Source organism: Dipodomys merriami, unplaced genomic scaffold, assembly GCF_024711535.1.
Source record: "Dipodomys merriami isolate MVZ:Mamm:240054 unplaced genomic scaffold, mDipMer1.0.p SCAF_14, whole genome shotgun sequence".
In the NCBI taxonomy this organism is placed as follows: domain Eukaryota; kingdom Metazoa; phylum Chordata; class Mammalia; order Rodentia; family Heteromyidae; genus Dipodomys; species Dipodomys merriami.
The window spans coordinates 33,542,081-33,613,737 of NW_027202715.1; the positions used below are offsets into that span (position 1 = coordinate 33,542,081).

At 39.9% G+C, this 71,657-nt stretch overlaps 2 protein-coding genes across 2 annotated transcripts; both read right to left on the reverse strand.

Annotated features, from left to right (window-relative positions):
- Positions 1-6,661: 6,661 nt before the first annotated feature.
- On the reverse strand, positions 6,662-10,346 carry Ch25h (cholesterol 25-hydroxylase). Its single transcript, XM_070021150.1, has one exon. The coding sequence runs from the start codon at positions 9,496-9,498 to the stop codon at positions 8,533-8,535; it is 966 nt and encodes a 321-aa protein (XP_069877251.1). The 5' UTR covers positions 9,499-10,346; the 3' UTR covers positions 6,662-8,532.
- An 8,202-nt stretch (positions 10,347-18,548) lies between these two features.
- Positions 18,549-55,738, reverse strand: LOC138825784 (lysosomal acid lipase/cholesteryl ester hydrolase-like). The gene is made up of 9 exons (XM_070020447.1): positions 55,628-55,738; positions 52,958-53,075; positions 29,985-30,183; positions 28,828-28,937; positions 27,567-27,703; positions 24,836-24,982; positions 22,276-22,347; positions 19,981-20,052; positions 18,549-18,782 (listed from the first exon to the last, which is right to left on the reverse strand). The coding sequence occupies exons 1-9, from the start codon at positions 55,736-55,738 to the stop codon at positions 18,549-18,551; spliced, it is 1,200 nt and encodes a 399-aa protein (XP_069876548.1).
- Between the last annotated feature and the right edge of the window lie 15,919 nt (positions 55,739-71,657).

Consider the following 71,657-nt stretch of genomic DNA (forward strand, 5'->3'; position numbering starts at 1 on the left):
CCATCATTTATTATGTTTTTTTTGTGGAATCTAGATTTGCCATCACTTATTTATAAAGAGAACAAAAACAATTATAATCATCATGAGGCCCATTGATGTTAAGTATGTGTTCCCACTGTAAGGTTTTAGGTGAGGAAAGAACACACAGAAGGAGGTAAAGGTGAAGAAGGAAGTTTATTGGGGTATGTCCCAGGCGAACTTCCTGGTCAGGAATGTAATCTTTTGTAGATATTATTTTAAAGCTATTTTACAGATGAATTACATAATGTCCCCAAAGTCAAAGTCACAAAGTTGGGAGATATAAACCCCAAATCTCTAATCTTGAGTGTTGTTGTTACTCTTTTTGGTGTGTGTGTGTGTGTGTGTGTGTGTGTGTGTGTGTGCATGAGAGAGATAGAGATAGAGAGATAGAGAGAGAGAGAGAGAGAGAGAGAGAGAGAGAGAGAGAGAGAGAGAGAGAGAGAGAGGAGGGAGAGGGAGAGGGAGAGAGAGAGAACAGTAAGTCTTGAACTCAGGGTCTTTGACTCTCATTTGGTTTTATTAACTCATGGTTGGTGCTCTACCAATTTGAGTCAAGCTTCCACTACTCACTTTTGCTGGTTCATTAGATATAATAGTTTCTAGGATTTATCTGTCTAGGCTGATACTGTAACCCTCACAACTGTCTCTGGAATAGCTAGAATTGGAGGCACAAGCCAAGGGCATCCAGCATCAAATCCTTCCCTGCTTCTGATCAGAACTGTAAGATGTGATCTCTGGGAAGGGAGATATTCTGGAATGAAGCTCCATCAGCCAGCTGGGATTGGCCATTGAGCTTTCCTAACAATGGATTTTATGAACTCACTAAAATCTATTTAAGACACATTTTTTCTTTCTTATCAGCTACCATGGTACTGCTTTTACATGACCCAGAGAAAAGAGAGGAAAAAAAATCAACTCTCAGTTCACAAAGATCTACCAGGAGAGAAGAACAGAAACATGTAAAGTTTAAATATATCTCAAAACTACATTTTCCCACCTCGCCAGGAAATGTTCTGTGCTTCAATCTGATGGTTAAGTATGAATGATTTGAACCAGTTCAACAAGTCATATAACATATACTCTTTTCTATTGGGCTTTTTCTTATTCACCACAATTATTTTAAGACTCATCTTTATTGCTACATGCATTAATAATTCATTCCTGTGTATTCTGAGATGTACTTGATTGTAGGGATGCTTTCTTCAGCACTTTTTTCCAACAGTTACACTTCATAGTGGAAAACAAATTCATTTCACATGTGACAGGATAGAGGTAAATCACTTCCAGCAAGTTCTTACACAACAATAGAGCAGTTTAATGCAAATTTTTAACAAAGCATAGTGATGACAGCAATTCCTGAGTATTATCCCATGACTGCAGAACCCAGGGCTCTAAGGACTCAAAGGCTGAGAAGAAAGAAGAGAGGAACAGGATGGGCACAGGTAGGCAAGCTCTAGACCAGCTGTGTGACCCAAGAAAATTCACTTCTGAACCTCATTTTCCTTATTTATAAAATAAGGACCCTAGACGGTGGCATCTCAGCCACAGCATTTGTGAAATAGAAGTTGGACAGGTGTGGCACATGAGTTTCTTTTGTCAGCAGCACTGGATCTGAGTCACATCCAACCCAATGCCAAGAATGAGCAGCCTTTTCCTCTCCCCATCTAACAAACTACATGGTAGGGGCGACTTTTTCCAGATAGTGTCAGACCCCAAGAGACTTCTTACAAAGCTTGTTTTTGTCAACTTTTTCTGGGGAGCTCTAGGTTGGGTGGGGTTGGTATTTGATGCAGAAAGAGAGAAGAGCCCCCTCCTGGTGAGTCTCAGGCTGACACTCCTGGCAACTTGGATTTAACTAGTGTGGCTTCAGCTGCTTCCGCTATCTGAGCTGTGCATTGAACCAGCTTCTCTGACTCTGGTCCTTTTGAGCCACACTGTTGCTTCTCTGATACACTAATGGATTTTGTTGTGATTCAGCAGTGGAGCCAGGACCAGGGCTTGCACAGGAGAAGAATTCAGGAATAAAGATTGAAAGGCAGCCACTAGATAAGTGAAGGTGGGCAGGAGTAAATGAGGAAGATATTGGCCTAAGCATCTTCCTTCCCTCACACACATGCCTAAATCCGCTTCAGCCTCCTTGAAAAAGAAGGTTTTGGTTTATCAACTCAGCATTCAACGGTTAGGCCTCATTTGACTTTCCCCTCAGCCTAGAGAAGCAGGCAAGCTAGTTAGTATTGCTACCCTCTACCCATTCCAAAGAGAAGAAAAGTGATTTTTATGATTTTCATGTTCTAGGTTCCATACTCCAGAGATATCTGTAGGACACTTTCCAAGTGTACGATCCTTTAAGGAATGAAATATTGATAAGGCATGATCTTTTCTTTCAGAGACTTTTCTCTCCCATACAGAAGCTGTTCGTTTCACTGGAAGGGAAGCAATGAAGCTACTGTAAGAGAAACCAATGAAGCACCAGAAACTGTAGAAAAATTACACTTGCAAAAGGAAAGGATAACCTTGTTTTCCTTTGGAAAAAGACACAGAGCTAGCCTGTTACCCTACCGCAGCCTTCCACAGAGACCATTGCGGGGATGGAAGAGAGGGCTCACATTGTTTTGCATAGCGATCCAAAAGCATCGGAAAAAGGAAATAAAACAAAATATTGAGGCTAGAAAGTGGCCTTGGGTTTCTACCTAAATATTTCTTGGCAACATTAACTTTTTAAAAAAAACTTCTCTCCCACATTTCATATTAACATCAGTTCATGGTATTAAAGTTTCATTTTGACATGTCCATGTACCCTGATCAGACTCATCCCCTCTTCCACTGTCCCTCAACCTTTGTCTCCCCATTCAATCTCAACAAGCTTAATTACTCTGTGTTCATACCTGTACAAAAAGTATTTTGACCACATTCACCCTTGTAATTTTCTTTAATTTTAATGCACCTAGCACCTCTCAGCTTAAAAGAAGGAGGAGGAAGAGGGCTGGGAAGTTGGCTCAGTGGTAGAGTGCTTGCCTCTCATGCATGAAGTCCTGGGTTCAATTCCTCAGCACCACATAAGCAAAAAAACCCAAACCAAAACAAAACAAAAAAACAAAAAAAAAGAAGGAGGAGGAAGAAGAGGACAAAGGCTGAATGACTAACTGTGGGGTAACCGATGTTAATCTTCAGTGGGACTAACTTAATAAGAGGTGAATGTAAGTTAGCCTTATATTCTTTATTGTGTTCACCATTTGAAAGCATACCTTGAACATGTTACTTATATCAAAATAGAAAAGAAATCCATCCTCTTCTAAAAATCCTACCTATACTAGCTTTGGAACAAGTCTGTTATGCCTCATATGTAATAGCAGTTTGTAACAAAATTTGTAACAAAAAAGCAGTGTGCCTACTTTTCTAAATTTCCTTTCTTAGTTCTCAGTACACTTGTAAAGATACATACTATCACCTTCTATTTATAGATGAGAAAACCCAGTGATGGAGAGATTAAGTAATTTCCTGAAGACAACAATGTTAACTAATAATGGCACCATGTAGAACCCAAGCAGAACCTGCTACGGCCTCCTAAAGAGAGTTACTGCAGTTATTCTGTTCCCAATTGTCATCTCAGATAGAAACTTTGAAATCAATTCTTTGCTTAAAAATCTGTGAAACAGGGCTGGGAATGTGGCTTAGTAGCAGAGTGCTTGTCCAGCATGCAGGAAGCCCTAGGTTCTATTCCTCAGTACCACATAAACAGAAAAAAAAAGTGGTGCTGTGGCTCAAGTGGTAGAGTGCTAGCCTTGCACAAAAAGGAATCTTGGGGACAGTGCCCAGGCCCTGAGTTCAACCTGCAGGACTGACAAAAAAAAAATCTGTGGAACATCTTGCCCACCACCTCCATGGCCTAAGTCCAGTTTGCAATGCATTTATCCATCTACCCATTGTACTTCAACAAAATACAGCTAACTGTAACATCTGCTTAAAACCTTTTTTTTATATACAGTCTTTCACACTCCCTGTGACATAGATAAGCAGTCTTAAGCAGTTTCAAAGGCTTGACAACAAGAACAAGACAAACAGCTGCATAAACATACTGTTGGGACCCAAATCAAGGCCTAATGTCCTTTTGGGAGACATGACTTGAAGTTCTTTCTGGCCCATTTTTGCTCTTCTCAGGTTTTAAGAATGTCAAATTCTTTCATCTTTCCTTGCAACAGATTGTTCTTCTTCTATATAGGCACGTTACCTGAACTGATGAACTCATACAAATCCTCCATTTATTTCCAAAGGTATACTTGTCTTTGGGTTCTTGTAAAAAAAAACTATAAATAACTATAAATAAATTATAAATAAATAACAAAAAACTATAACTATTATAACTATAAATAACTCCCCCTTACAGTACTGATCACAATGGGTCAAATGCATTTGCTTAGCTTTCTCAGAAGACTGACTTTCTCTAGAACAGAGATTATGAGTTAAGAATGTGACCTGAGTAGGAAGCTCTGATGGGGAAGTAAGAAGAATAAAGGGGGTATGCATGATGAAAGACATGACTAATGGCTGGAAAGGGAGAGGAAGGAGGAGAGAGAAAGGAAGAAGAAAGAAAAAAAGAGAAGAGAGAAGGGGAATAGAGGGGAGGAAAAGGGAGGGGAAGGGAGGAGAAGGGAGGGGAAGAGAGGGGAGGAGAGGAGAGGAGGGGGCAGAGGAGAGGAGGAGAATGGAGGGGAGGACAGCAGAGGAAAGGAGAAAGGAAAGGAGGAGAGGAGAGAGGAGGGAAGGAGAGGGGAGGAGGGAAGGGAAAGGAAGAGAAGAGGAGAAGAAGAGAAGAGAAGAGAAGAGAAGAGAAGAAGAGAAGAGAAGAGAAGAGAAGAGAAGAAGAGAAGAGAAGAGAGACATTCTAGATAAATCACTCTAGATAAATATAAATATCTGGATAGAGTCATGCATGTGCACATATGTAATGTATATTGAACATATATAGTATTGAATGCATGCAATGTACACACATATAAGAATATCTGAACATCTATATGGTATGCATAAAGTGTATGCAAGTAAATGTATACTATTCCATAATTCATATATCGTATATACATGATATATCACATATGCATGTGTGTACACATTGTGTGTATGCAATAATGCAATATAATTGGATGTTTACAGAGCACACCAGGAGATGGTAGGAAGGACATTCATTACATAAAAAGCAGATCTTTTTCTCAGCAACAACAACAGAAAAAGAGCCTTGCAGCCTTGTTGTGATGAAAGATAAGCTATTAAATAGAAAAGAAACAGCTGTAGAATTAGGAAGGAAAGAATTTAGAGAAATCTCACTTAAAGCCCAAACAAGAACCATGTCCTAAGATGAGGTTTGGTAGCAAAACAAAACCCAAAAGCCAAGAAGATGGAAAACCAAAGGGATAATATGGCTAGGTCTGATAATCAGGAAGATAGTGGTGAGCTACGGTAAGTTTCAGGAAGAGGTGGGGGTGGAATGACTCAGAAGTGAGGAAGTAGAGTAAGACAAACACACTTCTGTCTGTTTCCAAAATGTTTGTCTTGAAAGGATAACTAGACAAGCATTTTGTGATGGAGCCAGGATAAAAATCTGGACTCTACTTGGTTACCCAGAAGATGGGTGAGCTCAAGTGTGCTGTGGACAGAAAGTTACAATTCTATGAGAGATCTCTTGAGAATCCATGTTTTACAGATGAGGAGTCAGAAACACGGAGGTTTAGTAGCTTCTCCCAAATCATCCAGGCCAGCCAGTAAGGCCCCAAATCCAGCTCCCAGATAGGTACTACAGCTTCAGCATTTCCTCAATCCACAGGCAATAAAGGTTGCAGAAAATGCTGTCTTTGACCTGCCTTCTGCTTTTCGGGGTTCTCCTTAGACCCGTATTTCCTGGCTAGAACCCTGTGCCTAGACAGACACCTTGGCTCCAGAGCTGTCAACATCGAATAATGGATCAAGGGAAGGCTGAGTGTTCGCAGCAACAGGCAGAGGAACAGCCAAGAGGCCAGCTGTTGGCTCTGCATGGTTTGCATCTTTCTAGATATTAAAAAAAAACCACAACAAACTACCATAACCATCAAAAGAGAGACATAGAAATGCTAGGCACCAGTGACTTACACCTGTAATCCTGGCTACTCAAGAGGCTGAGATATGCAGATTGCAGTTCAAAGTCAGCCAGGATAAGGACGTCCATTCCGTGAGACTTGTATCCAATTAACCATCCAAACGCCAGAAATTGGGATGTGGCTCAAATGGCACTCAAATAGCCTAGTGTGAAAAAGCTCTGACTTTAAGTTGCACACTATTATGGGGCAATGGGGGGTACGGGGCGAGGGAGGGTGGAATGCTGTGAAACTTAAGTTTGGATAACTTGCTTCAACGCCTAATATGTTAATACTCAGAAAAAGGCACATTAACCTGTGTGTTGACCAGTCCTCCATCCATAACATAGAATGATGCTGCTGAAAAAATTAACAATAACTGTCCTACATTTCGTCATGTGTTACTTTTGAGAGTAAATGAAATACTGTGTTTAGTTCATGCAGTATAAACTACTGAACTTTAGGCTCTCAAACTGTGTTTAATAAAAAGTACTTCTCCCCCTCCCCCGTCCCCCACCGCCAGTATCAACCTCCCAGGCATTACCAACTCACATCTGATTTTGAAAAAGTGTTTCTAAATCATAATATTTTCCATGTGAACAATTTGCTTCATCTAACATTTCCTTATGTGGAAAGGCAATGAGAGACATTTTTACAGAACTCTGCAAGTGGTCTAAGACATGTTTTCATCATCTAAAGACTCATAGGGCAGCTAGGGGGACTTGGTTCTGCTCACCATAACTAAAAGTTGTGTCTTGTACCCAATAGCTGCCTGCTTATCCTTTTCCTCTTTTTCCACTCACTTAGAAGGTCTAAAGATAGTTCTCAGGAGTCTTATTTGACATGACATGAAGACCAGATCTTTGGATGCATTCTTTTTACCTTTCAGAAAGCAAAAATAACTTAGTACATATATAGTGGTACTAGATTTGTGTGCAAGTCTGTTCTTTACAGATCTCTGTCTAACACACCTTCATTTTTATCTTGACCCTAAGGTAAACAAGAAACTGCCGGAAGGAATGTTGGGTGACCTGTACATGACTTGTCATAAAGACTCTGATGGTCACCAGTCATCTCTTAGAACATCTGGAACACCATCTCCTTTACAGATGAGGAACCAGGGATCCAGGGCCAACTTTCACTTTATCTTCCTTTGAGAAAGGGTCATGACATCTGTTGTGGGTCTTATTTAAGAAATTGAACTACACCACATTTCCAGACTATGTTAACTAAAGATGGCTTTCTGAAAATGGTGCTTTATTGAAATCCCTATTTGAACTGATCAGTTGCTTTAATGAACATATTTGCTTTATGGTTTTTCCAAACTGAGGCACTTTCCTACTTCTATGCCCTCCGCCCTACATATCCTACTCATCATCATCTAATAAATGTTAATCTCTCTGTAAAGTTTTACAGAGCAATTCCATCATTTGCCTGTTATTCAGAAATCAGCCAAAAAGCTTTCATCAGAATGATCATGTGTTTGGTTCTGTGAAACCTCAAAATCAAAACAAATGTTCACTTTCTCCTACCTCCTTTTTTCTTACACTCCTCCTCCAACAAGACACTAGTCACCAGATTCTCCTTTCCACCCCTCCCCCAGAGGGTCTGAAAAACACAATCCCAACTCCCTCCTCTGTTTTTAGTTTTCTTTTCTTCTTCTTTTTTATTTTAGTTTTTGTTGGTCATGAGGCTTGAACTCAGTGCCTGGGTGCTGTACCTGAGCTCTTTCACTCAAGTCTAACATTCTACCACTTTCAACCACAGCTCTGTTTCTGATTTTCTGGTAGTTAATTGGAGATAAGAGCCTCACAGATTTTCCTGCTCTGGCCCAGTTTGAACTGCTATCCTCAGATCTCAGTGTCCTGAGTACCTAGGATTACAGGTGTAAGCCACCAGCACCAGCCTGTTTATAGTTTTCCTATACTAAAATGCCAGTGAAACAGAAGCCAATACTTGTTTGATGCATGATTTCTTTCATTTTTCCTCATTTTAAAAGCACAAATGATATTTCTTACAATATAAATATGCATCTCTATTAAAAAAATAGAAAACAATATAATAATCTTGATCACTGTCCAGCAGGAACATAGCTGGATTTTTAGAGTTACAAGTTAGATCCTCCACAAAAGATGTCCATGTATCACCATTTATGGCCATTTTCAGACATAGAAAACCCTTGTTCTACAAACAAATCCTTTTACAGATGATTCACATGGGCCAGTGATGAATGTCTAATTATGTCCAAGAGTCAAGGCTTTGAGGTGAGCTAGATTTTGACACCAAAGATACAATCATAATAATATACATTCTATAAATTACTTTGTCAGATTGCAAAAATACATTTCATCTAGAACAGCTTCATCAGTTAATAAGTTATTTGCTTTAAAACAAACAAACACCCAGCTCAGGTATGTTTCTCCTGATTCAAGTGTGAACTGCACAGCGGTCCGGAGTCTGAGGGGCTCCCCCCACAGCCACTCAGCCATGCAGGGAGAGGGGCCCGCTTCAGAGTACCCAGTAATTTGTCCCAGTGTGTGAAGTAAGGGGCGTAGTTGCAGTTAAAGTGAGAGTGATGGAGATCATGATGCGCCACGCCTCCGTACCACCCAAACGGCACCAGTCGATGGGTGGACCACGGGAAGTCATAACCTGAGTGGTCCTCCACCGACAGCCAGATGTTGACCACGTGGAAGATGAGGACGGTGAGCGGGTGGCAGTCAAGCAGCCTGGTGTTGAGCATGTCAAAGAAACCCAAGGAAAACAGCTCCCAGACGCTCATGTACTGCGTGGCCAGCGCGAAGGAGGATGCGTTCTGGTGATGCACTTTGTGGAAGGTGCGGTACAGCCAGGGCACTCTGTGGTGTAACACGTGCCACGCGAAGAACTCGGTGTCGAAGAGCAGCAGGCAGAAGACGATGTGGCGCAGCATCTGCAGCAGCTCCGGGGCTTCGGCCGGCAGCAGCGCGGGGCTCTGCGCCCAGTGCAGCAGGGTGGCCGGGAACACGAACACCACGTGCTGGTAGAGCGTCTGTCCCAGGCAGGGGAGCAGCTGCAGCGCCGAGGGAGAAAAGTCCGGGTGGATTTTGTAGCGTCTCAGCGCAGGCACCCAGGGACACAGGACGTCCAGCACCACGAAAGGCAGGCAGAAGCCCAGGTAGGTGATGATCGAAAAGAAGACCGGGAAAAAGGGCGATCCGGTGAGCGCCTCCCAGGTCTTCAAGCGGTCCCAGAGGGGCTGCAGGACCAGCTGGCCAGCGCTGCCCGGGACCAGAAGCTCAGAGCTGTTGTAGTAACTCATGGCAAGGCTTCTGACACTGGCCGCCGCTGCTGGCTCGCCCCTGACTTTTCTTAAGACTGGCTCCGCCCCCATGTGATGGGAGGGGCCTTTTATTGAACTCCCTTTCCTGGCTACAGATACCTCGGTGGGCGCTGCTATTAGAGTTGCTTGTCTCCACGTGCTACTTAGTCACTTTTTATAAGCATGCAGAGCTATGTTTGCACTTTTTTTTTCCAGTTGAGATATGATTTACACACGTTACATTGTACCCAGATTTACTGCAAAGAGTTTCTGAGATTTTTCTTGTTTGTTTAAGACTTTAGTCTTGCTCTGAGTCCGCCGGGACTGATCTGAATTTTCACTGGCCCGAAACTTTCCCAGTGCTGGAATTACAAGCATCTCTCACCACACCTGGCTGTTTCTAACTTTTGACAACTCCATCCACCAGTGTCATCACGGCTCCCATAGTAATGTCCTAGACACCACTAGAAAACACCTGGCAATCAGTGCAGAATTATCTCTATGTCAAAACGCGTAGATGGAACTGCATCCATTTTGTTTTTTGACAAGATGCTCATAGGAAAACTCCCCCTGTGTGCCCAGTTTCTAGCACTATAATCAGTTGCCAACCGCATCCATTCCTTTGCAGAGGGAACCGTGGGGGCGGGGGTGGGGGTGGGGTCCAGAGGGCTCTGTGGCTGTCAGCTGAGGAAATCCTATAGGACAGATGGCTGGATAGGGACCTCTGCCCGTCCCAACCACTCGGAAAGGAGCCTTCCTGGGAGACTTAACACAAGCTCCAGTTTCCCCAAGCAAACAGATTAGTTCTGGAAGCACTGACCCCCTTCCATGGTGCTCCCTGAGGCGTCTAAACCAGCTGCCCATGACTCAGAAGCACAGTACTAGGTGGGGGAGCTGTGTGTGTGTGTGTGTGTGAGAGAGAGAGAGACAGAGAGATAGAGAGAGACAGAGACAGAGAGAGACAGAGAGAGACAGAGACAGAGACAGAGACACAGAGAGACAGAGACAGAGAGAGACAGAGATAGAGAGAGACAGAGACAGAGAGAGACAGAGAGAGACAGAGACAGAGACACAGAGAGAGACAGAGAGAGAGAGACAGAGAGAGACAGAGAGAGAGAGACAGAGAGAGAGAGAGAATGTGGGGGGGGGGGAGAGGAGAGCCAAGACTGCTAGGCTTTGGTTTGGGAGGAGGGAAAACGCTGGGCTTTCTATCCAGTGCCTGTACTGAGCTGCATAAAAAGCCATCTTAGCAAGAAGGCAGTGATTGGTTCTTCTAGGCAGTGGTTTGGGCGAGCTTTAAAGCCTCCCACTGGGTAAACCCATGCCTACCTCCTGTGCTCCTCCAGCCCTCCACCTCCTTCCCTCCCCAACCCCCCAGCACAGAGAGCTAACATCAACTCGTGGCCACTCCTAAGTTTGCCCTCCACCCCCAACCTAGGATCATTGGGTCAGAGACTGAGGACCACCAGGTTTGTCTAGGAGAGGCTGGGGAGATGGAGAGACCCACACAGAAACCAGTGCCAACCTTTGCCCAGGTGACAGGTGCCACACAAGGGATGCTTCAAAGATGGACATTTGGGGCAAAAACATAGAAACCAGAGACCATTTGGATTCCTACTTTTGCCTCTGTAGCTAGGTGGTTGGAGCCCACTCTTCACACCCCAAAGCTTAGTTTCTTATCCAGCCAAAGGAAAATAATCATCTTACAAGTGTGCTGTGAGCATGAAATGAAAAAGGAGTAAAGTCTACAGTATAATGTTCTCCTACCACATGCTCAGTATTGCTTTAGGTATTTCCTCCATTTCTGAACTCCTCTGGCAGGAATTAGACATCATTACTATTTTATTTTATATCATATTATATTATATTATTATTATAGTATTTACAGAAGTACAATCACAGTACCTAGCACAGAGCAAGCTCACAAAGGGAGATGCATATTTATTGTTTTAAATGTATACTCTGCATTGTACAATAATTGAGACATTGGAAATTAAAATCAAATAAAAATATGTAATGAGAAATAAAAGCCATGCTGTGAGGAATGATAAAATATAGTCAAATGCTTAGACCTAAATATAATAATGCATAGAGTATAAGATACATACACATATGATATATACTAGACCAATTTGTAATATATGTATAAATGCACAATATGTGTAGGTTATGTACACATGTTAAGCAAATCCATAATTTAAAATTCACCTCTGGCTTAAATGTGTCTCAGAACTGCTATCTGTAGAATATTGATACAGACAGTAGTAAATTTTGACTCTACAGCAGCCTTAAAAGACAAACAGATAAAATACATCAATGTGCCAAAAGAATATTATTCTATTCTCCATGTACATTTTCCATTGAGAAGATGAAGGATTAGAAGCAGCTTTGAGCTTTAGTGCATCCCGCCTGCCCTACCCCCCACCTCCCCAGTCAAAAGAAAAAGGGAAAGAGGCTAGATTTTCCAAAGCTGCTCTGATGTGTTAATGTCACAGAAAACAGGTTGAATGGCTTCCCTACTGGTAGATTTCTTGCAATTAGACTAGGTCCTTTCTCACCCTACTCCCCTCACCCACTCATCCTGTTTCTAGTCTCTTTTAGGGCAACAAGAACTTTCTTCTCTCTCATTTCTAATAGACATGGTCCTGTTCATGGAGCCTCATTTCATAGAGAAGAGGATTTGTTACTCCCTCACTCCCAGGCCCCTCCATGCACCGCAGGGACCCTCAGAGCTCATTTTCTCAGAATTACAAATGAATGTCCTTCATGAATACCCCTCATATTTAACCTCTACTCACATTCCATCAGTGCTCAAATATCCTTCCAGGACACTCTGTGCTTACATTGTAGTCTCAGCTCCCATGCCTGAATGCTTCAACTGTTCTTTGGAGAGTTTTTGAAGTGGATGACATCTGAAGATTTTCTTGATTTGCATTTAATTATGAGATTGACTGTCCCAAATGTGTCCTTTGAGCCTTCAGCCAAAACCAATCTATGTCCTTCCTGCTTCAGTAGCTCTATCCATATCACTGCTAGAACGGATTCCATGAGCTAGTGACAGAGCCCTGTGAAGTAGCCTTGGAAACCAGGCTCAGTGACAACAGAATGGACCAGAATAAAACTGAATCCTACTTTGTGCTGTTCAGCGGGCGAGCATATGCCATCAAACATTTTCTATTTGTGCAAGTGTACTAGCCTGGCTTGATGAATTGGTCTTTTTAGGTCTAGGATGTATCTTCTAGGACTTTTACAGGAATAAGCTGCCTGCCTGCCTGCCTGTCTGCCTGCCTGCCTGCCTGCCTGCCTGCCTGCCTGCCTGCCTGCCTGCCTGCCTGCCTGTCTGTCTGTTTGTCTGTCTGTCTGTCTGTCTGTCTCTCTCTCTCTCTCTCTCTCTCTCTCTCTCTGTATTTCTTTTTTGGTTGTAGGGATTGAATCTAGGACCCCATATATGCTATGTCTGCACTCTAGTTGAGCTACATCTCTAGATCCAGCCATAAGCATTATATCTTGTATGCAAAGGGTTCAAAAGCTATTAGGTTCTTATTTTTAAAGATATTGACTCAAAACTGTAGAATTCCACTTTAATCTGGAACACTGGTTGATGTAGTTTGGGTCTGTTCAGGTGTGTTCACATGAAGAATGTTTTCTGCATTCAGATGATACAAGTACTTTGGTCATACTATGTCTTTAGACTTCCTGTGTACCATCTTTATCTTCATGGTCTGAGATATTTACAGGGTTGGAAACAAGGAATCCTTTCTTCTCTACCTATCGTAGGGTTCTACAGTCTCAAAGTTATCTGGAACCAACTCACTGCAACATTTTAGATACTGTTCATCATCCAGTCATAAAACACATAGTTGGTAAACCTGTCAGCAACCATATTCACTCTGGGGTTTTGTTGTTGTTGTTTTTTTATCGGTTGTGGGTCTTGAACTCTGGGCTTAGCACTATCCTTCGGGCCTTCAGCTCAAGGCTAGAGCTCTACCACTTGAGCCACAATGCCACTTCCAGTTTTCTAGCGGTTAATTGGAGATAAGAGTCTATGAACGTTCCTGCCTGGGCTGGCTTTGAACCACAACCCTCAGATTTCAGCCTCCTGAGTAGCTAGAATTATAGGCGTGAGCCACCTGCACCTGGCTTCTCTCTGTTTTAACATGGCTTTTATGATTTGTTTTTACCTACCAGTGTGAAGTGGGACTGTCTACCTGGGACAGTTATTCTTGGATCTCAGAGATACATAGTGTTGAATAACCCATAAGAATCAGAGTTGGAGCCATCTAAAAGGTCAAAATATAACCCTGCACCTTGAAGATTAAAGGTTCAGTCTCAGAATGCCAAGACTACTTGGCTTAAATAGAAACTAAAGACAAATCAAGAATGAAACTAAGGCAATTGCCACTAAGTATTAGACAGGAGTTTGATGTCAGAAGGTGACTTTAGAGTTATTTTTATGCACCAATTTACAAGATTCAGAAAGCATTGTTTAGGAAAATTAATACAAAAAGCACTATTAAATTTTGTGACACTCCTTTGAGGCTTCTGTTAATGAAAACTTTGAGGCATGTAATTTTGACCTCTCATGCCACAGGTAATCAGCCACTTCTACTTTTATTGTTCGACTTTTATTGTGGGAACTCTCATCAACCTCTCTAAAAAGTTGAAAATATAGGGCTGGGAAGGTGGCTCAGTGGTAGAGTGCTTGCCTTGCATGCCTGAGGCCCTGGGTTTGATTCCTCAGCACCACATAAGCAAAAAGAGAAAAGCCGGAAGTGGCGCTGTGGCTCAAGTGGTAGAGTGTTAGCCTTGAGCTGAAGAGCTGAGGGACAGCGCCCAGGCCCAGAGTTCAGACCCCACGACAGACCCCCCCAAAAAAAGTTGAAAACAAAAAAAATCATTTGCAATAAAAGGCATACCATGGTCTGTAAAGCAGAAGAAAACAAGATTCTCACTGTCTGTTAAAGGGTCTGCTACAATGATCAAAGCCTTATGAGAAGGCTTGAAAAACCAAGAAAGACACAAGGTAAAATGCAAAGCATTATTTTCAGCCATACAAAAAATAGAATGATTGACTTGCATAGTTTGGAAGTAATCTTGAAATCACACTATAAGATCTATTCAATGCACAATCAAAATGCAATAAATATTCTTGAATGAGTGACTGACAACTTTTAAAAAATCAGAATAATTACTTTCTGATGTTGCTTTTCATTTGTCACAAAAGATTATTTTGGATCTCTCTTTGCATTAAAAAGTAAATGACAAGTCATCAAATTATAGTTTATTTTAAATGTCACATTTAATAAATGAACACCTTTAATAGACACAAACACATGATAGAAATAACCTGCATTTTTGCAGATGTCACTAATTTGAATCCTAGGTTAAACCTTAATCACACTCAATCTACCTAGTACCCAAAGCCAAGGTTCTGATCACTCCGTTGTACTTATTTTCAGATCAGAATTGGGGAGAAAGCTATTCCTTGACAATATTTATCAGATGTTATATATCACAAGAAAATTTCCATCATAATCCTGATAATGATAACAGTCATAGCTGGCCTTACCCATCCTCAAAATATGAGCTGCCCCATCAATCTTTATGTTCCCTAGATGAAGACCTGAGAGAAATCCTCCTCCTAACGGAGAGTATTAGGAGGTGGGCTAGGTAATCCCAGCACTTAGGAAAAAAGATAGGAAAATTAGGAGATGGACATCAGCCCAGACAACATGAATAAAAAACCCTTACATTCCTCTTCAAACATCACTCCCACCAAAAAATAAGAGAGAAAATAAGAGGCTTGGGAAATTCCTTAGCAAATCTGAGAGTGCCCTCTTGTGGTAAATCCAAAAAGTAATTTTCTTCATTACTGTGACTTTTTTTTAAAGTCCAATTCAAATACCGTATCTTCTTACATGATTTACAAAGAAATGAATGCACATGGAAAAATGACAAGTAAAATAAATGAAGCATAGGGAGAAAAAGCATGCATGTTTTCTCTAAAATGTGCAAGTTAGGTCTAATTTGTAAATATATAAGTAAAAATATACAGGGTCACATGCATGTATATCAAATACATTAACCAAGTATGGAATGTGCACAGGAGACTTCAAATTGTGTAATTCTGTTAAAACTACTAAGTCATTGTCTAACATAATGAATCCCAGGAAGTTGGCACTTGAGGTGATTGGGGACCTCTCTTGGACTACAGGCTTGTGGAGATAATTGTGTTCAACAGAGATGTTCACACAAATAAAGAATGGAGATAGAGACCAAGTGCTGGTAGTTGATGCCTTAATCCTAGCTACTCTGGTGTCTGTAATTTAAAATTGTAGTTCAAAACAAGGCCAGGAAAGAAAAGTAAGACACTTCTCTCTAATTAATGAACAAAAAGCAGAAGTAGAAATATGGCTCAACTGGCAGAGCTCTAGCCTTAAGAAACAAGCTAAGGGACAGTGTCCAGGCCCTGAGTTCAAAACCCAGTATTGGCATGCACACACATTTTAAAAAAGCAAAATGATGGGGTTGGGCAGGTGGCTCAATGGTAGAGTGCTTACCTTACATGCATGAGGCCCTGCGTTTGATTCCTCAGTACCACATAAGCAGAAAAAGGCAGAAGTGGCATTGTGGCTCAAGTGGTAGAGAGTTAGCCTTGAGCTGAAGAGCTGAGGGACAGTGCCCAGACCCAGAGTTAAGGCGCCATAACCAACCAAAAAAAAAAAAAAAAAAAAAAAAACAGAGCTAGATTCCCTGTCAAATTGTCACAGGCCTGTGGTGAAGTTCTGAGTGTGGTCTAATCATGAAGCAAAACTACATGAATTCAGACAGTATCTGAAGGTTAGAGAGGGCTTATGTAACTCCATCCAGATCACGAGGGCATGGCCAAAACCAAATGAGCAATGAAATACAAACTCCAAAAGAGTGGCTAGGCAATATCTTCCCTATTACATTGGTCTAGCCACTTGTCCTTGGAAGCATTCCTAGTGAAAAGTTTGGAAAGAAGATGAAAAGGAGAAAAGAGATTGGTAAAAATAAAACATTCCCCTCTCTTGTGTCTCTGTGAGAACTTAGATGACCACAACTTCTCAAGGGAATCTCTGGGTGTTCTCCTGTGACACTGGCTCCAAGTAGAGAAGCCAAGTCACCAACATCACTGAAGCCACCCTCTGACAAGCTCTCTCTACTACTGGCGAGCATGCTACCCAGGTTTCCATACTTAGTTGGACAGAATGCCTTTGTCAAAGGAAAAATAGGGTTGCCAGGTGACCTATGGCTAGGAAGATGTTTGGCATCCTCCTAGGATGCCACCCTCACTGCTTCTCACTCTGTTCTGGTCAAAAATCAGATCGGTGCTATGCTGGCTGCTAGGCCCTCCCTGATGTGACCTGAGCATCTAATTTCATTTAGCTAAATGGACATGTCTGTCATAGATATTGACCCAGTATTTCTCATGCTCTATTACTGGACTCTGAATTTACGAAACTGAATGAGAAATACAATCTTACACAAGTTCAGTACTGAGGGAGACTACACGTGGGCCTCACATCAGTGTTTTGGAGGCTGAAGGCACATGTTAGTTCCAGTTCTAGTGGCTTAATTTTTTCAAAGAGGGAATTGGTTAGACAGATGTTTTTGTTGCCTTCTGGTGTTCACTATACCTAGACTCAACTCAAAGCTTCATTACGACAGACGATGCTGATGATGGAGGAATCTGTTTCCAAACAACCTCTCTTCGGCTCTTTTCATTTCTCCATGAGATTTAAAACAAACAAACAAACAAACATTCATGGACTATTAAGTGAATTTTCCCAGAAGGATTAATGGGAGAGGAAAAGAATCAGAAGTTCTGACAAAAAAAAAGAATACTCCAATATAAAGACAGAAACACAGAGAGAGAGACAGAGAGACAGAGAGACAGAGAGACAGAGACAGACAGAGACAGACAGAGACAGAGAGAGACAGAGACAGAGAGAAACAGAGAGAGACAGAGACAGAGAGAGAACAAAGCATGCATACACATATACACACCCACACCCACAATCCTTCAGGACTATGAGGCTGGGTTTTATTGGAAATCTTAAATAAGATCTTTAAAATGTTACAAGTGTTATAATTCTCCCGGAGGCAGTTAAAGACAAGGAATGTTATTACTGTTGTTAAGTAGCTATAACAGGAAGACATATCAAGTGTCATTCTGTTCCTCTAGCAGTAATGTAGATGCTGCATGAAGGCAGGTGAACTTGAGCTTCAACATGCAAAGCAGGATTGTTAAAAATATGAGCAAAACTAAACAAAAAACAATGAATCCCTGAGGTGAGCTTTAGTCTGAAATCATTCCTGCACACAGATTCTGTGTGGACGCTTCGCATGGCTCTGACTTGAAATGGACAGGACTGAGCTTAGGAGAGTGGTTCAGAGCCCATTAGTTGTGGGAGAGGGTAGTGGCTTAGTCTCTCTGATGAACTTTTTATCAAAAGTTTATGTAATCAAGATACTCATAACAACTCAGATTCCATAACTCTTTAAGCTATTCATAATTATATAGACATGTAAAAATCAGTTTAATCTATATCTGAAGACTTCAGAAAACTATTTTGCTCAAGTTGAACCATTTCCTCATTTTGATTTAAATAGCTGGGATGCCATTGGATTTGACCAGTTAGTTAGTACAAAAAACATAGAAAAGTGTCATTTGATAGATAAGTACAACTGATAACACTGCTGAGTTTTTGTTTTGTTTTTAAGAAAAAGGTGATAAGAACTAGGTACATTTTATATTGCATTCAAATCAGTGACAGATTTACAAGCTTAAAAGTTTAACAGTTTAAAAGTTCCCAATATGATAATTTCGTAGGGCAAATAGTTGAGTATATAAAGGTAACTAAGTAGATTTTAAATTGTGAGGAGAAACAGTAGTTATAATGCCTTTTTCATACCTCTGTGTTATTTTTTAGTAGACTACAAACATGATCTATGATTGAGACCCTAACTTCATATATCATCATAATTAGAAAAAACATAGCTAGTATGTGATTCTAATTCTATCTAATGAGAATCATTGAAAACACTCATTTTCCAGCAATTAGGCAAAAACCCTTTTCTGTGAGTGTCTCTAGCACTCACTGGTATTTCTTCATCAGATCGATAATTTTATCATACACCATCCAGTGGGTGTTCATGCCGAAAATAAAATCGATATGATTGTACTCAGGAATTTCCTTGTGGTACACCAAGTTGGGGATCTGAGTCAGTAAGATATGGACGTCACTGGCATCTGCCAGCCAGTCTTGAGCCCCGTTCCACAAGGCTATGGGCACAGGAATGTCTTTCACATTGTACGTGGGAGGGTAACTCTACAATAAAAAAAAAAAAACAGAAAGAAAGGTTTATTATAGTTTTCAAAACTGCAATAATTACATCTCCATTAGACACTGTCCAGTAAGTCCAATTTGAGAATAACAGACTCAATTTTGAAAATCTCTTTCAATATCATTTCAGGTAGCCATTGCAAGAACAAAATGAAATCTATACGTGGGCACCAGTGGTTCACCCCTGTAATCCTAGCTACTCCAGAGGCTGAGATCTAAGGATGAAGGTTCCAAGCCTGGGCAGGAAAGGCTTTGAGACTATTATCTCCAATGAACCACCAGAAAAATGGAAGTGGTACTTGGGCTGAAAGTGCTAGAGCACTACCCTTGAACACAAAAGCTCAAGGGAAGCACTGTTCTCATGAGATACAGAAGAGCCATAAGCCCAAGTTAGTGGTTCCTAAGCCAGATCCTTCTACTTTCTCCTTTTGAATGTAAGAGGCAAGTCACAAAAATTCAACTTTGGTTTCCTTATCTTTTGTGGGGGGTGGGATGGCGGGGGTGGGTGTTGTATGGCTTAAACTCAGGGCCAGGGCCACTGTCCTGAACTTTTTTTGCTCAAGGCAAGTGCTCTACCACATTGAGCCACAGTGCCACTTCTGGTTTTCTGGTGGTTATTTCGAGATAAGAGTCTCACAGACTTTCCTTCCAGGGCTGGCTTTGAACTGTGATCCTCCTATCTCATCCTCCTGAGTTTCTAGGATTACAGACATGAGACGCCAATGCCAGCTCCTCATCTTTAAATCAAAGAAGACCATGTCTAAGTCACAGGGATGCTGTGAGAATGAAATAAGAAAACAGATCAAGTAGCTCACACATTAGTGTACTTGGTGGTAAAAGATGCTAATTCTATCTGTGCAGGGAAATGCTTACACAATGTCCCAGATCCCATAGCCAGAATACCTGAAATACAACTGGAAGTACTTGAGTCTGCAGGGCCTGTGCCCATGCTTGCTCTGACTAATGCATGGCTCTTATTTAGAGTCAGGCAAAGGATGGAGAGAGAAAGACCAGTCCACAATACCACCTGAAAACCTGTGAGCTTCTGGAGAGGATAGAAGGAAATCAATTACCACCTAGGCATTTTGTAGTAACTAACACAGCCACAATCTCAGTAAGGTAGGCTGGTTTCCTAGAGATGTTATTTGGGGGACCATTTACAGTAAAAGACTGAAACCTTTACCTGGTTGTAGTGTAGGTAGTTCTTGACACTGCTTCCCCAGTCAAAGGCTTGAAACTTATTAAGTTTTGAAATCTAAGAAGAAAATAAAACAACAAATTGACATATCATCAGAGATCACTGGATTTAGCCAAGTCATCAGAATTGAGGAGCTGGGTTGCCATTGCTCACTAAACTGAAAAGTAGCTGCCCATATGGCTCAGATTTACTCCTTGCAACTCTGGGAGTACACACATTCCCCAGCTCACAGAACTGGTTCTTTCTGACATATAGTTTATAAAGTAAGAGTTAAAAATGCTCAGAAATGTAGCAGAATGTTGCTATTAGGTATATGTGAAGTAAACAAAAGATGATAAACTGAAATGTGACTGAGGGGGATTGTGAGTGCCTAAAAGAAGAGCATGAGTGAACAACAGGACTTTCAAAGGCCCAGGCCATTGCTTAAATGCTAAGTGTGCTCTGTCAGCATGGTAGGAACAATATGCATTCCAGGGGCTCCTCTTCTAAACCACAGCAAACTCTCATATTTAGCCTTCCAGTCTCTACAAGCTAAGAACTTCAGGCCAGGAAATGACTCCTTATAGCTGATCCAAGGGAGGAGGGATTCATGTCTGCCTAGACAAGTTTTGAAACTTGATTCTCAGATCTCAGCCTTCTGAGTAGCTAGGATTACAAGTATGAGCCTCTAGAACCCAGCAAAAATATGTCATTCTCTCTCATTCTAACATTCTACCATAAGTGTCTGTTTTTAAAACCATGCATTAGTCAACATTAGTATAAACCCAAATCTCATTATTTTAACAGCAATATTTTATTAGAAGATGTCCTTTTCAAAAGCAATAAATTCTGGTGTTATAACACTAGCTACATGGGAAGCTGATATCTGGCAACTGAGGTTCAAAGTCAGGCTGAGCAGAAAAGTCTATGAGACTCTTTATCTCCAATTCATGAGCAGAAAGTTGGGCCTAGAGGTGTGGTTCTAATGGTAGAACTCGTCTTAAGCTAAAGAGAAGCTTAAGCTAAAGAACCATGTACAAAATGGAGGCTCTGAGTTTAAGCCTTAGTAGCAGTGCGTGCATGCCCATGCGCGCACAAACACATACACACACACACAACACACACACACACACACACATACAAAACACACACACAACACACACAGACTGATTCTGCTTGCCTGCCTGGTGGTTGGATATCGTGACATAAAACACTTAGAGTACCTTTCTTTGAAGCTTAACAGCAAATTATTTTGTATTTAAATAAAATTGCCTGGAAAAAACTCTCAAAGTTATCTGGCATTCGACATAAACTCATGAAATACTGTCAAGGAAAAAAAATGAAACAACAGGAGAAAAATAACCTACTTGTACATCTGCTCTGCAAAGGTATATAGCAGAATTCAGAGATATCTCTAATCTCTAAATACATATTTCTAATCTGTAAAGAGCTATAGAACAATTGTTTCATTGAAAGATAATGTTCTTATTTTGCTAATATAGGATCTGGAACAGACATAAATTACTTCTGTGATAAAAATGAGCAAAACTGTTTTCAAAGTTAGTGATTCCCCTACACACTCATCTTTGGTGTAGCTCTGTTTATCCACTGACATTCCAAACATATCATGTCCACAGATGACTGCTGAAATTACAGTATCCTATCTCTACTGCTACTCGAAAATCATGCTTTATGAAAGAACACAAAAAAATATGAATCAATGACAAACAGATGAAAGGGAGGAAAGAGAAACAGAGAAGAAATAGGTAATAGGTAAATACATAATATGTAAAAGAGGTAAAGAAAGGAGAAGGGGGCTGGGAAGGTGGCTCAGTGGTAGAGCACTTGTCTTGCATGCATGAGGCCCTGGGTTCGATTCCTCAGCACCATATAAGCAAAAAGAAAAAAGCCGGAAGTGGCACTGTGGCTCAAGTGGTAGAGCGCTAGCCTTGAGCTGAAGAGCTAAGGGACAGAGCCCAGACCCAGAGTTCAGGCCCCATGACCGGACCCCCCCCCCCAAAAAAAAAAAGAAAAGAAAGGAGAAGGCAGGGGAAGAGAGGAAAGAAGATGAAAGACAAACCTCACAGCTGTTTGGTGACCTTACATATAACATGTGTGCAGCATAGAGGGTAACACAGGCAACACAAACACAGTGACCAGACCAGGAAGGAAACCAGATCAGACTTTTACATAGAATGGCTTTCAGTTTGAGAAGCTGGAGAGAGAGGTACATGGATGGATACTTGCAATTTTCTAACAACTAGATTTTCCCAGACAAAGCTGCCCTTCTGAAAGGCCTACCTGCCTCCAATGTAATGCGTTTTGCACAGAAGTTCCGGCAGGATTGTGTGACCCATAGACATCAATTCTTGACTGTACGATAAACATGACAAATTAAAGAATGAAAACAGCATTAAGGTGATACTGAAAATAACCATATTTTGTTGTTTAAAGAATTAAAAACTACAGAACTACAATCTCAAATATATGAGATTAGCATGGAAATAGAATGCTGACTATAACTATGTCCTATAAAATATGAATAAGCATAGAGAGTGTGGAAGAATATAAGTTGCAATCACAGGCCATTTTTTCACTTTAAACTTCTTTTTTTAAATATATGTTTTATTGTAAAAATACTGTACAAAGGGGTTATAGTTACATGAGTAAGGTAATGAGTACATTTCCTATCAAGCATTGTTACCTCGTTCTTTGTTTTTCCTCTACCATCCTTCCCTCCCCACCTCCCAACTCCTGCTTCCTCCCCCTGAAATTATAAAGTTCATTTTCAATATAGTGTCGTGTACATCTCATTGGTACAATGGGTCAACCTGTATCCTTATTTAAGCATTTTGTTTTTTCCTTTCCTCTCCCCAAATTAGAAAAATATATATACAAAATGCAGGGCACCAGAATCAAATGCAGTGAAAACAAGGGTTATACAGTGGTGGAAAAACATACAAATGAAAAAAAAATCACATAGTACATTATAAGTACATTAAAAACAATAGCAAGAAAGAAAAAAACCACTTGTGTCCCTATCTTGGGGTTCATTTTGCTTAACATCATTTTCTAGGGTCGTATGCACATAGCTTTTGACCTTTTCTACTTGTCCTGGAATATACTAGTTATTGCAAATAAGGGAAACCATGGCACCTATGTTTCTTTGGGCCTGGCTTACTTCATTTAATATAATTTTTCCAAGTCTTTCCATTTCCTAACTAATGGAGTCGTGTCATTCTTTCTGATGGAGGCATAGAACTCCATTATATATATATATATATATATATATATATATATATATATATATATATATATTCCATTATATGTGTATATATACATATATACATATATTTGTGTTTGTGTGTATGTATATAATATATATATATATATATATATATATATATATATATACATATAGCACATTTTCTTGATCCATTCATCTACTGAGGGGCATCTGAATTGGTTCCATATCTTAGCTATGGTAAATAATGCTGCAATAAACATAGTTGTTCTGGTAGCTTTAGTATGGTCTTGTTTGTGATCATTTGGGTAAATGCCCAAAAGTGGGATTGCTGGGTCACAGGGGAGCTATATGTGGAGTCTTTTGAGGAACCTCCATACTGCTTTCCAAAGTGGTTCAACAAGTTTACATTCCCACCAACAATGCAGTAGGGTTCCCATTTGGCCACATCTCCTCCAGCATCTGTTATTACTAGATTTCTTGATTATAGCCATTCTAACTGGGGTAAGGTGGAATCTCAATGTTGTTTTGATTGGCATTTCTTTTATGGCTAGAGAAGTTGAGCATTTCTTCATGCATCTATTGGCCATTCTTATTTCCTCTTCAGAGAAGTTTCTCTTTAAGTCTTTAGCTCACTTGCTGATGGGGCAGTTGTTTCTTTGAGGATTTGTTGTTGGGGGATTTAATTTTTTAGTTCCAAGTATATTTTAGATATGAGACCCTTGTCTGTTATATGGCTAGTGAAGATCTTCTCTCAATCTGTGGGCTTTCTATTGATCTTGCTAGCTATGTCCTTTGCCATGCAGAAACTCTGCAGTTTCATGCAATCCCATTTGTCCAACCTTTCTTTGATTTGTTGTGTTTCTGCGTTTTTATTAAGAAAGTTTCAGCCATCACAGGCCATTTTTATTTTCTTTTTTATGCTTTCCTGAACTTGCAAAATTGTAAATGGCAACTACACTTCCTTTAACAATAACAAAAAAAATGTGTTATTACTTTGAATGATTCACTACAGCCTTTACAGCAGAATTGGGGAGTCTGCTAATTAGCCAAGGATGGCCTCAAACCTATGATCCACCTGCCTAAATCTCTCAAATCCTGGGATTATGAGGGGTGTGGTAGACAATGCCTGGCTTTATTTCAGACTTTTCAAAATTCACCATTATAATTTACATGTAGGTTTATAAAGAAGAGGTTATTTCTGGCCAATGATTTGCATTTGATAAAACAAATAAGTGCATATATAACATATATGTGCATATATATTTGCATTTATGAATGTCTCTTATATATATGTGTGTGTGCATAGGAAGGTATGTGTGCATATATAATGGAAACTCCAAATTGGAACACACATATTTGTTAAAAAGAAATATGTAACTATTGTGGCTTAAATTGTGACAGATCCTCATATGCAACTCTCCACGGAGCATAAAAGCAACCATGAGGACAGATGCAACCATAACCACCTTCTGAAAGCACTCTCGATCTTGAAAGAAAGGTCCTTCAGAGCTCTAACAAGGTCATTGCTGTGTCTCCCACATCATCCAAACTAAGTACATTCAAAGATCAAACCCATTGAGTGTTTAAATCAATTCTGAGTATAACTATACATACCATGTTTAAATTCTTCTCATCAAATCCACTCACGAGAAAAAATACATTTCCACAAAGCTCCTTCAGAATTGCATGGGTGCAAAAGTGGATGCTCAGCCACTTAATGATTGGATTATCAGAAAAGACTTCTGTGTGCCCTAGTATGACCTACAAAATATAAAGAATCCTAAGATCATCTCAGCATTTTCTGTTGGAATAGAAGCTTCCACAACTGCCTGCAGGAGCACAGACCCAATGTCTCTCCCAGTAGCCAGGAGCAAAATGGAGACAAGTCGATATTCAAACCAAGATACTCAACAAGTACAGAGATGTTAGAGAAATGGAATTGAATTTTCAGAGTGAAATACAAAAAATTAAATACGTTTGTAACAGATGTTTACAAAGGGCAAGAGCCAGGACCCTTGACCCAGGGCCAACCCCAGTTAGTTTTCCATGATGAATGGTAGTGACTTTCAGAAAAGCAATCAGTGCTGGGATTAGTCAGCACTATTCCAGAAACTTATGTGTATATACACCAATATGAGCCATCGTGGGATTTTTAGAGATAAAACATGAATAGTACAAAATCTATCATTTCAATCAATTTTATGTGTTCAGTTCAGTTGCAGTAAATGTAGTCACACTGTTGTGCAAAATCACCATTATCCATTTCCAGAACATTCTCAACCTCCTACTCTCAATTTCTGTTCACATTAATTAAACTGTCTCATTCCCATCCTCCTGCTCCCATTGTTGCATGCTTTTATAAGGAAAGCTTTATTGAAACACAGCCACATTATCTGTTACTATTGGCTGTTTTCATTCCACAAGGGTAGAATGGAATTCTAACAAAAGACACCAGGTGACCTATATAATAGTTTAGGGGGGAAAATTGTCAAACACTTCTCTACAATATCCTTAACCAGTGGTCAGCAAATATGTGATCAGGTACTGCCAGGGCAATCATTAAGTCCTGAAGATATGTAGTACTCAACAGGAAACAGAAGAAATCTCTTTTTATATTCAAATCAATTCTATCTCTTGCTCAAGTCTACCACCTAGAGGGACAAATGAGAATGGGAGGCATTTTCAGGGGTTAAATTATCACTCCTTTATAAAAATAGACATAAAGTTCTTTTTTTTTTTTTTTTTTTTGTCGGTCGTGGGGCTTGAACTCTGGGCCTGGGCGCTGTCCCTCAGCTCTTCAGCTCAAGGCGAGCGCTCTACCACTTGAGCTACAGCGCCACTTCCGGTTTTCTGGTGGTTTATTGGAGATAGGAGTCTCACGGTCTCTCCTGCCCGGGCTGGCTTTGAACCGCGATCCTCAGATCTCAGCCTCCTGAGTAGCTAGGATTACAGGCGTGAGCCACCAGCGCCCGGCTGACATAAAGTTCTTAACTGCCAGTATTTTCGAATGGCCTTGCTTAGAGTTAGGGTCTTTATAGAAGAATTAAGTAAAAATAGATATCCTTAAGGAAAGAGGAAATGTGGACGTGGAGATAGATAGGAACAGAGGGAAAATAAAGAAAAAAAGAAGGCAGAAATTGGAATGATGCTTCCACCAACAGGAATGGACAAAAATTGTCAATAACTACTAGTAGGGGAGAAGCATGGAACAGATTTGTCTTCATAGTCTAGCAAACTAATACAAGTGGGCATATAAGTATAAATGGGTAGATCTCCAGAGGGCAAGTACCACCTGTCTCTGATTTGACGATTAATTTGTTCTTTCACAACCTAGATGGCACAGGGCAATCACTTGCCACAGTGACTATAAAAGTGAGGGGTTTTTTTTGCCAGCAAACAGCATATTCCCTTAGTCCAAACTTTAATAAATAATAGGAATATACCCTAAAATAATGATGAAAAGCATACTATGATGAATACAGAAGCCAGTAATAGCTGCTTATTATTATTATCCAGTATTATGCACTGTACATAATTGCATATGCTAGACTTTTAGTGAGGGCTGGTAATATAGTAGGTTGGTTTATACCAGCATCACTAGTATAATAGGTTGAATTGTGAATTCACTAGGTGAATGTTCAGCTCTATTATGTTTAGCTCTATTATGTTTAGCTCTATTATGATCTTACAAGAGTGCCACCCAATATGTGGTCCCTTATCAAAAGAAAGCACATTACATGCTGCATGATCATGTAGCTTCCTGGACAAGATTTCAATTATGCACATTGGTATAGATGTATAAGACATCTAATGCAAGAATAAAGAGCTTTCTATTTTCAGAGGGCTTAAAACAACTTCTCTTGACTGCTGTTTTCTCCTTGAATAGAACTTGGACCTGCAAAGATAGTGGCTGAGGGCTGATGTATTTGATGGCCACATTGGAGAATATAATTAAATAGCATCTTTACATCATCATTTTGTGCTTAGGGATGGGCCTGTGGAAATCGTGCACACCCTGTCTTCCATCTCCCACACACTGTTATACAAGAGCTCATCTCCTAGAATAAAAGTCTAGCACTGCTCATGTCAAAATAATATTTCCTCTGTAGTGGATAGAAAGCTGGACTAGCATGTTAGCTATGCATACCCACAGCTGCAGTATTCACAAATGCTACGCCTCCACAGGCCCCTACCTGTAGCAAGTAGGGGTGAAAGAAAGAAGAGAAACCATTGTTCTGCTAAGAGCAAACCCAGAGAAGGACAGCAGAGTCTCCCTCCAAGGATCAGTGCTTCAATCTGAAGAGGAAACCTGTTGGGAGAGGAAATCTGGTGGCAAGCCGTGTACCTCTAAGAAATCTTCAGGGAAGAGTCCTAACTTGGTTAGAGGGCTGGAACTGAAAACCAGTGAAACCACAGGAGCCAAGGCAAAGAACATTTTGATTTTTTTCGCCAGCTTGGGCATCTGTGAAAATGATATAAAACCTGTGGGAACAAAAGGAAGATAAGAGGAAATTCCATCTTCTAGGACTTTTCTTCTCAGAAAAGACAAGAGAGATCTAGCATCACTTGTGAGGCCCTCCAGAAGCAGCCAGAGAAGGTACTGAGGCAGGTCCCTACATTCTCAGTAGAGAAATTTGCTGGTTATGATAATGAATAATTTGCATTTTCTTTAAACTTTACTATATTTTCAATTTTTCTAAAACATATTTATTTTATAATCAGCATAAAATATGTATATAGCTTTTAAAATCATTCAGTATATGTCAGACTCTTATTTCATGTCGATTTTATCTCTCTTTTTTCCTTCTCTTTCTTAGTTTTATATTTATTTACTTAATTTTTAGGAACTAGGGATAACCCAGAGCCTTTCATAAACTAAGCAAGTGATATATTACTTAGCCACACCGCCAAGCTCTCCACTGAACATTAAAAGTTAGCATAGCTTCTTGTTTCCATTTTGAAGTCTCTGACCATAGAAAGCTTTCTTTAAAAAAAAATAATTTTATCTTCTTGTAAAGATGCTGTACAGACAGGTTACAGTTACATCAGAGAGGTAAGGAGTACATATCTTATTGGGTATTGTTACCCCCTCCTTTGTTTTTCTCCCATGACCCCTTCCCTCTTCTACCTCCCCCACTCCCCCCACCACCACCAACATAGTGTCTTATGGGTATCATTGTTGCAATGGTCATCCTGTGACCTTGTTTCAGCATTTTGTTATTCCCCTTTCTCTCCCCAGATTAGATAAATGTATATACAAGATGCAAAGTACCAAACTCAAATACAGTGACAACAGGGATATACCATAGGAGGAAGAACATTCTTCTACCCTCCCACATCCCACGGGAAAAATATAAAAGGATGGGTTCACTTATTTTTTTCAATTTGATGAGAACTACACATACCATATCTGACCATTTATAGCAAAATCTGAATTTCCATATAAGATCATATATGAAACACTTTGCCCCTCCTGTGATCTTAACTTAGCATTATGAAAAGAAACTATTTCAACTATGTGATATTCTTATATTTCACATATGAAAACAAGTATAAACTCCATAATACAGACATTCTATCAACCTCCAGTCTTGCTCCATACATACCTATGGTGGTGCCTTGAGAATGACCCACATAATACAACTGCTTTTGGCCAGTTTTATTCAGAATGTAGTCAATGGAATCTGGGAGATCATATTTTGCCATCTCATCAAAACTAGAATCCAAACAAAGAAACAAGAACTAGCTCATGAAATATAAGACTACGTAATTACAAAAATGAAATTTGAGGCATTGTCACATACTAAACTGAGTAAGCCAACGCTGAGCTCAGGAAACTGAACATTACCTATGATGACAGAAACATCCTCAGATTCCACTCCATATATGACCCTAATCTTTCTGTATATTGTCTGCTTGTCTACTTGGTTTTGTCAATGTTGGTACATAAAGTTTCAGGTTTTTAAGTCACATTTTATTGTTATTACACCACTCTCGCACTGCCCATTTATGACATTCATCCCTGGCATACATTTGGGTAGTTCTCAGTTTTTCACTATCATAAGCAGGGTGACAATAAACACAGTCTGTTACAAATCCTTAGAGAAGCTCTAGAATGCAAGACTAGACACACCCAGAATGCTGAGCTTTGCTAATACCTCTGACATCAATTGTAGTCTAAAACTAGGTAGGTATGTATATGAGTGGTTTTTTTCTGGGAGCGGGGCTTCATGATCACATGAGCCAATTATTCCCATACATTTTATAATATGCCAGACTCTGGGGACATTCTTTACCTGTCAGCCTTCCATAAACCTTATGAGATAGATGTTCATTAGCCCTATGATATAAGTAAACAATCAGGTACAGAGGGATTATGTGATGTATAAACTGTCATGTGACACCTATTTTTTAATCCAGAAATAAGAGACAGAGAAGTTTCTGAAAGGAAGAAAAATGAACATCTGGGAAATGTGTTTGTGGAGGAGAGGAAGGGTAGCTGACTCCAAAGTCCCATACCACAAAGAATGCCAAACCCCCAGCTGAATGTCATTATGAATGTAATAGTTCCTTTCTAATTTACCTTAATACTCATTACTAGATTCCTGGTAGTTTTCAAACTTTCAAAAGATACCAGTATCTCCCCTCTGTCATACTACTTCAGAGTTATTTATGGAAGGACTCTTCTGCTGAAGTCCTGGGTATCTTTCTGCTTTTTAGGTGTCACAGAAATGAACTCAAGTCATAATCAACTGCAATGTACCTGAAAGCCCAGAATTCATCCTGGGAAACTGAGAGAGTCTTGTGTTTCCGAGACCACGTGTTTCCTCTACTGTTCCCCATCCACACATCAAAACCAGCATCAGCAAGCATGAATCCCAGGCTGTTGTTGTCCGTGTTTGTAACCCAGTTACTGGAATCGGCTATGAAACCATGCTGAAGATAGACAACTGTTTGGGGAACTGAAAAACATTCATGTTTAAGGATAATAAGCATAAGTTTCAAAACAAACATGATATTTTGATGAGCTTAGAATTGTTTTTAAAAACACCAAAATTGAAACAAATTAAAATTTTGAGGTGGTATTTGCATTTATGTAAGATTATATAACATGTCTTTCTTTAAATAGTACTGACTAGGTGGAGCCAAATCTGTACTATTGTGTGTGTGTGTGTGTGTGTGTGTGTGTGTGTGTGTGTGTGTGTGTGTTTGTGTGTGTCTTTGTTTCTGGGAGTCAAAATCAGGGCCTAGGTGCTGTCCTTTAGCTTTTGTGCTCAAGCCTACCTAGTGCTCTGCCACTTGAGACACAGCTCTATTTCCAACCTTTTGTCAGTTATTTGAATATAAATGTCTCATGGTCTCTCCTGTCTGGATTGACTCTGAACCATCATCCTCAGGTCTCAGCCTCCTGAGTAACTAGGTTACAGGTGTAAGCCACTAGTGCCTGGCTATCCTATACTATTTTAGCATGTCTGACTTAACCAGCAAAAGTATTTGACTATGTTTTGACAAATGTGCAGTGTTTTTCACAATATTTACATTTCTCACAATTATTTATAAGGAAACAAGCCAAGCAAAAAAGTTTGCATGTCAGGCACTAGCAATCCTTGTTAGCCTTGTCCCCACCTCTGGTCCTCAGCTCCACCCAGATCTGAGCTCCTCCCTCTCCTAGAGTTCTGGCCCTATAGCTGGCCACTCCTCCTCTCTGTCCAGAACTACCTGAGCATGCGCCTACCTCACTTCCTGCCCCAGACTTAGCTGCCACCAGGATCAGGGCAGATGCCATGTGTTCACTCTCCCAGGAGATATGGCCACTTTAGTAAACCCTATAATAATCTTTCTCTTGTGCCTGCTTGCCTCTGCATGGTCCCCTGGGATGGCCGTGAAGGAGTCTTACCATCCTAACTAAACATGAGGCCGCAATCTGAAGATTGAGGTTTCACTAGCAAGCTGGGACAGAAAAGTCTGTGAGACTCCATCTCCAATTAAAATGCTGGACTCCAAGAAATAGAGCACCAGATATTGAGCAAGCAAGATTAGTGAGCATGACACCTTTGAGCACACACTATATGCCAGAAAGAAAAAAATAAAATGTAGTGCACAATAATACAATATCACTATATATCTATAAAAAGCTAAAGTCTGAAACCACTAACAGCACCGACTGCTGGCAAGGATATAGAACAATGGGAATTCATATCATTGCTGGTAGGAAGGTAAAATGGCAGAGCTACTTTGTACAAAATTTGGTAAGTTCTTACAAAAGTAAACATTCTCTCATCATACAATCTTGTGATCATGTTCCCTGATGCTTTACTAAAAGGAACAGAAGATGTATATCCACACAAAATCCCGCAAGTGGTCTAAAATTTCTATAATTTGCAAAATAAGTAAAATTAAATTAAAAAAACAAGTTGCTTTTCATAAGTAAATCAGTAAATAAATACATCCACATAACCAAGTGAAGTCTAACTCTAAAAAGATATGAGTTATCATGCCAGGAAAAGACATAGTAGGTTAAATGCCATATTGCTAGTGGAAAAGTTGCAGTCTATATACCATGGAAAACTTCCAGAGATGATAAAAAGATCAGCTCTTACCAGAGATTGGAAAAGAAGTCAGAATAAATAGGCAGAGCAAAAAAAAATGTTCAAAACAGGGAAACTATGAAGATATGTATTGAAATAAGGAGACCAATTCTATGCTTCCCCTAGATATAATAGGCCCTTGTTTTCCCCCAAATTGTTTCCCTAGATAATAGGCCCTTGTTTTCCCCCAAATTGTTTCCCTAGATGGTTTGCTTATATGAACACTTTTATTAGGTTTAACTGTCCTCCTTTGGTTTTCTTTGTTTATGTATAACACTTTTGTTAAGATAAATTCCTCATACTCTGTGGTTTTGACCTATATAAACTTTGTGCTAGCTGCATTCCCTGCTGCTGATCTTTGAGACCAGTCCTCTGGCTCTCCAATAAAGATTCACAATTTAGCCTCTTAAGTGGTATCTCCTCTGTTTTTCCCTTACAATAGTATGATACCATAATAGTAGATAAATGCCATTATATATTGTTCTAATCCACAGAATAGACTGAGAGAGGACCTTAATGTAAACTATGAATTTTGGGTGACACAGATGTATCCATTTAAATTCAGAAATTATGGCAAATATATAATTGAAGAATGTTCATAAAAAAGGAAGTATGGGAAGTCTCTGGCTATTGATGTTTCTGGTACCTCTATTCAGAACTGGAAGTCTTTGGTTAGTCAGCTTGCTTACCAATTTTGCTATAAAATTAACACTTCTCTAAAAAAATAAGGCTAAAATTTTAGGGTGATAGTATTTTATTCATGAGCTGCTTCATTAAATGGAATCCCTTTGTACAACAACTTAAGATAATTTTAAAAAACAAGTCGAAGCAAGGAGCCAGTGGCTTACTTCTATAATCCTAGCTACTCAGGAACCTGAGAGCTGGGGTGATAGGTCCTTATCTTGAGGCCACAGAACAGTACCTTGATTCACTAACACTTGGCCTTGCAAAAGATTTAAATCCATTCCCAGTTGGGCCTGGAGCAGATATCCTGGTTTGCCTCCAACTGTGACCTTATTTCCCACATTCTGCCCCACTATTAATTACTTTCAAACCACCTCCACTAAATAGTTCTAGCATTCTTTCAGACCCACTAAATACTTTCTTTGCAAGCAAGGAGTGACTAAGTTTGGCTAGGGCCCCTGCCCTGAAGGGTTGTTCTGATAACATGTGCTGTTGTATAGCAGTCTCTTTGTCTACTCTCTATCTCTTGCCATTTTTCCTCTTTTTGAACCTAACATATAGTGTTGAAACCTAGGAGAAGAGGTATAGTGTAGAATTCTCCTTCCTCTCTTTTTATTTCTCTTGCTATAATCTCAAAGTAATCCAGGCTACTTTTCAGATCCTAAGCAGGAATATGAATGAATCAACCTCCCTGTGTATCTGTCTCTGTCTCTCCTGCCATCTCTCCCTCTCTCCCTCCCTCATCCCTCCCCTCCTTGTCTCCCTTTGTCTCTCCCTTTCTTCCTTTCCCTCTGTCACTGTCACTGTCTCTGTATCTCTCTCTCTCTCTCTCTCTCTCTCTCTCTCTCTCTCTCTCTCTCTCTCTCTCTCTCTCTCTAAAATTTGGCAAAGGTTCTGTCTTATCCATTTTTCTAATTTCTCTGGCTTTCTCTGTATCTTCTTCGTTATTTCAACAACTCTACCAGTGACCATTTCCCACTGACAGACCCTGGCCCATCCAATACTGGTATTCCCATTGTGTTTCTTTTTACTTGCTGTTTTTTTTTTTCAAGAGTCCAATGCCAAAACCCCTCCTGCATTTGAGATCAGGTCATATGGAGCAGCAGGGAAGCAAGCTCACAAGCTTGGAGGCAGTGGGACACTTTGAGGATGTTGGAACTGATGTATGGCCTGTCAAGTCCCAGCCCTCTGATTGGGCAGTTAGGGCTGGAAACTCACCTCCCCAAATGTGCCAATGATCTAAGTCCCAAGAGACACTCTGTTAGGGTATCATCTAAATGGTCTGCCTAAATTGGGGCTTTCTGATTGTGTAAAGAATGAGGAACATGTTTTCGGCACAAGGTCTGGCCACAATTAAAATTGATCAATAACATAAAAATAACTTAAATTGGGTACTTTCAGGACCTCAATTCAGCATGACCCCAAAAAGTACAGAACACTGTTCCCAATTCAGCAATACCTAAAGAACATTTCAATGCTATGGAAAGTGGCCTGAGGTCCCTCATATTCCTGCCTTTGTCTGTCTCCACGCTAAGTCCTTTAGGTTAATCATGCAATGCACACCAAATCTTTCTGTTTAACCATCTCCCCAAACACCACACCTTTGCCTGTCACCTTTACCAAAAGCTTCCTTGAATTTTAATCTTGCTGAAAAAACTCTTCTTGGACTTTGTCCTCTTCAAGCTGTCTCACCTGTCCCTCCCTTACAGGGCTCCTTAGGTGGGGCAGGAGGAGGGGAGGAGGGAGCTTGGGCATCTGTGCCCTGTCTCCCTCTTCTTCCTTATTCACAGCCTTCAACCTTCCTCTCCTACTCACAAGCTTCTCAAAGCCTACTCCTCTCTTGAATGAGTCCTCACCTCACTGGCCTTGGCTCCCATGCTGCCTCTAAAAACCTTGACTCCTTTGTGTCTGACCCCACTGCATACTATAAAAATGTTTATATCACTCAGTCTTACAATTTACCTAGCATCACCTATGCATCATGGTCTTCTCCTTAAATACAATTGTAACTATTTCCACAGGAAGAAAAATCTTCCCCCATTTCTGTCTGGATTGAGGACAAACCCTATTGCTTGGCTCTGCAAAATTTTTCTATTATTTAGATTTTAAGTACTTCTTTGCCTCAACAAATATTTTCTTGGGGTAACTCAACTACATGCAGCTTTCCTTAAAATTTCTTCTAGGTATTGCCCCTATCTTCCTTCAGTGTTGAGCACCAGGTGATACCTTATTCTTTTTGTAAATCAGGTCCTCACTTAGACCTACAAGACTGCTTTTCCCTATCTGGAACTATAAATATGTCTTGATTTAAAGAATGCATACAAAAGGGTCTGGATTTAGCTCAGTGGCAAAGCATTTGTCTAGCAAGTGAAATGTCTTGGGAGTTACCACCAGTACCAAAACAGAATAAAAGAAGAATTTATACAGAAGGTAAAAAAGGTTTAGACATATGTATGTGATTAGGTTAGCTATCATTTCAAAGCTTATCTAAATTTTTTTTTCAAATTAAGATTAAGGCACTGAAGTAAAGTGAGTTCTTCATTCTTTCTCTCAAAATAACCACTTTTTTATTATTAAGCTCACCAAAATCTATACAAACACACATACACAAATAAACCAAGGATAACACAACCTCAGTAGTAACTAAGGAGAGTTCACTTCACTGTTCATGTCAAGAAGCTTTAAATGGTACCATTCAACTGACTAAATATGAAAAACGGTAATGTTAATTGTTGCTGTCTAGTATTTCTGTTCCTCAAGTATATAACTGCCGCAGATACTGAAAGGTTAAAGTTTGAGACAATGACCACTTGTTGCTTGTTTCTGTCTAGCAAAGCAACACATGGTGGTAATCAAAACACCTGGTTGATTGTGTGCGTATATAAGACCTGCGAATACTTAGCTCAGGGCTCTCCTCCTCAGCTCTGATGTGTCGGAGTGTAGTACAAGGCCCGAGCTGCAGCCCGTTTAAATAAAACAGCTGTAAAGTCTGACTCTCGGTGGTCTTCTCACGGGGTCCTGTGACCTTGGCATAACATATTAGTGGGGGCTCGTCCGGGATACCCCCCAAAGACCCCCAAGACCTCAGACTCCAAAGGTCAAACAGCGCTGTCTTTGTTAATTTGTCTTGTTTTGTTGTTTGTCTGTTTTACTTTTGTTTTACTTGTGAGGACGGCTGCTCCGATTCATAAAGGGTTGTCGAAGCAGACGCACTTGCACAACAACCCTGGAGGAACTGGGAGACATCCCAGATCCTCTTGTGGGGTTGGGGGTAACCCTGCCGTGTGGAGTGGGGGTCCCTGGAACCCTGCCATGTGGGGTGGGGGGGTCCTTGGAACCTCGCCCGTGTGAATTGTGGGGCGGCGGTCAGTTTGATGTTGAGCCAGAACTGACCAAGAGGGCCTCCTAACCGAGGCCCAACTTGCCCACTGTGGGTCTGCTCCTTCTGCTGTGGTGAGTGGGTGTCCCATTACAGGAGTCAGCAGACCAATTCGGGAGATCTCCACTTCGTAAGCTTTTTTTTTCATAACTGTCAGGCCTGCATGTGTCTTGTTTGTACTGTTTATTGTTTTTTGGACTGAATGACTGATGGGACTGGAAACCATGGGCACCACTCCATCTAGCCCCCTCGACTTACAAAAAGAAACTGAGAAAGAGGAAAAGAAAAGGTACCTTCTGGTTTTTCAGGGAGATAACGTGGAAGAAGAAATGTCTCCTCCCCCATACTCCCCTTCCTAGGTTCCTTTTGCAGAACCTGAGAATGATCAAGAGGAGGAGGGAGCTATAGAACCCTCAGCACCTGCCCTTAAAGTTTCTGAGGGGCCAGTCACTCTCTGCCGCCATGGGATCAACCACCCATCTAATGCAGCTATTTTTCCTTTAATCGCCATTGGTCGTGTGGATGTGAATAGTCAACAGCAACTCCAATATTGGCCATTTTCTACCAGTGATCTATACAACTGGTGCCCCCTTTTCTGAGAAACCCCAGGATTTAATTCGTTTGCTTGAAACTATTCTCTTTACTCATCAGCCCACTTGGGATGATTATAGTCAGCTTTTACAGGTCCTTTTTACCACCGAAGAGAGACCATAGCCGAGAGGCAGCCTGGAAACATATCCCTGGCCCCACAGGCATGCCCATCACGGATCCTGCCCTGATCCCTGCCTATTTTCCTGAGATCTGCCCAACATGGTACTACAATACGGTTGAAGGTAAGGAGAGACTCCTTGTCTACCGCTGGGCTCTGTTGGCAGGTCTCAAGGCAGTGGCTCGCCGACCTAGTAATATGGCCAATGTTTATGACATGAGACAGGGAGGAAGTGAAAGTCTGGCAGCATATCTTGAGCAGCTCATGGAAGCTTTTAGTCAATATACCCCGTATGATCTTGAGACCCAGGAGTCGGCTCAGATGATTATGTTTGCCTATATAAATCAAGCTGCACCAGACATAAAGCGAAAGTTGCAGGCTCTAGACAGACTTGGTGAAAAGTCTATTAGGGATCTAGTAGCCGTGGCGGAAAAGGTTTACAATAAGAGAGAGACAGAGGAAAGGAAGGACAGAGAACGTGAAATTGAGTGTGAAAAGAGAGACTGGGCCAAAGAAAAGAGACCAGACTTGTTGGACTCACCACTATCGCATGCTGAGCACACCTGGTTCACAGACGGCAGCAGTTTCATTCGAGATGGAAAAAGGTACGCGGGCGCGCAGTCACCACAGACACTGAGATAGTGTGGGCAGAAGTACTCCCCCAGGGAACGTCTGCACAAAGAGCAGAACTAGTGGCACTCACAAAAGCCCTACAGATGGGAAAAGGAAAGAGACTAAACATTTACATGGACAGTCGGTATGCTTTTGCCACTGTGCATGTCCATGGAGCCATTTACCTAGAGAGGGGGCTGCTGACAGCTGATGGAAAGACTATTAAAAACAAATGAGAAATTTTAAGCCTCATCTGGGCCATATGGGAACCAGCAAATATTGCCATTATGCACTACCCTGACCATCAAAAGGGAACTGATTCTATAACCAAAAGAAATAACTTGGCCGATCAGGCAGCTAAGGAGGCGGCCCTCCAGCCCAGAGTGGAAGGAAGTACTGACTCTAGTAGACCCAGGGCCACGAGCTTTGCCTCCTGAGCCTCAGTACTCCCAAGAAGACTTGGAGTGGATAAAGAAAATTCTCATGGCCTATAAACCCCTGGGCAGAGAAGAAAATAAAGACTGGTGGAAAACAGGTGAGGGGAAACTTATCTTGCCACAAAGATTGGGCAAGGGGATTCTTATGAGAATCCATTGGGTCTCTCACATGGGAACCTGAAGAATGCAGGACTTGCTCCGACACTCAGAAGTAAAAATTAGGCAAGGAAATCAACTCATTGAGGACATTGTTAAAAATTGTAAAGCCTATCTGCTCACCAATGCCCCCAATAACCGGTTACAAAGGGAGCTCACCTCCGTGGAGATAGGCCAGGTGAGTATTGGGAAATAGACTTCACAGAAATTAAAATTGGAAAATTTGGATATAAATATTTGCTAGTTTTGTAGACACTTTTTCAGGATGGGTTGAAGCCTACCCAACAAAACATGAGACCATGAATATCCTGGCTAAGAAGATCCTGGAAGAAATCCTACCCAGGTATGGCTTCCCATCCACCATCGGGTCGAACAATGGACCGGTCTTCATTTCAAAAGTAAGTCAAGGAATAGCCATGGCACTGGGGACAGATTGGAAATTGCAATGACCTTATAGACCCCAGAGGTCAGGGCAGGTAGAAAAAATGAATCAGACTCTAAAAGAGACCTTAACTAAATTGGCCTTGGAGACTGGCGCAGACTGGGTATCGCTCCTTCCTTTTGCCTTGTTTAGAATAAGAAATTCACCCTATCGGCTTGGCTTTACTACTTTTGACCACCCATTATCCCTAGCCTTCAGACTGAATTGCTTGCTGATTTGGATGATACTGAATTTCTGTGTAAGCTTGATATTTACAGCTGGTGCATAAGAGTATGTGGCCCCAGCTTAGAGCATTATATGATTCTGCTTCTATTCCTACCCCCATTTGTTTAAACCAGGGGACTGGGTGTTTATTCGAAGGCACAACTTGAGATCTCTGGAACCACGGTGGAAGGGACCTTACATGGTGCTACTGGTTACACCTACTGCCATTAAGGTGGATTGTATTGCTGCTTGGATCCACTACTCCCACACCAGACTGGCTGACCCCTTTGCCCTGGATGACCATGGGGAAACATGGGAAGTCTCCAAGCATCCTACCCAACCACTCCGCATATGCCTCAAGAAAAGAAAAATGGACTGAGTGTTATTGGTATACCCATTCAAGATCAAGAACTGTTAGAGTTTAGTTTTGGGCCAGAGCCACAAGATTGTGGCTCAGGACCATAAATCAAGGGGAGGAATGAAAGGCTAAAGTTTGAGGCAGTGACCACTTGTTGCTTGTTTCTGTCTAGCAAAGCAACACATGGTGGTAATCAAAACACCTGGTTGATTGTGTGCCTATATAAGACCTGCAAATTCTTAGATCGGGGGCTCTCCTCCTGGGCTCCACTGTGTCAGAGTGTAGGATGAAACCCAAGCTGCAGCCCATTTAAATAAAACAGCTGTAGAGTCTGACTCTCGGAGGTCTTCTTGCGGGGGTCCTGCGACCTTGGCACAACAAAACAAAGTTAAAAAGACATTACAACATTAAGTAGGTGCCCTATACATTAATGATACCATACCAAATAGGCTTGAGTCCATGGTAATAAATAAAAGATTTAATGACAACTATAATGCTGTCATTCTTAGTTTATTACATAAAATACTATATGAAACAGAAATAACTAGATTGAGCTGAAGGAATCCAGGGAGAACACAAAGGGAATGCTGAATGGAGCCCATCAGAAGGAAAGGGAGTCCAAGGAAACCATAAACAATCAACTAAGTGATTTGAGAATACATACTGAACAGCAAATTAAGGAAGTAAACAAGTTCATACAAGATCTAAAACAAAGTTCCAACAAAGAAGTTGAAGCCATCAAAGCTGACCAATTAGAAGGAAAGGAAATAAAAAACAAAGCAGAAAGTCTTGACAGTAGGTTAGACCATGCAGAAGGTCGAATCTCAGGAATTGAAGACAGCCTAGCTATTATAGAGAAAGAACATACAACTATCCAAGACAAGTCCCAGAAATACGATAGATCTATTCAACATTTGGAAGACACCATCAGAAAGGCTTAATCTGAGGATAATGAGTGTAGTGGAGCACCTAGAGACAGAAGTTAATGGTCTAGGAAATTTATTTAATAGGATCCTAGCAGAGAACTTCCCAAACATGCAAAAAGATAGGCCTATTCAGATATAAGAAACTTTTAGAACCCCAAATAGACCAGACCAGAATAGGATATCCCACTGTCACATTATAATCTGCACAGGATCAATTCAGACCAAGGAAAGGATCCTTAAAGCTGTCAAGGAGAAAAGATCAATCACCTATAAAGGGAAACCAATTAGAATCACCTCAGATTTATCAGCAGAAACAAAGCAAGAAGAGTCTGGAATGATATATGCCACACCCTAAAGACAAACAACTATCAACCAAGAATACTGTACCAGCTAAACTCTCCTTCATAACCGAAGGACAAATAAAAACCTTCCATAGCAAAGAAAAACCAAAACAATATATCTCCACCAAACCATCCCTACAAAAGATACTTAAAGATGCCTTAAACATAGAAAACCAACAAGAGCACAATAAAGAGCAAGAAGCCACACCCAAACTGAGAATCCAAGAACTATAGGAAGAACCCAGTTATCACAGCCTCCAAGAAAGTAGATAAGATGGCAGGAACTACCAAACACCTCTCAGTCTTAACTCTCATATTAGTGGACTTAATACTCCAATTAAGCAACATAGACTGCCTAGTTGGATTAAAAATCATGATCATTCTATCTGTTGCCTTTAAGAGTCACACCTTGCCCATAAAAACAAACACATTTTGAAAGTGAAAGGCTGGAACAAAACATACCAAGCAAATGGCCCTATCTATAAACAGATAGGAGTTGCAATCCTAATATCAGATAAAATAGACTTCAAATTAAAATAAGTAAGAAGAGATAAAGAAGGTAGCTACATACTAATTAAGGGATCTCTCCTTCAGGAGGATATTACAATTCTAAATATCTATTCACCAAACAACAGAACACCCAAATTTATCCAAGAAACACCACTTTCTTTCAAATCTCACATAGATCCAAAGACATTAATTGTTGGGGACTTTAACACACCATTATCCCCACAAGATAGATCAACTCGGCAAAAACTCAACAGAGAAACTGTAGATCTAAACAACTGCATAGATCAACTAGGTTTAACAGACATCTACCAAATATTTCACCCAGCAACATCAGAATACATGTTTTTCTCAGCAGCACATGGAACATTTTCCAAAATAGACCACATCTTAGGTCACAAAGCAAACTTGTCCAAATTCAGAAACATTGAAATTATGCCACTGGAACTCAACACCAAAAGCCACCAAAGAAATTCCTGTACCACATGGAGGCTGAACAATACACTGGTGAATCACCAATGGTTCATGGAAGAGATTAGAAAGGAAATTCAAATGTTCATGATATTCAACAAAAATGAACATACAAAGTATCATCTCCTCTATGACACAGCAAAGGCAGTACTCAGAAGCAAGTGTATAGCTCTGAGCTCCTACATCAACAAATTGGAGAGATCTGAAACCAACAATTTAATGAGACATCTGAACCTCCTTGAAAAAGAGTAGCAAGCTAAGCCCCAATCCAGTAGACAGAAAGAAATTATTAAAATTAAATCAGAATTGAACGAATTAACATCCAAAAAAACCACAGAAAGAATCAATAAAAAAAGAGTTGGCTCTTCAGAAAAATTAACAAAATTGACACTTAGCAAATTTTATCAGAAAAAGAAGAGAACACACCCAAATAAATAAACTCAGAGATGAGAATAGAAACATCACCACAGAAACAACCAAGATTCAGAACATTATAAGGGAATACTCCTCAAACATTTATGCTAATAAATTTGAGGATCTGGAAGAAATAGACAAATTCCAGCAAATATTGGCATGCCCCAAATAAACCAAGATGATCTCAACCAACTTAACAGACCCATATCAAGCATCAAAATAGAAACAGCAATAAGAGACCTCCTATCTAAGAAAAGCCCAGGACCTGATGGATTTACAGCAGAATTCTACAAGGCCTTCAAGTCAGAGCTCACATCAATACTCTTCCAAATCTTCAATGAAATTGAAAGAGAAAGTTCACTACCAAACTATTTCTATGAAGCCATCATAACCCTCATCCCAAAACCAGTCAGGGACTCATCAAAGAAACAAAACTGTAGACCCATTTCTTTGACGAACATCAATGTAAAACTTCTCAACAAAATTTTGGCCAATCAACTTCAACAATTCATCCAAAAAATCATACACCACAATCAAACAGTATTCATTTTAGGTATGCAAAACTGGTTCAATATATGCAAATGAATTAATACAACTCATCACATCAACAAGAGCAAGGATAAGAGTCACATGGTTATCTCAATAGATGCAGAAAAACCATTTGACAAGATCCAACACCCCCTTTATGGTGAAAGCTCTGGAAAAAGTAGGAATCTACAGAACATTCCTCAATATAATAAAGGCTGTGTGAAACAAACCTACAGGCAGCATTATACTTAATGGTGAAAAACTAAAGCCATTTCCTCTAAACTTAGGAATGAGACAAAGATGTCCACTCTCTCCACTTCTCTTCAATTTAGTATTAGAATGCCTAGCTACAGCAATAAGACAAGATGCAAACATAAAAGAGATCCAAATAGGGAAATATGAAGCAAAATTCATCTTTACAGATGACTGATCTTGTATTTAAAGAATCCCATGGACTCCACTCCCAAAGTACTCAAGCTGTTTTGAAACTTTGGCAAAGTAGTGGGGTATAAAATTAACCCTCAAAATTCAATGGATTTTCTGTATGGCAACAATGAGAAGAGTGCGACTGAAATCAGGAAAGCAACTCCTTTTGTAATAGCCCCACAAAAAATAATATACCTAGAAATTAACTTAAGAAGTGAAGGATCTGTACAATGAAAACTTTAAAAGCCTAAAAAAGGAAATCAAAGCAGAACTTACAAAGTGGAAAAACCTCCCATTCTCCTGGATTGGAAGAATCAACATCATGAAAATGGCAACCCTTCCCAAGGCTATCTACAAATTCAGTGAGATACTTACCAATATTCCAACTTCATTCTTCAAGGAAAGGCAATCTAAAAAAATGCATATGGAACAATAAAAGATCCCGAATAGCAAAAACAGTCCTTAACAGAAAGAACAGTACTGGAGGAATATCAATAGCAAATTTCAAACTCTACTACAAAACCATACTAATCAAAACAGCTTGGTACAGGCACAAGAACAGACCTCAGGACCAATGGAATAGAATTCAAAACCTAGAAATGAGCCCACAGACCTATAGCCACCTAATCTTTGATAAGGGAGCTAAAAAAATAGAATGGAAGAAAGACAGCCTCTCCAGCAAATGGTGCTGGCAAAATGGGTTAAACACCTATAGAAAAGTAAAGCTAGATCCTTATATATCACCGTGCACCAGAATCAATTCCAAAAGGTTCAAAGACCTCAGAGTCAAAGCAGAGATCCTGAAAACATTACAGGAAGGAATAGAAGAAACCCTAGATCTCCTTGGCACAGGCCGAAATTTTCTCAATAGAGACCCAGAAACACAACAAATCAAAGAAAGTTTGGACAAATGGGATTGCATGAAGATGCAGAGCTTCTGCATTGCAAAGAAGATAGCTAGCAAGATCAATAGAAAACCCACAGATTAAGAGATCTTCACTAGCCATATAACAGACAAGAGTCTCATATCTAAAATATACTTGGAACTCAAAAAATTAAATCCCCAACAACAAATCCTCAAAGAAACAACTGTCTGATAAATAAGTCTGTAACCCTAAAGACTTAAAGAGAGACTTTTCTGAAGAGGAAATAAGAATGGCCAATAGACACATGAAGAAATGCTCAACCTCTCTAGTCATAGAAGAAATGCAAATCAAAACAACATTGAGATTCCACCTCACCCCCGTTAGAATGGCTATAATCAAGAACTCTAATAACAACATATGCTGGAGGGGATGTGGACAGAAGAGAACCTTACTGCATTGTTGGTGGGAGTGTAAACTTATTCAACCACTTTGGAAAGCAGTATGGAGGTTCCTGAAAAGACTCCACATAGAGCTCCCCTATGACTCAGCAATCCCACTTTTGGGCATTTACCCAAATGATCACAAACAAGACCACACTAAAGCTACCAGCACAACTATGTTTATTGCAGCATTATTTACCATAGCTAAGATATGGAACCAACCCAGAAGCCCCTCAGTAGATGAATGGATCAAGAAAATGTGGTATATATACACAATGGAATTCTATGCCTCCATCAGAAAGAATGACATTTCCCCATTTGTTAGGAAATGGAAAGGCTTGGAAAAAATTATATTAAGTGAAGTAAGCCAGGCCCAAAGAAACATAGGTCCCATGGTTTCCCTTATTTGCAATATCTAGTATAGGTATGAGTCAAGCGGAAAAGGTCAGATAATGTGATGTTAGGAAAACGAACCCTTAAATATGTATTTTAATGTTTTCGTTTCTTTCATGCATGTGTTTCTAACGCATTTATAAGATTATTTCTTTGTTGCTTTGTATGTCCCTCCCCCACAGTGTAACCCTCGCTTTCACTTTATTTGATGTCAGTATAACATGTGGAGGAGATGGGGACAAAAAAGTCATTTAAGGATTCAGGTGGACCTGTTGCAACAAGGAGAATTACAAAATGTCATGTCAAAGCAAGCTTTACAATGTCGGTGTGGGGGGGAGGAGGGGGGTATGATTGGGTGGGGGGGAGGGGGGAGGCTGGGAAGGGAGGTGAAGGGTAAACAAAGGAGGAGGCTGCAATGCTTGGTAAGAAATGTATGCATTATCCTGCCAATGTAATTGTAACCCCTCTGTACAGTATGTTCTCAAATAAAATAAAATAAAATTTAAATTAAAAAAAAAAGATATGGAACCAACTCAGATGCCCCTCAGTAGATGAATGGATCAAGAAAATGTGGTATATATACACAATGGAATTCTATGCCTCCATCAGAAAGAATGACATCGTGCCATATTAAGTGAAGTAAGCAGGTGCAAAGAAACATAGGTCCCATGGTTTCCCTTATTTGCAATAACTAGTATATGTCTGGGACAAGTAGAAAAGGTCAAAAGCTATGTACATATGACCAGATAAGATGATGTTAAGTGAAATGAACCCCAAGATAGGGACACAAATGTTTTATTCTTTTTTTGCTATTGTTTCTAACATATTTATAAGGTACCATTTGATTTTTTGTTGCTTTGTATGTTCTTCCTCCCCCTACCTGTTTCCACTGTATTTGATATTGGTATAATTTGAATAGGGGTAGGGAAAAAACAAAATGTTTAAATAGGGATACAGGTTGATTCATTGTAACAATTAAGTGTACAAGACACTATGTTGAAAAATGAACTTTACACGGGCTGGGAAAGTGGCTCAGTGGTAGAGCGCTTGCCTTGCATGCCTGAGGCCCTGGGTTCAATTCCTCAGCACCACATAAACAAAAAGAAAAAAAAGCCGGAAGTGGTGCTGTGGCTCAAGTGGTAGAGCGCTAGCCTTGAGCTGAAGAGCTGAGAGAGAGTGCCCAGGCCCAGAGTTCAGGCCCCACAACCGGACCCCTCCCCCGCCCCCAAAAAGGGAAAAATGAACTTTACAGTTTGGGCTGGGGAGGGGGAGGGGACATGTAGTTGTGGAGGTGGGAGGGAAGGGATGGTAGGGGAAAACAAAGCAGGAGGCAACTATGATTAATAAGAAATGTATTCATGGGCTGGGAAGGTGGCTCAGTGGTAGAGTGCTTGCCTTGCATGCCTGAGGCCTTGGATTCGATTCCTCAGCACCACATAAGTAAAAAAGAAAAAAGCCAGAAGTAGCATTGTGGCTCAAGTGGTAGAGTGCTAGCCTTGAGCTGAAGAGATGAGGGACAGTGCCCAGGCCCAGAGTTAAGGCCCCACGACCAGACCAAAAAAAATAAATGTACTCATTACCTTGCTCATGTAACTGCAACCCCTCTGTACAGTATTTTCACAATAAAAAACTTATTAAAAAAATGACTAGATTCTTGAATCAGTTAATATTTTGAATTTTCACCATGACAACTCTTAAGTCTTTTGTCATTGCAGATTTAATAGTCCTCTGGAACATTTTCAACTAGGCAAGATCAACTTGTCAAATTGGCATGATTTCTCTATTGCTTATTTCTGTAGCCACTTTTGTATCTTACTAGAGTCCCACCTGATCTTTTAGTCATCCCCACCACCGTGGAATCAAAACTCACAGACATAGATCTTACCAGCCATAAAAACTAACCAAGACATCTTTCCCAGTAATGAGAAAAAATAAAAATTAAAATAAAAATAAACCTCCAGAAACAAAGTTCATTCTAAGGATGAGAGGCCATACTAAGAAAGGTGAAAAAACTACTCAGAAAGAGGGGATGTTGTCAGATTCCAAAGGGAGTCTTGTGTGCTTGCTCTTCAAAAATAACTAAAGTCAAGAGGTTAAGAAAAATGGCTCCTGAGGATGGCTAACAGATGCTCATTCCTTCCCAACAAGACAGGAATTTTCAGTATTGCCTGTCCTTCATTTGTAGTTCCTATACGTTCATGAAAATGTTAGACACTGTATTGCTTTTGTTCAAAAAGAACCTACTCATCTTAAGACAGTTTACAAACACTGAATCAGATGTCTACCTTTACCTACATTTACCTTCACCCTTTTGGTCTCTTGTTTCTCTGATATATCTTGCACGTGCCTATTGGATGAGTGATGGGACTTCAGTTTGCTTCTAACACAGTCTTCTCAGATGATCAAGTGTTTGTAGTATGCTTGGAGGCCCTCATTTCATGCTTGGCCACAAGATCAAGTTCCTTCCTCTCCTGGCTGCAATTAGAGTTGCAAGTGGACTAAGCAGAGGAAAGGAGACATTACTACCTCTCAAATAAATAATCAAGCTCTTTCAAACATCATTGGATAACATGTTTGCCTCAATAACTGACCTCCAGTTAAAAACTCCCTCACTGCCAGGTTATTTCAAAACTGTTGGGACTGAATTTACTTAGATCAACAAAGAGCAGAATCAGTGTCTTCTTACAAGAAGAATGCTGCCTTTGTGTAAATGAGATTAGCACAGTCCTAGAGATAGCAAAGGGGCTAAATGATACCACTTCCTGACTCAGAGAATTAACAGCCAGGTACAGGGACTGCTGTGCTTTCTCTTTAGCTGGCTCTCTTGGCTGGTATCAATTTTGGAGACCCTACTGATAATGATGTTTGGCCCATACATTACTAAACTTGTCACAAAATGAGTGGAGCTATTTCTACAGATAGCTACAGATAACGTACACAATTTTCTTCTCAAATGGCTTCATTACCAGCAGATTTCTCAGCTCCTGGACCAGGACTACCTAACTAGACCTGCCTTTAATCCATTACCCCACCACTGCCAATATCCCCCTTTTGCAGGAAGAAACCAGAGAGTCTTCCTCCTCTACTCCTATCTTTTTTTTTTTTTTTTTTGTCGGTCGTGGGACTTGAACTCTGGGCCTGGGCGCTGTCCCTTGGCTCTTCAGCTCAAGGCAAGCGCTCTACCACTTGAGCTACAGCACCACTTCCGGTTTTCTGGTGGTTTATTGGAGATAGGAGTCTCACGGTCTCTCCTGCCCGGGCTGGCTTTGAACCGCAATCCTCAGATCTCAGCCTCCTGAGTAGCTAGGATTACAGGCGTGAGCCACCAGCGCCCGGCCTCTACTCCTATCTTACCCATCCTAATAAGTAATAAAAACAAAAGGTACTCATGTGAGGCCCACATGGCCAGATAGCCTTATCTTATGGCCACAGAACTGTGCCTTGATCTACTGACATTCTCACTTCACCCTCTCTCCTAGATGAAATCTGCAGCAGGCACCAAACCAAAATCTACTCCTACCATAAGTTATGACTAATGTGCAATGTAAATATTTTGCAAATGTACACTTTGTAAATGTTAATTATACTGTATTACTCAGAGAATAATAACAACTCGTGTGTGTGTGTGTGTGTGTGTGTGTGTGTGTAAATTCTAGGGCTCGAGGTCCAGGCCTCCAGTTTTCACTTGGCTTTTTTACTTACTGATGGCACTCCTCTACTTGAGCCATGCTTCCAGTCTGCTTTCTTTTTAAATTGGAAATAAAACTCTTGTAGTCTTTCCTTCCCAGGCTGGCTCCATACAGCAATTCACAGATCTCAGCCTCCTGTGTAGCTAGGATTACAGGTGTGAGTCACAGGCACCCAATACAGATGGAACTTTTAAAAATTATTTTCAATCTGTGGTTGGCTGACTATACAAATGAAAACTTCACAAATATGGAAAACAAGTGTATGTTGGAAATTAATAAATTGTTTTTCAATGGGGTTGCTCTGATACAAGATAGCTAACATGAATGACATGTCCAAGAGCTGGGAAGTGAAGGGTGCAGATTCCCTCACAAAACTAAAATGAGGGGGAGTCTAAAGTAAAGATTCCAGAATGACTCCAAGGATTTCCTAACCAAAAGTAAATTTAATCCTCTGCACTTGCAGGGCCAACATGTGTCCTTCCTGTTGGAGAAAGACTCAAAAGCAGAGTCTAAACCTGGCACTGATTAAAGTGATGCTTTGCCTTTGAAGTCTCACTTTAATGCTACATTAAAAAGACTACATTTCCCATGAAAAGTTACAGTGGCACTGTGGTAGACACAGCATCTATGAACAGGGTCTCTGTCTTCAATGAGGATTCTCCTTCAGCTCCAGAAGAAAAAGCAATCATTACAAAAAGATTATAATTATATCATCCGGTTGATAATAATGATAAGAGTCCCATCCCCCTCAGTGTCCTGAGAGGAAGGCCAGTGAGCCTTCAGCCTGCCGAGTTCAACAACTGCAAGCATGCACTTGGTACCTGGTGAATCTCTGCTTTTAATCAATTCTCTGAGGAAAAATTCACTAAAAACTACAGTAAAAGAAGAAAGGGCTTTGCATACAACTATTTGTTCTGCCTCTAGCTATTTCTTAGCAAGCCAAACAGCATTCCCCCAAACAAACTCCATGTGGAAATCCATTGAAGTGCTTATAAAACACTCATTCCTGGCCATGGACCTCCAGAAGCCCTTGTATTTTGACACACTCCCACATATCTTCTGAACAAGCCCATCCATCTGCACTGACCCAGAGAAGCATGTGTATGGTTAACATTGAACACGTTGCTGAGGTAACTTCTCCCCCAGGGGCTCCTTCTCAAAGATAAACTTCTGTTTATCCAAAGTAGGAGGCTACTGAAGGAAGCTTGATAGGCTAATTCTGTTTTACAAAGTTTTCCTTAAAAAACAGGTTGAAATGCTTATGTCTTAATCGGTTTTGTGCTGCAAATATAAAACATACCAGAAATCAGTAAGTGTATAAAAAAGACAGATTGATTGCTTCCAAGTAAAGGCTTAGGTTGAGAAACCCAAATATCAAGAAGGCCAACTTGTGGAACATCTTATGGGTGTGGAGAAAAAAAAAACAAGCACATAAAAAATATCCAGAAGAAAATGGTCAGACCTATAGTTCATCAAAATATTCCGTCTATCATGGGCATTAATCATTGGAGACTCAGTTTGTAACATATGAATTTTGTAGAACACATTGACATCTCAACAACTCCAAACAAATAACCTTGGTAGGAAGCTTCATTCCTGGTAGGAATGTCTGAATCTCCCTGGAGAAAATAAGGAGTGGCTTAGCTCCAAAGCAAGTACCCCAGGAACCTGTACAACCAAAGCCCATATGAACCACACACTTTCCAGCCTTTATAAGAGACATCTCTGCAATCCCATAGCCTGGAAAAAAAGGGGATTGACATTATGAATCTTGGTTTTTTCATCTATAAAACAGGAGGTAGAGTTCTTATATCTCCCAGTGTGTGTATCACCCACTGGCTGAATTACAACACTATAAGGAATGGTCAGAAGGATGTGTAAGGTTAGTCACTGTCCATACATTTCATTCGTCATACAAGAAAGGAAACAAACCCAAGAATGGTCACAAAACGTGTTCAACCTCATGGGGTAGGAAGGAAACATAAATGCTACTCTCCCCACTACTGACAACTGTCAAGGCCATTGTTAGGCAACAGAAAGCAGCATCCTGGCTGGTCTCAGTCACTGCATTGCTCACAGCACCTGATAAGCCTGGCCCAAGGTGCACACATGACAAAAAATGATGAGTAAATGACACACAGCAGCTTTCCCTCCATTCCAAGCTATCACTTCCTGCAGTTTCAGCTACCAGCAGTCAGCCACAGTCCAAAAAATATTGAATTGAAAATTACAGAAATAAAATGATTTATAAGACTCAAATTATGCACCATTCTAAGTGGCATGATGAAACTCAAATCTATCCTGTTCTACGTACCCATGACATGAATCAGCCCTTGTCTGGAATATCCACACTGTATATGCTACCCTCCCACTAATGACTTAGTAGCTGGGGAAATGCAGACCTACTATTCGGTACCATAGCACTTGTGCATATATGATTCCATTCTTCTTCACTGTAACATTGAAGCAAAGGAGTAGCAGTGCTGGCAATGTATACTGTTCCATTTTATTAGTTATTCTGTAAATTTTCTTTACTGTGCCTAATTTTTAAATTAAACTTTATTATGTCTACATGTATTTGGAGGAAATATGGTGAATGTAGAGTTCAGTACACACAGAGTTTAGCATGCACTGGCAGGGAGGGATATCTTAGAATATATCTCCCACAGGGGAAATAGGAAGAAAATGAGGAAAACAAGAAATATATTCATCACCTTACTTATGTAACTGTTACCTCTTGCTCATCATCCTTACAATAAAAAAGAATGTATCTTCCATAGATAAGGAGGAACAAATCAAAGGGAAAAATATTATCTAATCACCTACACAGAGAGATACATCTGCGACACATACCATATGCACTCACCAAGGCACTGTCTGATCATTTGCAATGCAGTCAGGATGGGGATATTTTTCTTCATAGGTGATAATTAAATCTACCTTATTGTTGTTTTCATTCCATGTATTTTATTTTTAAGGCAGTCACAATCAGAATTTCCATTTTAGCTAACTAAAATGCATAATATAACCATCATGAGATTACTTTGTTCAATACTTCTTACATAAGGCTATATTCACAAACTCCAGGAACAACAAATCTTTTGTCAGACTGACCAGATAGATTACCCCATGACCTGTTTATCTCTTTGACTTTGGTTATCTAGCTCTTTGGGCAAATAAAAGTGTTGTTTTAGAGTAAAAGTTCAAGAAGCTTTACCAGCCAAACTGGATTTGTGGCTCAAGTAGTAAAGCCATGAACAAGTGAGTTGAGCCTGAGCAAGAGAGTAAGAGCACTCAGACCCTGAGTTCAGCCCCCATAATGGGGGGGGGGGGAATAAAACAAAACAAAACAAAAACCATAAGCATACTGGGCACTGGTGGCTCACCCCTATAATCCTAGCTATTCAGGAGGCTGTGATCTGAAGATTGCAGTTCAGATCCAGCTCAGGCAGAAAGATCCCCTTACCCTCTTTACTCCAATTAACCACTCAAAGGCCAGAATTGGAGCTATAGCTCAAAGTGGTATAGTATAAGCCTTGAGCAAAAGAGCACAGGGGCAATGCCCAGGCCCTGAGCTCAAGCCCTATGACTCACAAAAGAGAAAAGTAAGCAATGAGCAGAGTAAATGTTCACATAAGGGAAACCTCCAAAAAGGAAGTCACACAAGCACTATTTCAGGTGTCCAGAAAAATTGTAGAAACAAAGGATGAACAAATACATCAGTGATACTCACGAGACACTATTTTGAAAATAGTATATATCACTAGTAGGAAAGGGGACAGGAGGGAGAAAATGGAAGAAAAGGAGGGAAGGGGTAACACTTTTGAAAAAGAACTACACTCATCACCTGACTTACATAACTGTAATCCCTCTGTACAACCTCCCCTTAAAATAACATTTTTTAAATGTCAGGGGAAAAAGAAAGATTAATGAGAGACCATGAGAAAGGGATTAACAGAGGGATACAACATGGGTGGCCCAGAGAGATCCTAACAGCTGTTTGAAGAGGAGTGTGAAAAGTGATTCTGCATAGTCAGGGATGAAGCATAGTAGTCTGGTGCTTGCCTAGAATGTGGAAGACCTTGGGTTAAATTATCAGCACTGCAGAGGAGATTTTTAACAGGAGGAGGAGGAGGGAGAGGAAGAAGAGGAGGAGGGAGAGGAGGAGGAAGAGGAAGACTGAAATAGGAATGAGGAAGAGGAGGAGGAGATAGAAGAAGGAAAAAATGACTTGGTAGTATCCAGTTCAGGTCAAGGGGAGGTAGTGGTGATATTTATAGCAGGTCAGGAGAGAAAATGGTCTGCATGAGAAAAGAAGTTCCTTGCTCAGTGCAAAGGACTTTATGCATTCTTTTCTTCTATTGGCTTTCCATTAGCTAAAGTAAAAGCACTGACAACATTGCTCTTGAATGACACATAGGAAGGACAATGAAGATCCTTTGCTGTGGACAGTGAAAACTAAAAGCTTAATTCTTAGGAAAATCACAATTCCTCCAGAGAACTGAATGGCATCATACATTTCATGAAAAGTCCCGCCGAGGTTGGCTCAAACAGGTATTAAATACATATCAAGATTCTCTACCAGGGGAGTCCTACATAGAAAGAAGATGCTATGGAAGACAGAACTTAGAGTAGGTACTTTTAATCTATGTTCCCCATTCTGATGACCCAGTATACACTTCCTCATTCCCCATCACCCCTCCCCCATAAAGAAAGAACATGACCAATAACCTGTAGCACACAGAATAATAACAAATAAATAAATAAATGATAACAAATAAAAACAAAAAACTTTCAGGTTATTGTGTTCAATCGATCTTTGTTACAGTCATAGAAGTGGTAGAAGACTCGCAGTGGGGAGAACACATAGGAGTCAGTGGCAGCTATAGGTCTGCACTGGTGTCCCCTTAAGCTTCTTCCAGGACCTGGGAGCATCTCAAGACTTATGCTTTCTTTCATATTCCAGACAAGGCACCTTGTGCGATATACACACAAGCCAGGAACCTTGCCTTTTAATTGCTTTGCTGATGAGGGGAAGAGGCCTGAAAGGAGTGCATTCTCACAACATAGCTAATGAAATTCCCAGCTCCAGCTGTGAGCCATTTGTGTGGAACTTGATGAACCTACTTGAAGAACTCTTCTCTCTTACCACAGGAAACACCATACCTTGGTAAGAATGCTTCTTCTTCCCATGAGGGATTCTGTGAATGCACAGAATATATCCATCCTTTGTCTCCACGAAATGCTCTTCAGCAGGGTATCCCCAGTAACTTATCATTTGCGTCTGGGAAGAGAAAAGGCATCACACATGGCCAAAATCTGGTCCAATTTCCCACATGAGCAGACAACGGAGAAAACAGCACATAATAACATTCTCCAGCTTGCATTCAGGAAATCGACTGTTACTGATGATTTGTCTCTTCAATGTGGCCAACAATCCATCAAAAAACTAAATCCTCCATACTTATAGGTATACCATTAAACTATGTGTTCCTCATTCTGTTCTGTAACAATTGTATCCACTATTGCTCTAGCATTTGGATTTGGGCTTCCATTCAATCCTGGCTACCAGACAAAAATAAACACTTCTTTCCTCTGTAAATGTATGAGCTAATACTGCTGTGGTTTTCAAGGTTCTATCCAAAAAATAAGACAGAAATAAAAATCAATTCATTTTCAATATAGACTAAAAATAATTACACTAGAATGTCTAGGTGCACTTAGAGAAAAGTATACACACACACACACACACACACACACACACACACACACACACACACACAAACACTTAACCTTAAGATCCCAACACCAGACTATTAATATTTCCAAACCTCTAAGCTGATTCTGAGGTTGAGTTGCTACATCATCTGGCTTAGAGTCATTGTTTGATGTAATAATCTCTATTTTTCTGATATTTTAGACGTAAATATATTTTCAAAATTTGATTATTTACTTAAGAGCAATGATTTTGAAATGTTTTAATTAATTAAAAAGTGTATTTGTTTATTTAGTTTAACTTATTTTAGATACATTCATTATGTGATGAAACATGATTTCTAGATATTCTTTTTTGTTTGTACCATAAAAATGATGTACAGAGGAGTTATATAAATAGGTAATGAGTACATTTCTTTTTGAACTGTGTCACCTTTTCCCTCATTTTCTTCATTTTCCCTCCTAATCCCTCTCTCCCATAGTTGTGTAGTTGATTTCCAACACAGTGTCTAGTGAGTATCATTGCTGCATTTGTTCACTCTTTCTCCCACCACTTCTGTGCTACCCCTTGCACTCCCCCAAACAGATAAACTTATATACAATTACAGAAATAAAAATCGATGACAAGAAAAAAATATGAAAAATCTTGTTTCCATTTCTTGGAGTTAATTTCAACAAACATCATTATATGCTCATACGCACATAGATATTGACTATTTTGGTCTTCTCTGAAGAATATAATCTTTTGGTCTCAATGTGTGAATTTTTAGAGTCATGTTTAATTTTTCATATTCAAGTGTAATTTTTTGTCTTTTACCCTCCATTGTGTTTACCTGTAGATTCATATGTACATTCTAATTATTACAATGAGGGAATCCATATAGCCTATGTTTGGTTGTGTCTGGCTTACTTTGTCTAATGTAATCCTTTTCCAAGCCTTTCCATTTTCTTACAAATGATGAAATATCACTCTCCTGATGGAAGCATAGAACTTCATTGTGAGTGTATACACACCACATTTTCTAGCTCACTTCTCCATTGAGGGGCATCTGAGCTGATCACAAACTTTGACAAAGTAGCAGGGTATAAAAAGACCACAAAAATCAGTAGCTTTTCTCTATGCCAATCTTCTCTATGAGAATATTGAGACTGAAATCAGGAAAGAAACTCCATTTGTAACAACCTCAAAAAGTAAAATAAAATACCTAGGAACTAACCAAGATGTGAAGGACCTCTATTATGAAAACTTAAATAATCTAAAATAGACATTCAAGTAGGTTAAAGGAAAAGGAAAACCCTCCTGTGTTTCCTGAACTGGAAAGATTAACATTGTGAAAATAGCAACACTGACCAAAGCTATTTACAAATTCAATGCAATACCCATCAAAATCCCATAATCATTCTTCAATGATATACAGAAAGCAATCCAAAAATTCACGTGGACTAACACATGGCAAAAACAAGTCCTCCAAATTTTGGAGGAATATCGGTACCACACTTGAGACTATATTATGAAACCATAGTAATAAAAATAGCTTGGTATGGGCACAAGAATAGGTCCAAGGGCCAACGAAATAGAAGAAATATATGCCCACACCTACTGTCCCCAATATTTGATAAGGGAACCAAAACTACAGAATGGAAGAAAGACTGCTTCTTATGGTGGTAGTAGAATTGTCTAGACATTCTTACTTATGATCTTTTTTCAGTGTATTTTAAAACCAATGCTTAGTAATAATGCCCTAAAAGAGTTGTGACACACATTCTTATTGTTTTTAAACAAATTATGTGAGACTGAAAAGCTAAATTGATTAATAAAAATTGGGCAAACAAAGGAGGAGGCAACAATGCTTGATAAGAAATGTAGTCACTATCTTGCCCATGTAATTATAACCCCTCCCTATGTATTTTCACAATTAAAAAAGTGCAGTTTTTCAACAATCTCATGACGCTCATTCCTTACACATGACACAGTCCAGATTCTAAGATTCAGAGAAAGTGAAAAACATAATGAGCTATAACGAGATCCCAGTTGTAGCTGCATACACCTATATAACTATAATAAAGGAAAAACATTTGTCATTCCTGCATTTTAAAACCACATCACTTAGAAAAACTTACCACAGTCATGTGTGCTTCAGGATTCACAGATGACACCTTCCCTCTGCTCCCATGGGAGTGCAGGATCCCAAGGACCAAACAGACCAAGAACTCCAAGAAGTACATTTTCATCTAAAAATAGTAATTGATTATTACTTCCCATGAATTTCACTATAGCTTACTGATCTCACAAAAAGTTTAGGGAAAGCAGAATTCTATGAAGGAAGGAAATGAAGTAAATGACTCCAAGCATATTTCAAGTGGAAAAATAAGAGGCAATTGTTTTTTACTAAGAAATCCCCTACCCAGTTAACACGTGATATTGGGAGCCCAGCACACCTACTTAGAGAAAAACAGAGGTGACTACTTACACTTGGATAAGGTGAGAGAAAGAAAGAGGCAAAAAAAAAAAAAAATGCCAGAGCTGGTAATTTCCAACCTCTGCCCTTGCATGTGGAATTTAAACATTTTTCCTGTTCTTTCAGGCACTATGAGCCCTTAACTCCAAGTAGCTACTCACTTAAGTTCTTGTCCTAAATTGGATGTCAAGATTTAAGTTTGTCATGTGAGTGGGAAAAAAAAGTGAAAGAAAAGATCTTGCAAGAGAAATAAGGTGAAAGAATTCAAGCACTCTCATTCTAGGAGTCTCCAGTCACCAGCTGAGGACATCCTAGTTTCTGACAGCTTTTTCTCATTATCACAGTGTAGCAGAGACCTGGTGGACACTGAGGATAAAGTGATATGACGTTTCTGGCAATGCTTAGGGGAAAAGCCTTGGCTCCCTACATGTAAAACAATATAATCACTTAAAAATGTTTGTGTATGGGTCTATACAAAGATTTACATAGAAATGTTTATAGTAGCTTTGTATGTAATAGACAAAACACTGGGGAAATACCAGTGTTCTAAATGCATAAATAGATAAACAATTTATGGATAAACAAATTCAACAATAAAAAGGAAAGCATATGGTAAGAAATGTATGCATTATCCTGCCCATGTAATTGTAGCCCCTCTGTACAGTATGTTCTCAAATTAAAAAAAATAATATTAAAAAAAGGAAAGCATAAATATGGACAGCTTGCAAAATAACTGTGTTATATTAAAGAAGCAAGATGAGGGTGGGGGGAGGGAGTCAGAGGGTGGAGAGAACGCAAGACAGCCAGACAGCTAGACAGCCAGTTAGACAGAGACAAAACATAATCAATATAGTTTGATCTCATTCATATCAAACTTTGGAAAACATAAGCTAATATATATTGACAGAACATAGATTATTGCCAGGGAAAGCATGGGTAGGAGGAAAAGCTTACCAAGGGGCACGAATCAGAAATTCTTGGGGGGGATGATATATAATAATATACAGTTGTACACAAAAACCATAGAATCAACAAAACAAAGAGTTGGTTCTTCAGAAAATTTAACAAAATTGACAAACCCTTAGCAAATCTTATCAGAAAAAGAAGAGAACATACCCAAATAAACAAACTCAAAGATAAGAATAGAAACATCACCACAAACACAACCAATATTCAGAACATTATAAGGGAATACTTCTCAAACCTTTATGATAATAAGTTTGAAAATCTGGAAGAAATAGACAAATTTCCAGTAAATATCGACATGCGCAAACTAAACCAAGATGATCTCAACCAACTTAACAGACCCATATCAAGCATCAAAATAGAAACAGCAATAAGAGACCTCCCATCCAAGAAAAGCCCAGGACTAGGTGGATTTATACCTGAATTCTACAAGAACTTCAAAGCAGAACTCACACCAATACTCTTCCAACTCTTCAATGCAATTGAAAGAGAAAGTTCACTGCCAGATTCTTTCTATGAAGCCATCATAACCCTCATCCCAAAACCAGGCAAGGACTCATTAAAGAAAGAGAATTGTAGACCCATTTCTTTTTTTTATTGTGAAAATACTGTACAGAGGGTTTACAATTACATGGGCAAGATAATGAGTACATTTCTTATCAAGCATTGTAGCCTCCTCCTTTGTTTCTCCTTCCCATCCCTTCCCATCCTCCCCCCCTCCCCGCCCTGCCCCCTCACCCAATCCTCCCCCCCCCACCAAAGTTGTAAAATTCGTTTTCAACATAACAACTTGTACATTTCATTGATGCTATGGGTCCACCTGTATCCCTATTTAAAAGATTTGTTTTTTCCCTTCCTCTAAACAAATTATACCAACATCAAATAAACTGAAAGCAGGGGTTATACCATGGGGGAGGGACATACAAAGCAACAAAGAAATAATCTTATAAATGTGTTAGAGACAATCTCATGAAAGAAAAAAATCATTTGAATACACATTTTAGGGGTCATTTCCCTAGCATCAACTTATCTGACCTTTTCTGCTTGACTCAGATGTAATAGTTATTGCAAATAAGGTACACCATGGGAACTATGTTTCTTTACACCTGGCTTACTTCACTTAATATAATTTTTTCCAAGTCTTTCCATTTTCTAACAAATGGGGCAATGTCATTCTTTCTGATGGAGGCATAGAATTCCATTGTGTATATATACCACATTTTCTTGATCCATTCATCTACTGAGGGGCATCTGGGTTGGTTCCATATCTTAGCTATGGTAAATAATGCTTCAATAAACATGGTCATGCTGGTAGCTTTAGTGTTCTGTAGACTCATTTCTTTGACAAACATCAATGTAACATTTCCCAACAAAATTTTGGCCAGTCGACTTCAATAACTCATCAAAAAAGCATATACCATGATCAAACAGGATTCATTTCAGGGATGTAAAACTGATTCAATATATGCAAAGCAATTAAGATAACTCATCACATCAACAAGAGCAAGGATAAGAACCACATGATGATCTCAATAGATGCAAAAAATCATTTGACAAGATCCAACACCCCTTTATCATGAAAGCTCTGGAAAAACTATGAATCCCTGGGACATTCCTCAATATAATAAAGGCTGTATGTGACAAACCTACAGCCAGCATTATACTTAATGGTGAAAAGCTAAAGCCATTTCCTCTAAACTTAGGAACAAGACAGGGATGTCAACTCTCTCTGCTTCTCTTCAATTTAGTATTAGAATGCCTAGCTACAGCAATAACACAAGATGCAGACATAAAGGGGATCCAAATAGGAAAAAATGAAATAAAACTCTCCCTCTTTGCAGATGACATGATCTTGTATTTAAAGGACCCCATGGACTCCACACCCAAATGACTCAAGCTGATCTGAAACTTTGGCAAAGTAGCAGGGTATAAAATTAACCCTCAGAAATTAATGGCTCTTCTGTATGCCAATAATGAGAAGAGCATGGCTGAAACGAGAAAAGCAACTACTTCTGTAATAACTGGGCATAAAATAAAATACCTAGGAGTTAACTTAACTAAAAAGTGAAATGCCTCTATGATGAAAACTTTAAAACCTGAAAAAGGAAATTAAAGCAGAACTAAGGAACTTGAAAAACCTCCTATGATCCCAGGTTGGGAGGATTAACATAGTGAAAATGGCAATACTGCCAAAGTCTATCTACAAATTCAATGTGATATCCATCAATATCCCAACCTCAATCTTCAATTAAATAGAAGAAGCAACCCAAATACCCATATGGAACAATAAAAGACCCCAAACAGCAAAAAAAAACCTTTTCAGAAAGAACAGTACTAGAGGAATATCAATAGCAAATTTCAAACTCTTCTACAAAGCTATAGTTATCAAAACAGCTTGGTATTGGCACAAGAACAGACCTGAGGACCAATGGAATAGAACTGAAGACCCAGAAATGAATCCACAGACCTACAGCAACCTAACCTTTGATCAAAGGGAGCTAAAAAAAATAGAATGGAAGAAAGACAGTCTCTTCAGTAAGTGGTGCTGGCAAAATGGGTTAAACATCTGTAGAAAAGTATAGCTAGATTGTTATATATCACCCTGTACCAGAAACCAAATGGATCAAAGACTTCAAAGTGAAAGAAGACACCCTGAACACATTACAGGAAGGAATAGGAGAAACTCTGGGGCTCCTTGGCACAGGTTGAAATTTTCTTAATAGAGACCCAGAAACACAACAAAATCAAAAATGTTGGGCAAATGGGATTGCATAAAGCTGCAGAGCTTCTGCATGGCAAAGGATGCAGTTAGCAAGATCAATAGAAAGCCCACAGATTGGGAGAAGATCTTCACTAGCCATACAACCGACAAGGGTCACATATCTAAAATATACTGAGAACTCAAAAAATTATATCCCCCAACAATAAATCCTCAGAAAAACAATTCCCCAATTAATAAGTGGGCTCAAGACTTAAAGAGAGACTTCTCTGAAGAGGAAATAGGAATGACTAATAGACATATGAAGAAAAGCTCAACTTCTCTATCCACAAAAGAAATGCAAATCAAAACAATATTGAGATTCCAACTCACCCTAGTTAGAATGGCTATAATCAAGAAATCTATATACACTTATTTTAAAACTTTCAAAGTTCTATATTATGCCTCTACAGTATCCTAATAGTACTGTTTTAAAACACTACCGTTTTAAAAATAAAAGCTATACTGTAAGTGCTCCACATGATCAGAAAGTGATTCTGGGATTGAAAAAGTCAAACAGCTTCCAACTTCTGATGCAATCCACCCTGGAGTTATTTTTCCAATAATAGGGAACCTCAAAATTCTAGACAGGAGATCACTTTATCTAAAGTCTTTATTGGCCATGCAAGCTCATTACTTTTAATTTGGAATATATCTTTTATTTGTTTATGTATTTCTGGTGCAGGCAATCAAATCTAGGGCCTTGTGGATAGTAGGTAAATGCTCTACCAACTGATTTACACATTCTCTCAGGGAAAGGCTGTACAGTTCTGGGCTACATATTATCCTAACTTCACCATTCCAAAAGACCAGTATGACTAGAGAAAAACACATTCACTGAAAAGTAAATAACAGGTGGGGGTATTGCCACAGTTCACAATTAGCATCTGTCAGTTGCTGCTTTCAACCTAATGACTATTCTACACAACCAGGACCAGCAAACCAGTGGGTAGGCCATCAGTATGACAGGTTATACTACTGAAATGAACATGTCATTGGGTTACTTTTTCCTTCATCCACAACAGCACTTCCCTTCTCCAAATACTTCACAAGTCACTCTCCTACAGGAGATTGTGTGAGAAATAAAAACTCTAGAGCACAGCACTAGTGGTTCACTCCTGTATTCCTAGCCACTCAGGAGGCTGAAATGGGCAGATGAGATTGAAGCCAGTTGATGTAGGAAAGTCCATAGACACTGATCTCCAATTTACCACCAAAAGCCAGAAGTAGAGCTGTGGATTGAGTAGGAGAATGCTAGCCTTGAGCAAAGAAGCTAGAGGACAGTACCCAAACTCAGTACAGATACAAAACCAAACCAAAAGACTGAATGCAGAGTGCTTTTCTGACTCTTAGTACCTTTATCTTGGTTCTTTCAACTTTGTAACAATCTCTTTTGACTCTGTGCCAATCTAATGAAGTACTGCTCCTTTCTCTTCATTTCTGCCCAAGAGAACTGAGGTGCAGACTGTGAACCCAGGTAGAGCCAAGTGCCATGCACGTATTAAAGATTCTGAAAACTGTGATGGAGCAGCCCAACAGAACAAATGTGAGAAGACACCCAGCCTGTCCTGCAGCTTTCTAGTGGATAACCACACCAAAACCACAAAGCTATCCCAAGGACCGGACCACAGACACGCTGCAGGCTGTAGACCTATTTTCTCCTTTATATCCATGGCAAGAAGTCCCTGTTTCAGCGAAGTGTGGAGTAGAAGTGGCCCAGGCTGGTTAATTACAGGAAGAAGCAACTGACCAAATAGCAATGTGCAAAGATTTTAACCATGACCCAAGTCCAAGGTCTGCTCCTAAACACATCATTGGCTAAAATATTAAAGGACAGAGGGAAATGCGAGGAAGGAGGGCTGAGAAGCCGACCTCCTGGCCATCTCCTCTGTGCAGGGCTCTGGAGAGCCACACTAGGCTAGAAATCCCAGCGCCCAGGGGGCTCCAGAGCAGTGCACAGCGCCCCAACTGCTCAGTGCGGGGAGACACCAGGGACCACTTCCCGCCTGCCCCAGGTACCCACAGGAGCCCCGCAGTGCCAGGCACCCTGGCCCAGCCTGGAGGCACGGAAACCCTGGACGCGGGGGGTCGCAGCCAGCCCAGCCCGGGGAGACAAGCAGGTCTCATCGCCCCGCCTCTGCCTCTGCCTCCGCCTCCGCCTCTGCCTCTTACCCTGAGCATGGCCGGCCCACACTCACCGCCACAGCCGCCCTCCCAGCGCCCTCAGTCGGGGTCGCACTGCCCACTTGTAGTTGCAGGGTGCAGCCCACAGGTTTGCAGGACAGGTGTGGTGCAGAGGGGCAGACACAGGCCGGCTCACCTGATCAGCGGTTTCGTGCGGCCAATCAGAGCAGCCCGCCACTGGGATGCATCCCAGAGACTTCTCCCCTGCCTGGCTTCAGAGCTTCCCATGAACCCAGCCCTGAGTACTGCCTAGAACTATAGGAGCTTGCACCCTGGGCATCCAGGGTCCAGGCAGGGCCAGCACCACTTCACTGCCAGCAGCATCCCCAGCTCTTCCCGTGAGCCAAGCTTGGCCTCACCCTCCTACAACCCACTCCTTCTCCCCCACCCCACCCAGGATCTCCTGCTCAGCTGGTGCTGGATGCAACTGGCCAAGAGAACATGGAGTCCAGAAATAAAAATACAATTACAAGTATATATAAAACAGCCAGTGTGCATTCGATTTTTCAGTTTTAAAAGTTTGTGAAGAGGAGGAACATAGCAGCATTCAACCTGCCCATATTGGGTATTAATCAATGCATTGAACCAAAATTTGATTGTGCACCTAGCAAATGCTAGGCACTGTTGAAACAGGGATATAGTTACTAAAATCCTTCCTCTCTTGTTTGTATCCTATTTGGAAGATATACGCCTTAGGTGAACAACTCCATAATATTATAAAAAGGAATAAAACAGGCGAAAATAGAGAATAATAACATGCTTTCTACACACACATATACACAGATTCAGAAAAATAGGGATATATATGTATGTACTCATATACAAACATACACATATACATATATACATATAAGTATACACATATTCTGATATGAAAATGTGTACTAAATTGACTAATGAGGTGAGCACAGACGGAAGTGATTGAGAATGGACACACACCGGACATGATAAATTATAAAGGACTCTAGTCATTCACCCACTGAGGCCAGAAGAGGACATACATAGGACTGGTTGACAAAGGCTCAATAGCTATTTGCAGATGATCATATGAAATAATATTATGAAAGGAACTCCAAGGAAAGAAACAAGAGATATTTTTGGTTGCCATTGTTGCTGTTTTTTTGTTTTCTTTTCCTTTTGTTTTCTTTGTTAGTTTGTTCATGCTTGGGAGAGTAAGAGAAGGCATATAAAGGGCCAGAAAGGATGAACAAATATAACAGTGTTACTCACTAGACACTATATGGAATATGAACTGGATATCTTGTGGGTGGGGACAGGAGGGAGGCACTGGGAGAGAGAGAGGAAAAGGGAGAAATGGTCCAAAAAAAAATTGTACTCATTACTCATTACCTGATTCATGTAATTATAATCTTCTGTATATAAAGTATACATTAACAATTTTTTAAATAAAAGGCATTTAAACAAGTAAAAGCCAAACCTTAAGGACATATATTTCAAGGAGGAAAATTGTTTGGTTAAAAGTTTTTCAAGAAATTGAAAATCAGCTTTCTGAGTTGGAAGAACAAAACTTGGACAGAGTCAGAATTTATATAAATTCTTAGAATTCCAGAACAATAGGTCTTGCAGAGGACATGGGAAAAACAGAATAATTTGCTCTACACTTTTTGTTCTTCTGTTTTAACTTTGCTTTTTTGTTTTGGGGTTTTGTATTTTTGTTTTTCTTGGGGGGGAGGGGAGTTGCTGGTGACCAGCCCTGAGCCTTAAAGTTCTTTTGTTTCAGTGGGGAATAGCTATGATACTAGCTCCTGATACTTATTACCTTGTTAGGAATTAAAACTTATATGATGCTTTTTCAACATCTTCCATCTACTTTGGAAATGTTTTTAATGGGAATTTACTGAGTACTTAGTGTAAGTTCATCCTGTGGAACAATTATCTATTTCTTTGTGAGTTTGTTTATGCTCTACTGTGTTTGAGTTCAGGGTTCTAGCTTAGGAGACAGGTGTTGTATTGTGTGAGCCATGCCTCCAGGCTGATTTTTTATTTTTTAAGAGTATATGTAATCCTGTACATAACTTCTACGATAACAATAAGGTAAATCTTTTTTAAATAAAAAGAGCTATTAAATCTGTTGTTAAATTCGATCCTATTTCTCAAAAGTCTTGAATAATTTCAAATGGTACCATGTACTTCTTTCTCTCTCTTTCCTTCTTTCTTTTATCCTTCCTTCCTTAATTATCTTTCTTTAGAATAAACCTCTGAATCAATGACAAACAGATAGAGAGGGAGGAAAGGGAAGCAGGGAGAAATAGGTACCTGAGAGATAAACAAGGGAGAAGGCAGGGGAAAAGAGGAAGAAGACATGAGACAAACCTCACAGCTGTTTGGTGACCTCACATATAACATGTGTGTGTCACAAAGGGTAACACAGACAACACAACACAGTGACCAGACCAGGAAGGAAACCAGATCAGTCTTCTGATCTGACATCGTTCAGTTTCAGAAAGGCTGGCGTGAGAGATGTACGTCAAAGAATGCCTGTCTTTTTCCAACAACTCAATTTACCAAAACATAGTGGCCCTTCTGAAAGGCCTACCTGCATTCAGGGTAAGATGTCTTGCACAGAAGTCCTGGCAGGATTGTGTGAGCCTTCTCACTCTCGACTGTATGATAAATGTGACAAATGAAAGAATGAAAGGGGCATTAGAATGTCCTTCAAAGAATTAAAAACTACAGAGCTACAATGTCAAATAAAAGAAATTAGAATGGAAAAAGCATTCTCGGGCTACAAATATGTCCTTTAAAACATGAATAAGCACAGGATGAGTGTGGAATTGTGCAGATTGCAAGCACAGGCCATTTTTATTTTTTTTATGCTTTTTGAACATGCAAACTTGTAAATGGCAATCACACTTCCTTTAACAATAACAAAAAAGTGACATTACTTTGAAAGCTTCCCTACAGACTTTACTGCAGAATTGTTTTGAGACAGGGTCTGCTAATTAGCCAAGGCTCAAAGACACATAGGTCCCATGGTTTCCCCTATTTGTAATAAATAGTATATTTCTGGGACAAGAAGAAAAGGTCAAAAGCTATGTACATATGACCAGATAAGATGATGTTAAGCAAAATTAACCCCAAGATAGGAACAGAAGGGGTTTATCTTTCTTGCTATTGTTTCTAATGCATTTATAATATACCATGTGATTATTTTTGTTTCTTTGTATGTTCCTCTCACCCGATATTAACCCTGTCTTCAATGTATTTGATGTCAGTGCCCTGCATCTTGTATATACAATTTTCTAATTTGGGGAGGGAAAGGGAAAGAACAAAATGCTTAAATAATGATATAGGTTGACCCATTTAAACAATGAAATGTAAAAGACTCTATGTGGAAAAATAAACTTTACAATTTATGTGGGACAGGGATGGGGAGTGTAGTTGTGGAGGTGGGAGGGAAGGGATGGTAGGGGAAAAACAAAGGAATAGGTAACAATGCTTGATAGCAAATGTACTCGTTACCTTGCTCATGTAACTGTAGCCCCTCTGTACAGTATTTTTACAATAAAAACATTTTTCAAAACTACTATATTAAGATGTTCTTAGTTTTCAACACTCATATGACTTTCATTCCTTATACATGACATGTTCCACAATGTAAGATTCAGAAAGAGTAAAAAAGATAAGAAGCTACAAAAAAAAGACAGTTGTGGCTACATATAGTTATTTAACTATAATTAAGGGAACAATATTTCACATTCTTGAATTTTAAAAGCACATGACATAAAAACTTACCACAGTCATGTTTGCTTCAGGATTCACAGTTGACACTTTCTCTCTGTTCCCCTGGGAGTACAGAATCCCAAGGACCAAACAGACCATGAATTCTAAACAGTACATTCTCATCTCAAAAAGTAAATAATTTTTACAGTTCTGGAATTTCACTACTGCTTACTGTATGTACATAAACTTTCAGGAAAGCAGAACTCTATGAAAAAAATAAAGGCAATTTACTTTCCTAAGAAAACTCCTTTCCAGTTAACATGTGAGCTTTGGAGCCTAGTCCTCCCACTCAGTAACTCAGCACAAATTTCAAGGGCGCCTAGAGAAATAACAGAGTGCAGGACTTATACTTGGACAGGGTGAGCAAAAGGAAGAGGCAAAAAATGCCAGAGCTGGTTAATCTCCTATGTTCCCCCTTTCATGTGGAATTTAAATTTTTCATATTCTTTCAGGCACTATGAGCCCTTACCTCTTACTACCTACTCTTATTAACCTAAATTCTATGTCAAGATTCAAGTTTGTTACTTGACTTGGAAAAATAAGTGAAAGAAAAGAGCTTACAAGAGAAACAGGGAGAAAGGATTCAATTACTCTCCCTCCTTCTAGAAAGCTCCAACCAACAGCTGAGGACATTCAAGTTTCTGACAGGTTTGGCTCAAAATCACAGTAAAGCAAAGCCCCCAGGACACTGAGGATGACATTCTTTAGGACATGCAAATGCTGGGGGGAAAAATCCTGCACCCCTAGCCGAGGCCATGTACAAGCACTTAAAAAGATGTGTATGCACAGACCAGTATAAAGATTTATGTACAAATACTTATAAACACAGCATTTTAGATAAAAACTTGGGAAAATTCAAGTGTTCTAAATGTGTGAATAGATAAAAAAAAATTACAGATAAACAAATTCTTCAGTAAAGAGGAATTAATTCACATGGACAGACAATGAAGTTACTATATAAAAGAAGTCAAATGAGAGACAGACAAGAGACAGAGAGACAGACAGACAGACACACACACACATACACAAGAGAATTGATATGGTTTATCTCACTCATAGGAAAATTTGGAAAATAATCTACATTGAGAGAAAAAATGTATTATTGCCATGGAAACAATGGGCAGGAGGAAAGGCTTCCAAGGGGCACACACCAGAAATATTTTTGGAAGATTATGATAGAGGTGTGCAATAATGTACAGTTGCACACATTATAGTAAAACTCCAAAAGATCTATATTGTGATTACTATAGGTTCCTAATAGTATTTCAACACTGCTGTTGTAAAAGTAAAAGCTATACTTAAACTATTATACATGTTATGAGAAAGTGGTTCTTGGATTAGAAAAGTCATCCAACTTCCATCTTCTGATGCAAGCCACCCTGGAGTTATTTTCCAGGCAATAATGAACTTCAAACCTCTAACAAGGAGGTCACATTATCTCAACTCTGGATTGGCCACGTATACTCATTGCTTTTAATTCTGAGTATACCTTTTACTTATTTATTTTTCTGGTGCAGGCATCAAACCCAGGGCCTTGTGGATATTAGGTAAAAGCTCTACCACTGAACTACATATTTACCCAGGGAAGGTCTGCACAGTACTGGCCTATCTTTTATCCTAACTTCAACTTACCCAAAGTCCTTTAAGACTACAGAAAAGCATGTTCATTGAAAAGGAAAAAAGTAGGGTTATTGCTGCAGTTCAAAATTAGCCTCTCTCTGGGTCTGGGAAGTGGCACAGTGGTAGAGTGCTTGCCTTGCAAGCATGAGGCCATGGGTTTGATTCCTCAGCAACACATAAGCAGAAAAACCCGGAAGTGGTACCGTGGCTCAAGTGGTAGAATGCTAGCCTTGAGCTGAAGAGTTGAGGGACAGTGCCCACGCTGAGTTCAGGCCCCACGACCAAACCAAAAAACAAAACAAACAAACAACAAAAAAAGAGCAAGTAGAGGCAGTAAGAGCTTCTATCAGACTCTCCTTAAGCCCCTCATTCTTTTCTTCCTGGAACTGACCTTGCATACAAAACTGATGCTCAGATAGACAGCAGGATTATTTGGGCCTTGACTTTCCCTTTGCTGCCTCCTTGTCATCACCCTACACCTCCCCAGTGTTCTCCATGAACTCTTCTAAGTGAAAATCAGAAACATTTACTCCAGTTGTAATCCACAAGTATTGGATGGTGTAGCCAGATCCCTAGCACTCAACACTGTTTAAGAATGGTGACCATCAATGTCCTATATGATTTCTTTTTCCTTTTGTGTTTTTGCCCCTATGGTTTATACCTTGTCACTGTGTTCAATTTTGGTACCCTGGGTATTGTATATGCGTTTATATGAACTAGGGAAGGGAAGGGGAACAACAAAACAGCGCGACAATGAACAAAGGGGAAACCCAGGCAACAGCGATTCTCAGAAGACAATATGGTTTAAAGGATCTGTACAACTTGGGGGTGGATTGGGGGAAAGAGAAAGAGAGAGAGAAATAAGTGTAGTGCTAACAAGTTGTTATTCTCCCACTATCCCTTCCCTTCCCCACCCCACCACCCAGAAACAAGAATGGTGACTCTATTGCAACTTTTGCAAGACCACAAAAACCAATACAAATCCATGTGAATTATATTGAACTTTATTCTGTATGTGTTCCAGTGTTTGGTGGGAACCATATGAACCATCTTGTTAGCCCAAATTACTACCAAATTGTTAAGATATTTATGTTAAAATACTTGATACATTTGGTAACTCTCTGTTCAGAAAAACAACTTGATCTTGGTTCTATTTATCCTGGTAGAAATAGTGCTTGTCTTCTAATCCACAAAATATATAATAAAAAAGCAATTAATAAACATACTCAGAAAATTATGATTGACTAAAAGTTGGCCTAGAGGCATAGACTTCATTTTAAGAAACACTAACAGAACATGGACTAGTTAATCCAATCTTTTTGTGCAAAAAAAGGGAAAGCTTTTTGAAGAGCAGGTAAATTGTCTCCTTGTACAAACTAAGAGCTACAAAACAATGCCTTCATTTTAGATTACTTGAACTTAAATCTTTTCTTTTACAATACAAAATTTATTCATGGAATCACCATCACTTAGGCATTGACTCTATGCAGTCCTGATGTTGGATACTTTATGACACAGGAAACTCACAGACATTGCTGCTTGTAGATCTCTGTCCATTTGGCAAACTATTGAATATTCCAAGACTTTCCAAGTTCACTAGTTCAAGAAGCATATGTCTCAAATAATTAATGTACATGTGTGAAAACAGGATGATAAAGCTTGTTGAGACTGGCTTGGGAAGCAGGAGTAGAAATGAAGAAGAGTGAAGGAGAGGATGATTCTGATGAAGGAATGCACATTATGTGTGGATCTGGAAACCACAACGAAAGCAATTGTGCAAACAAGCAATTGTGCAAAAAACTAATACATAATAAAAGAAAGAAGATTAAAAAAAAGGCTTCCTAGGAAGTTGGCACTTGAGGTGTGTGAGGTCCTCTCCTGGACTAGAGGCTTGTAGAGTTAATTGTGTTCAACAGAGATGTTCACAAAAATAGTTGTAAAGAGCGGAGAAAGCAGCCAGGTTCTGGGGGTTCATGCCTTCAGCTAGGTCCTACGGAGTCTGAAATCTAAAATTCTGGCTCAAAAAAACACCAGGCAAAAAAAAAAAAAAAGTAGGTAAGACTCTTCCCTCTGATTATGAGCAAAAAGCCAGAAGTGGAAGTGTGGCTAAAGTGGCAGAGCTCTAGACTCAAGCACAAAAGCTAAGGGACAGTGTCTAAGCCCTCAGTTCAAACCCACTACTACCACATACGCACACACACACACACACACACACACACACACACACACACACACACACACACACACTTTTTTTTAAAAAGCAAAAAGAACAGAGCTAGAATCCCTGTAAAACTGTCACAGGGCTATGGTGAAGTTCTGAGTGTGATTTAATCATGAAGTAAAACAAGATGAATGCAGCCAGGACCTGAAGGTGTTAGAGAGCTTATGTAGCTTCATCCAGGAAAAGAAGGCATGGCCAAAACCAAATGAGCAATGTAATACAAACTCAGAAAGAGTGGTTATGCAGTATTTTCCTTCTGACAGTGGTCTAGCCACTTGTCCTTGGAAATGTTTGGGAAGAAGATAAAAAGGAGAAAAGATCTCTGAAAAACATTCCCTTCTCTCTTGTCTCTATGGGACCTTAGACGACCAGAACTTCTCAGGAGACTCTCTGGGTGTTCTCCTGTGACTGGCTCCAAGTAGAGAAACCAAGTCACCGAAGTCATTGAAGCCACCCTCTCACAAGCTCTCCCTATTACTGGAGAACACAACAAACAGAAATACTCTGTCCCTTTCATTTTTGCCCTACACAGGCATCTGTACTTGGTTGGTCAGGATGCCCTGGTCACAGGAGAAAGAAGGGTTTCCAGGATGACTTATGGCCCGGAAGAAGTTTGGCATCCTCCTGGGATGCCACCCTCACTGCATCTCACTCTCTTCTGTGGTCTCATGGAAGATCAGATCAGTGCTATGTCAGCTGCTAGGCCCGCCCAGATGTGAGCTGTGCATCTAATTGCATTTAACTAAATGGCATGTCCACTCTTATCATACACATATGTCATAGATACTGACTCTCTATGTCTCCAGCTCTGTTATTAGGCTCAGGATTCACAAAAAGAAATAAGAAATACAGTCTTACTCAAGTTCAGTCTAGAAAGATTATGCATGGCCTCACATCAGTGTTTTGGAGGCTGAAGGCACATGTTAGATTCTAGTTCTAGTGACTTCATGTGTTCAATAAGGGAGTTGGACAGACAGGCCTTGACTTGTGGTTCTGTTGTCTTCTGGGTTCATTAATGCCTAGACTCTACTCATAACTTCGTTATGATGGAGCATGCTGATGATGGAGGAATCCGTTTCCAAAAAAGGTCTCTTTAGCCTAGATGCCTCTTTTCACTTCTCCATGAGGTTTAAAAACAAAAACAACAACAGCCATTGAAGGATTGCAGAAATGAAGTTCCCAAGGAGGAAGGATTAAGGGGAGAGGAGAAAATCAGAAGTTCTGACAAAAGAAAAAGAATATTCCAACATAAAGAAGCACACACACACATACAAATAACAAGGCACGCAGGCACACATACACACACATACTTCTTTCAGGCATATGAAGCTGAGTTTTATTGAAAATCTGAAGTGCAATCTTCAAAATGTTACAAATATTATTCTCCTGGAGGCAGTCAAAGACAAGTACTTTTACTGCTATTTGTAAGTACCTATAAAAAGAAGATATATCAAATGTCATTCTGTTCCTCAAACAGTAACATAGATGCTACAGGGAGGCAGGTGAACATGGGCTTCATGATGCAAAGCAAGATTATTAAATGTATCACCAAACCACAATGAAAAACAATGAGTCCTGAGCTGAGCTTTGATCTGAAATCATTCCTGTGCACTGATTCTATGTGTGAAAATTAACTTGGACGCTTCTCATTGGCTTTGGTGTGTTGGACAAGATTGAGCTTAGGGCTGGGAAGGTGGCTCAGTGGTAGAGCGCTTGCCTTGCATGCCTGAGGCCCTGGGTTCGATTCCTCAGCACCACATAAGCAAAAAGAAAAAAGCCGGAAGTGGTGCTGTGGCTCAAGTGGTAGAGCACTAGCCTCGAGCTGAAGAGCTGAGGGACAGCACCCAGGCCCAGAGTTCAGGCCCCACAACCAGACTCAAAAAAAAAAAAAAAAAAAAAAGATTGAGCTTAAACAACTAGTTCAGAGTTCATTACTTATGGGAGAAGGGTAATGGTTTAGTCTCTATGCAGAACTTTACTTCAAGTGTATGTTATCAAGTTACTCATAATAATTCAGACTCCATAAATCTTTAAGCCATTTATAATTATATAGGTTTGTAAAAGTCAGCTTAATCTATATTTGAAGACTCCAGAAAATTATTTTGTTCAGCATGAACCATTATAGTGGGGATACTACTGGATTTGACAATGTACTTCCTACAGAAAAACACAGAAAGATGTAATTTGATATAAAAGTTC

Excerpts from the sequence above, each read along its gene's own strand:
- LOC138825784 (XM_070020447.1), bottom strand. The coding sequence starts at position 55,738 with ATGAAAATGTACTTCTTGGAGTTCTTGGTCTGTTTGGTCCTTGGGATC. Across the intron at positions 20,053-22,275 it reads ACGCATTACATTGGAGGCAG|ATTTCAAAACTTAATAAGTT; the intron begins GTAGGCCTTTCA and ends TTTTCTTCTTAG. Across the intron at positions 18,783-19,980 it reads ACTACCTACACTACAACCAG|AGTTACCCTCCCACGTACAA; the intron begins GTAAAGGTTTCA and ends TTTTTATTGTAG.
- Ch25h (XM_070021150.1), bottom strand. The coding sequence starts at position 9,498 with ATGGGGGCGGAGCCAGTCTTAAGAAAAGTCAGGGGCGAGCCAGCAGCG.